Raw genomic sequence first — 62500 nt, forward strand, 5'->3', positions numbered from 1 at the left:
AATTATTATCTATTTATTTTTTAAAACACTGTGTTTGATATGGGGATTAAAATGATGGGCCTGTGTATGAGATATAAACTAATGATTTTGTTTGTGACGCTCAACCCTAACCCTAACCCAAACCCTAACCGAGCCGTGGGGTGGTCCGCTGGAATCAGCGGGACGCAAAGAATTGTTGGCAGTGTTACAGAAAGTTGAGGTGGCAGAAAAAAACTCCGGTGGCCGGATTACAGAGGCGCTTGTGGATTTGTGCCACGGCATGGAAGCAGCAGTATGAAGCTGGCCAACAATTAAAAACTCAGCAGTTAAAAGACAGACAGGCAATGACTGAGCTGCAGTCTGCTGAGTCGCTGTATCGGCAGCATGTGCAAATGCTGACTAATCAGCTGGAACAGATGACCAGTGTTGCAGAAAAAGCTGTGGCCCAGGTGTCTGTGTTAACAAGGAAAAAACAGGGGAAAAACCCCCGCCGTTTCCTCTGAAAAAGTCCGTTCGTTTGTAGCTGGATTGGGGTCTGGGTGGGATCCCAAAAGCTGGGACGGTAATATGTGGGATGATGAGGAGGACAGTGATTCTGGAGGTCCTCCAGATCCACCTCCTTTCCCTCCATTGGGGGTTAAACCCGTCGTCCGAAGGAGAAGAGAGCAGCAGCATATACCCGCAGCTTTCCGGCAGCGGATAGATGCTCAAGGTAATGAGGTAATTGATGCTGCGGGAGAACCTGTTATGGAATGGGTGGAACAGCCGCAACCGCCGGCGGTGTCACGGAAGAAGATTACTCGCAGGATGAAGTTGCTCATATCACTAAAAAATTAAGGCAGCATCCGGGCGAACCCACTGATCTATGGGTGGCTCGACTGCTGGATGAAGGTGCAGAACAGATTAAAATAGATCACGGAGATGGCATGGCATTTGGTGGTCTGAGCACTAATGGGAATGTGAATGCTAACTACAGGCAAGAAGCGAGAAATTTGGGGGATCAGGCGAGATCATTGTTTAACGTGTGGTCTGAGGCAGTACGAGCAACGTGTCCTAATGTATCTGATTGGCCCGAAATCTCTGGACCATGGTTAACATTAAAGGAGTGTGTGCAGAGGCTGACGAGGCTGTGTGTGCGTGATTTGTTACCAGTGGGGATGGTGGCTGGATATCAGCAAGTGGCTGTTCTGAAGGTGTAGTGGATTAACCTCTCACAGTACTTGTATTTTCTTGTCACATTAGTTAAAGGGTGTGCTTACATATCTCACAATGAATGTATTCCTATCACTATGATTAAAAGTGTGCCTTAACATGTATCTGAGGGAAATGTGTGTGTCAGTCTTGAGGTCAAGCTGAGAGTTAGACGCACACAGGCAAGGGCAGCCAGACATACATGGTGCACCATGGAAAACATCATGATCAGAAATCAAATTATGTTGTATTGTGAACAAAAGATGTATGGTAAAGGTCCAGGAAGAGGAAACGATGTGCAACTGTTTAGCATGGCCACATGATGTTAATATAATGGAGTGTTGTCATCAGCAAAAAGATAATGATGGGGAGCCAGTTTGCAATTGAGGTTAACATAATGAGGTGGGGCCATGTGGAAGGAGGCAGGACAATAAAGTGTTTTAAAAAATATGCACCCTCGGGAAGTTTCCTCCGATATGTAACAAAATAATAAAGATATCCGTGGAAAAGTGATAGAAAATACGTAATAAAAAGGTGGAGCTCAAAGGAGGAGCTCCAAGACACAGAGAATGTATATAAACAGACTGCTTCTGTATGTTGTCAGATGTTGTCCGGAGCTCATCTCATTTGTGGTTGTCTTGTGTTGTTGCAATAAACCGCCTTGGACCGAAACTCAGCTACTTTTGTTCACTTTTTGACCACTGTTGGATATTCTTAACTGCCTTATCAAGAACTTAGAATTTTTGAAGGACTTTGTACAAATTTTTACGTTGTGGGAAGAACGTTCCACGACAAAGGTGGTGAGAGATCAGTAGATTAAAACTGCCCCACAGCATTATCGGGCAGCTATGCTTACTGTGATGCTGGCTCCAGATGCCCCGATGGAAACCATTAAGGCTCGAATCATGGAGCTGGGGAATCTGGGAGAATGGGGCAAGCAGGAGGAATGCAGACCACAAGTTCAACAAACTCCGGTCCGCAGGCCGCAAAGGGAGCGGGGGAGAAATGAACAGGTTTCACCACGCAGCATGTTGTGGAGGGCACTGATTAATGCTGGGGTGCCTGCTTCAGAGATACACGCATTGCCTACTGATGAGTTGAGACAGATGTGTCAAAGGAGAGGCTTAAAAGTTAACTGTGCAGGATTTGGTGCTGAGCTGGACCCATTAAATTCTTTGATTCAGCTGTTGCTAGAGGCGATTCATCCCTCACCATCGGATCCACCTGCTGAAGAATCTGAGTCTGTTGTGCGCAGAAAACCTGCTAAGGTGGTTGAGACTGAGGTGTCAGAGTCTGAGGAATCCTCGGGCAAAGAGGTGAAAGTAAGGAGAGTGAGAAAAAGGAAAAGAAAGAACAAAGATAGAAGGAGGAGCAACATGTACCCTGATCTGACGGATGTGATGGAGTTTAACTAGGATGAAGGCAGAGCCCCGCCAATTCGGATCACAAATTGGTCAATTGATGATATAAGAACGACATGTCGAATTGATTTATCAGATTCCATATTATCCGCAGGCTGCTGGGCTGATTGAGAGGATGAATGGATTGTTGAAAGAATCATTCAAAAAATTTCTGATAATCATGATTTAACAGATTGGAAGCCTAAATTGATGCAAGCATTGGCCCGATTGGATAATAGGCCAATTGCTCCAGGGGCAGTCTTACTGTCTCTGCATTTGACAAACTGAGAAACCGCTCAGGATTATATGTGTGAATAAGAGAGTAAAAATAAATGAACAATAAAACTTGTGATTTTATCTGAATGGAAAATGTATTAATGTATATGTAAATGCTTAGTACAGGAGTTAAAAATATTTCAGCATGAAATTCACCTACATTTATTTACACATTTGTTTATACATTGTGTAAACATTAGGCATTTTATGGCACAAGGATGTTGTCATTCCAATTCTGAAAAGGGCCTGAAAAAGAAAATTTTATCTGGGAAGAAGCACAGCAAAGAGCATTAGATTTGGCTAAGAAAGCCACACAACAAGCTGTGTCAAAGGGAAAGATGATGTCTAGGCCTGTGGAGTTGCAGGCCTCTGCTGGCACACCTCTGTTGGGCAGAAGCACCAGGCCGGATCCTGAACGAAGTGGTTCAGCCGTATCAACTGTGATGAGGAGACAGCATGCGCAATGGAATCCAGGATGACTACACATGCTCTCGGTGGCGTGTAAGAAGCATACCAGTAGTCTTCAAGGGATGTAACGATAAAGTGGATTTAAGGAGAGGTTTGTGCCAATATGAATCATCTACAGAACGAGCTTGTAAGAAGACACACTCTCAAATTGTACCTGCTGCACACACTTGTCAACAAATGGCACAATCGACGATAACAAATAAAATTCACTGGAAAGTGTTTTTTTTTTTCTCCTCCTCTGCCAACGTGCACTAGGACGAAACGTGCATGGTGGGACACTTTGCTTGGTGGAACAGGTACTGTGTTAAGTGTTTCCAACACTTTTGACAATAAAGTAACTAGAACTATGTTATGAAACACTGGACAGCATGAATCAAGAGCTGTTCATCAGGTTGGATTATGGATGCCTACTGTTGTAACATCACAGGAGGAAACTGCAAAGATCTTCCTTAATGAACTGAACTGGCAAATTAAAATGTGGAACACGACAGCAGAAGCGTTAACGAACATTTCTGTAGCTTTGAACCGGACGGTATGTAACGTACAAATGATGCACGCTCATATACAACAAGAACGGTTTAAGCGTGTGGTTACTACCGGAAATTTCCAGGAATGGAGACAACTATGGAACATTAGTAGTAATAGTTGGTTACAACTAGAACCACAGAAGACCTATTGTAATGCTACTATGTGTGAAGGACGTTGGACACAATATGATGTTACCAATAGTACTACTGTCGGTCGTTATTATATATTGCCCGATGTGACTGTACAGGGGTATTGGTTTTTGAAACTGGATGGTGATTGGTTTGACCCACAGACAAACCACACCTATTACCTGGATCTATGCGAGACTGCTGATAAAGGGATGGTATGTATGCTACAACGACGAGGTGTTATGTGATTGGACTCATGAACCAGCTAGAGAAACAATAAAGAGTCATCCTCAATTACCTCAGGTGCCTTTCGTTGGGTGTTTACATGATGTGTACATCTGGAGTTGGAATAACGTGACCTATCGATTAACCCATTTCACTACTGCAAACCGTTTCTATCTTTCTGGTAGGATTAGATGTATGCAGGACTCGGGCAATGTATAAAATTTCCTACATTGTCACATAAATTAATCTTATTGTGTGTTGCATTTTACTAACATTTTAACAACAGCGACACACATTAATCTTTATAGTTTTGTCTGATTGGAACCTGATGAATCCAGAGAGGTTTGGCCTTTAGCTGCAACACAGGACACAGAAACAAAGTAAAGCAATCCTTACTGTTGATAGGAGCAGCAGTTAATGGAAACCTGCTATCAGTCTCCTCCTTCACAAGGAGCTGCTCTCCTTCCTGACGGGCCCCGGGTTCCTCCTGTTCCTCCTTTATGTGGAGGGGCTCTGACTCCTGCTGCTCCCCCTCAGGACTCTGTTCTTCAGGAGCCTTTTCTTTAACATCTGCAGCCAACACTGAAACACATTACATGCTTTATGAACAACTAGATCTTTACAATGTTACAACGTTGGGAAAGATTCAGTTTAGAGAAAAGATCAGCAGTGAAGAGAAAACTGAACCTCAGGAACTGACAGTTTCACCCTAGAAATGATCACCAGTAACTTTAGGGTCATTCTGTTGTGGAAATTTAATTTAATTATTCTGTTAAAATGTTTAATAATGACTAAATTGGATAGAATAAGACGAGCTATAATGTGACAGTTAAACATCGATATATAAATATATATTTGTAGCTGATCAATTGAACAGTTAATATATAAATGTCTTTTTATTGTTTTGTTGCATTTAATGACACAGTTTTATATTATTAGCTACTTTTTGGACCAGTATTTAAGTGATTTATTTCTTTATATATTCTAAATGTTGGCAGGATTGGTCCTCCATAGAGAACAGCCAGAAGAAAACATGCGGCCCTCTTTCTAAACAAGATAAACAAAAAAGCGTTTTTCGGATGACTGACAATTTGGCCATCTTAATGGCTGGTCCCTCTCACCTGTTGAAAGGCAATGTTCCATGCTTAGCGTAGCTGTGTCCAGGTCCACTGTGTCACTTAGTGTTCTTGTTGCCCTAGCTCCCTCCACATCCGTGCCTCCATGTTCCTTTTGAGACTTGAGGAAGACTTCATGGGCTACTTTTAGTAGCTGTAACTCTTCACCGCATGTAGTTGCCAACTGTTTTTGCTTTCCAACGGCATGATTGTGTGCAGTTGTTATACACAGTTTGCTTAACCTTTTGTAAACAGCTTTTTTGGCCCCACCATACTGCAGCACACTGTTTATGTAGTAGGCAAAGGCCGACAAGCGTGGTTCCCTTCCTTGCAAGGCTATAGCAGCAGAAGCACAAGTGGGATGGGGAGAACCTTTGGTGATTTGAGAAAATATGGAATATGTGAATGGTGCCATAGACTGAAGATCTGACTGAAGGTTTGCAAAAGAAAATGCCTTCAAATCAGCAGCTGATGACCGCCAAAGCATGAAACCCTTAAGCGGGTTGCATAGGAACTTTATCTCATCCTCAATAACTTGAAGGATGTTTTCCTTAAGTGCTTCTAAGAGGTCTTTGTTTTTGACCATCTGATTGGCCGCCCGTGACCAATTCTGCTTTGCGATATTTTCAACAATTGCTGCCGTGTTTGCCTGACATACAATTCTGTCACTGTTTGGATGGGATGGGTAGTGAATAATAACCTGAAACACAAATAAAAAGGGTTCATTAGTAAACTACTAGTATACTCAGATTCAGACGATTCATAATTTGTTATCCTGGGTAGCAAAATCCTGATGCATTAAGCCTTTGTAGCTAAATTCCTGATATCAAGATGTTATCACAAGACAACAGTGTTTATTACAGATCAGAAAAAGATACACTTTTTTAATTACAGCCAATCTGTACACTATAAATACAAGGTACTGGTGTGGTTGAATTGTGTATGTCATATGGATATAAGAAACATGAATAATAATAAAAACAAGCTGGTGAGACAATCAAGGCTCAAGAAGATTATCTTACATAGTCTATTGTGTAGGGAATGGCGTTTGATGTTCAAGGATGAGCTTTTTTTTTTTAGTCCTTTGGGATCCTAGCAGCTACATTTTCTACCCGTGTACTGGGTCTGACGTCATACATCAGTGATATCAGCACTTTAACCAAACACAAGTTATGTTTCACATTCAGTTCTAATTACCTCCGTCAAACTTCGCCGTGCCGTCTTTGGGGTTACGTTGTCTGTAGTCGGCCTTGAGTACTTTGGAGCTGGAGGTGCTGTTGGTGTTGGGGGCTGGAGACACGTCTTGGAAGGGGTCGGCTCTCTGTCCCGTTTCTCAGGGCGTTTCTTGCCTGTTGATGATGCGTTTGAAGATTCGGCAGTTGCCTGTGATGTTGAGGTTGATGCTTCTGCTGGGTTTGAGTCTTTCTCTGCTTCTTGCCATCTTCTAAAAACGTCGAAATCATCCTGTAGTCTACCAATCAAGCGGAAGCAACGCAAGCAAATACGACCTGATCTAGAAACATTTTCAGACAGCGGTAGTCCTAATTCTGTTAGCCGCTCGCTAATGCTTTTTTCTCTTGCATCATTCTTTTGGAATATGGACCGGGAACCTGAAATTATGCCTTTTATTCGCAAATTATCTTTACATAAACGGCAAATATCCTTTGCCGACATGTTGCTTATTTGCTGAGCTAACGAGCCTTTACCTGCAGCAGCAAGAGTAGCCTGGCTTGTGTTTTCGTCGTCGCTCTGTTAGTACGTCATATGCTTCGTTGATCTGATTGGTTTATTTGGCCCGTCTATCACCAACACAGGCCAATCAGCTAACCAGTATTTTCGCCCTTTCCCAAAATTACTTGAACTGAAGGTTTCCAGATGGATATGCGAAGCAAATCCATCTGGCGGCGTCAGGTTAGCAGCAGAACTCTGGGCTGGAAAACATCCCCCGTCATTGGTGTCTCCTCTGCTGCGTCCTGCCGCTCTTTGAGCTCCTGCTTCCCTCCAGTTTCTCCGCTGTGCCTCCAGCTGCTGGACTTCTTTCCAGACTTCATCACCTGCAGCAGCTGCTGCTCTCTTCCAGCTTCACCAACACTCCCGCTTCTGGCCTCACAGCAAAACAAGGACAAAGAACCCGGAAGTGATCAGCGCGGCTGCGAGTTGGGAAAGAGGCTCATAAAACACGCCGCCATCTTGGTGCGGTCATCCTGCAAACAGCACCAGTATGCCAGAGGTGGATTCTCAGGATTTCTCGTCAACTTGTTTGTAAAACGAAAGATAATTATGTCAAGGTTGTCTCTTTGCTTTATTTTAAATGTTGTTCTTAAAAACCTGATAAAATAAATAATTTAGCTTGTTTTTGTGGTGTTTTTGAGTCATTCTATTAGAATGGGTAACATTGGACACTGATATTTTTACGTTTTGTACCCAAAAGTATTGTTTCTATGTATATCTTATTACATTAGGGATATATTTGACTTTCAGAAAAAAACAACTCTTTCATCTCAGGCATTAGTCTCCTTTTAGTTTTGATCATTATTTCCAGATGTTGTCACTCTAATTCCTCAACCCTGTTATGGAAACTTTGAAGGCTCTCTGAATATTATCATAAAATAAACTGGGATAGAAATCAACATTTTCACATAGATCAAATGTCCCCCATACTATTCCAATCATTTTAAACTGAAATGTGACATAAAATCACATATTTGTGTCCTCTTATTTCCTGAAATGTTACTAATCGGGGAAAGCACTCTTGTCATTTTTCATCAAAAATGTTTTTTAACCTAACAACTGTAATCAAAATTAATTTCACATGATAGCTCTCAATATTTTAGATAAAAGTCAACAGACATTCAATTATTTTTTCAACATTGAAATTTATTTTTTTAATGAAATTGTAGGTGTGACGGGGTTGAGACCAGCATAACAGGGTTGAAGATGGTAACAGGGTTAAAGGGACAAATACAATTTTACATATTTATTTCAATCTACAGCACTTTCCGTTGGCATTATACTGTATTTAATTTGGAACCATAGCAAGGACACCAGATATAAATTCCTGCTGAATTGAGATTTATTACTCTAAAGTAAAAAAAACAGCATATTACCAACAGTAAAACATTAAGTGAAATGATTAAATGCAACATAATGTGAACTGTGTGTATGAGTGTGTGTGTAGGTATGACAAAGTCTCATGAGAGATTTGCTAAAAGTAACCTCTTCCTAATTCCTAACATACAGTTACACTTGCAATTTGATATATTAATATTAATAACAACAATGATCAGACAGTGAACGATTTTAATGTGTCTGTATCAGTGTTTGTGTCCATGTTAAAGTGATTTTGCATGTGTTCCTGTATCAGTGTGTGTGTCTGTATATATGCATGAATGTGCCTTTTGTTTCATTAAGTTCATATTGTGAGTCGGTTCCACTCCTCTTTAAAGACTTCCACATGGCGCTTTGTAACGTTTGTGGGGGTGGAATAAGTTCAAGGACTTCATCAAACAGGTACCAGTGAAGATCATCCTGATATGGCCAGAAGAACCGCTTTGACCCAATACCATGCATACATTTTTTTCTCTTAATTTTTATTTACATTTTTGCAATTTACACACATATACATACAAGCCCACCTTCAGTCACTTACAGTATACTTAGAAGAAAAAGCTTGTAGAATGGCCAGCAAAGCAACATGGAGGGAGGCTCTGAGAAATGTTTCCATCCTTCAGCTTTTCTAGCCCACTTCCAGCAGCTCAACATGAAGCCAGATGGAGATTTGGCCAAAGAGCCGAGCGCTTGTCATTGTTGATCATTTAGAGATCAGACTGTGAGGACATGACAGAGCTGCAGTCATCAGAGCCCAGCAGAAAGCAGCAGAAGCCAGAGAAGAAGCAGCAGCCATGCTTGTGTTGTGGATCAAGGTAGCGTGCTCCATGTTTGGCTCATTAAAGCAGAAGCTTCACAAGCAGACAATGGGCCACTACTGCACTTTACAAGTTTACAGTCCTAGCAGAGTTTCCTTTAAAGACCTTTGGCTTCCAGGCGCTTCTTTCTGGAGGAGTGGCACCCTGGAGCGGGTGGGCTCAGGAAGCCCACTGCAGCTTGGTGACTAGAAGCCACTTTCTAGCAGTGACTTCTGTGCTGCTGCTCGCTTGGCCTTTAACTTTTTCATCTGCAAAGCTGAACAAGGATCAGATGTGCGCTGAGTCTGGACTCACATCTTGACTGAGAACGCTGCAAATGCTGCGCTGAAAGCACAACTTTGGCTCTTTTCTGGACCCAGGGACAAGATTTGCTCCTCAGCGCTGAACTTGACCTACATGGTGGGGGGGGGGGAAGCAGCCAGCAGTCACCATGCTGCTGTTGGCATGAAATGAGGGAGCAGAGGAAGGAGGCAGCGTTGTGGAGCCGCTCAGTTCCCAGAACACTGCTGAACTCCCTCAGAAGATAAGGTGGTGGAAAGGAGAGACACTGCAGCTCCACATGGCAGCTGCAGACGTTTCCCTCAGCCACTCATTCACTGATGTCCACCAAATGCCCATAGAGTTCATCTTAGGGCCCAACAGCAGAGAAGCCATCCAGCTCCATAACAGAGGTCAGAGGTCAGAGAGGAGCCAGGTCTCCCTGATCACAGCATGAAGCTCCCCAGCTACTCCTTGATACGCAGCTCCTCTACCTTCCACTTCACACACCGTGTGCTGCACAGCAAGACGCTGGGCGGGGGGGGGGGGGGGGCCCCTGTGGGCTGCCGTACTCCTCCCCTTCTACCTGTCCTTGGTCCAAGCCGTCCTGATGATTGTCCTTCCAGCGCTTCAGGCAGCGCTGCAGGGCCAAGGGACAGAAGTGATCTCTGCAAGAAGTAGAAAGTCACATTCTGCATGTGGAAAAGTTGGAGCCGCATGCAGAAGTTTGAAGAATCAGTCTTTGTTCCAAGAAAGCCGTAGTGGAGCAAAAACACACAAAGACAATGAGTGCAGAAGAGCAGCTGCAAAAAGGCCTCAAAGAAAGTGAAAAGAAGAAAAGAGCAGCAGCAGCAGGAGTCCGGGTGGCCAGCAGAGCAGTACAGCCACAATTTTCCATCTCAAGCCATGAACTTTAAAGCCAGATAGGATCATGTTTAGCTTTGAAGGGCTCCACAAGCCATCAGAATCAAAGCAGAAGCAGAAGCAGGAGCTCAGCTACTTTTAGCTACTTTGTAGACGGCATTCTGGGAGAAAGAAGAGTTTTCATCCACTTTTTTCCACTCTTGCTGCTCATGTGCATTAATGCGCCACCATGAGAGACGAGGGGAAGCTTCTGCTTCTGCTGCTCACACGCTGCACTCTGGACTCCCCAGCAGAAGAGAAAACAGACTCTGCAATAGTTAGAAAAGCACTTCTCACTAACTTTGCAGCTGCACACCTTGCAGAGGGAAAAAGGCATGAAAAAAGAGGCAAAGCAGCCACTTGTTCCATCCTCTGATGATTAGAAATGAAAGCAGGAAAATCTGCAAAGTGCTTCTTTAGGATCCTGTTCTACGGCTGCAGCTTCTAGCTGCTAAATATCTGCAGACACTTTGGCTTCAGCAGCTTGTGGAGAGCAGCTCTAAAGGAAACTTTCTCACTATGGGGGCTTTATTTTCTGCTGGAACTTTGCTGCTTTTAGCAGCTTTCTGTCCTCCAACACTTGATGCTCAGACCAGAAGCTTAGCTCTGCTTGCTCCCAGCTCAGAGGATGAAGGACGTTTGAAGGTCAAGACGTGACTTTATGCACATGTTGATGCAAATCAAGGACTATTGTGAATTTAGAAGGAGGAGGAGATGGCTGGTCTTGATGACTCAGCATTTCTTGGATCCTTGCAGGGAGAACAGCAGCAGTCTGTGGAAGATGTTCAATGTGCTCTAAGCAGACAGAGAAATGTTCTCTTCTAGATGTGGCTGACTAGAGGCAGCCTTCAAGAGCCACTCCCCGACTGAAGCCTGCAGCTTTCCTTTCTGCCTAGCGCTCTCTGTGCTCCTCAGCCTTGGCTCTCTCTCTCAGACTAAACACAATCAGGAGGGATTGAAGACTTTTGTCAGGCTGGCAGCACAGAAACTTTTGGAACTTTTCTATCTGAGCAACACATGATTGATTTGCTCCTTTAAATAGTCACAGTCATGCTGGGCTCTGGGAGGTCAAAGGTCAGCTAGGTCCCAGCAGGGAAATCCTGATGGCCAAGTTGCTGAATCTTTGCAGCTTTTCCATCTTTTTCTTTTTCTGCCTGCGTTCAGTTCAGATGATCTTTTAGTTGCTTCCTGCAGAGATGTGAACGTTCCACCATGATTCCTGTCTGATTCCAGCAGAGCAGCAACACACATGATGCTTTAAAGCCAAACTGAAGAGGCAGATGCAGACAGGAAGGATTGCTGGCTGCAGTTAGTTGGTGTGGACAGCAGGTGGCGCTGCTGCATGGCCCACAGAGGGAGAGCAGCAGCGCCACCTGCAGGGACACATGAAGAGCAGCCTGAAGCTGAGCTGGGAGACATGAAGCTTTAACATCTGCTGAACTCTTCAGCTCCTCTTTCCCTCACATCTGCCCTGAAGCAGCTTTAAGGTGGAAAACTGCTGCAGCTGGAGGAGATTCAGCAAAACCAACATGTTGCTTTGCTTTCTGGGCCACAAGCTCCACAGGAGGCTTGGCAGCATCAAGGTGGATGCAAGAAGAAGAAGAAGAAGAAGAAGAAGTGAGAGCAGCAGCAGCAGTCACCTCCACACAGGCTCTGCTTCCTTGCTGAACATCTCCAAGCAACACGTTTCCTCAGCTGTGCTGTTAGGATGCTGCTCTGAAACATCTCAGGAGGACAGGACACTTGGAGACACTTTGGAGAGGAGATCTCCTGGAATCAGACTCACCTAAAGCTGCTGAGAGCCTCAACATCTCCAGATCCTCAGCAGACTGAGCTGAGCTGCTGACCAGTCTGCTGAGCAGAACTTTACTGGACCTGCAGCTCTGACTGGGGTCTTCTTCCACTTTGGCTTTCAGCACAAACATCAGCAGAATATTCCCAGAAATCACACATGAAATCAATCTTTTCTGGGACTCCAAGCTGGGAGAAAGTGAAGCTGACTGTGGCAACATTTGCTGAACACTTCCAGATGATTTAACTCAGCCGTGTTTTAATTTGATTAATTTCACCTTAACTTGATTTCAACCATTATAAACCGTTGCTGTATTGTGGGCTGTAACAGCGCAACACATGATCGCCATGGGAAAAACATAGAAAATGGGTTAACTTTCCACTGCTTTCCTACCTGGAGGCGCAACCACAGAGAACAACTGTCAGAGATAACGAAGAGTCGTCGGCTCGCTTGGATCGCGGCTGTAAGACGACCAAACATAACTTTCCACAGTATCCCGATGTCAATGAGAGTGTGTTACCTGCATTTTCATTCTGGTAAGTTAAAGATGCACGGTTTTATTTTATAGCCTACATTGTTTCTTTCCTTCAACCGCGACCCCACAAACATGCACATAAATACTAAAACGGCAGCGGGAAAAGGCTCAAATACGTGAGAAACCCGGACGGTTTAGGGAGGGCTGGCAGTTAACGTTACTAACTAAACCTTTGAAACACATAGCAGCTAGTTAAAAGTACATTACATGCGTGAGTGGTTGTTACCACTAACGGTTAGCAGCTGCTAAACTAGCAGGTGCCAGAGCCCGTCTGAGCACAGCTTACCTTTGTACGAATTACTGCATTCCCACTGTTTGCTGGCTTTATGATCTGCAGCTCCTGAACCCATCCATTCGTAAACTGCACATGAGACTCCAAGGACTTGTAGCTTCGGAACTGTTCTAAAGTATAGGCGCTCACACCGCAAACAAGGTAGCCGAAGACGTCTGATATACAAAACAGTGGCAACAAGTCGTCATTGGTGGTCCACTCATTGTTTGAAACTTCGTATGGATCCAAATTATTAATAATGCTGATTTTGTCAACATACCGGTCTCTGGCTTCTCTATTTAATGTGTCCTGGTAAATTCCAGATCCTTTTCGGGATTTTAACATCTTTTTTTAATCTATCCTACTTCTACGTCTCTTCGTTCAACAACGTTATGTCAGTGTTAAGTTAACGTTCGCATAGCCGTCAACATGGCCACCACGTCCCACAATGCAACGCGGATCCCAAGCCCTATTATGGATGTGGAGAACTGTTCAGTAACGTTTAAATAGGATAATAATATCATTATTTCCTGGTGGTTTGAGTAAAAGGATTTTAGAGCTAGTAGAGTCACTTGTGACATAACCACAGAGACTCAGGTTCATGCCAGCTGACCAAATCTACCTTGTTATAGTGTTACTGTGAAGTTTAATTAATACTCACCGGTTGTGTCTTTCCTCGTGTGTGTAGGTGACGGAACGTCTCTCTCAGAGAAGCAAACCAGTTTTTTCCCCAAAGTAAAATCACAAAAAAGTAACGTAACGTGAATTGCATAAGGAATTTTAATCTGATTACTAGTTTGTGAAAAGTAACGTGTTTGTTTGATCTTTATTTAAAAAGTAGACACAATAGAGTAACGCCCTACTAAGTAAGGCATTGCTGGCATCATTCTCCATCGCTGCTCTTGAATCGACCCGACCTTTTTCAAAAACAATTAAATTAAATACAATTACAATAAACCATTTTCCAACAATTTTAAAACCAATAAACAACCCCCCCCCCTTTTGTCATCAGCAAGAATCATTCACATCAGCAAGAAATCATCATAAACATTCCTAAGCACCTCACCATTCACCTCATCATCATCATCTTCCCATTCATCTCACAGAACTTTGGTAAGCCTTCGCTGCACTTCTCTTCTATTGCTTATCTTGCTGTTCTCTGTTCTTAGTTATCAATTCAAGTTTCTCTGCTTTCTGGGCATACAGACGCACTGGCCTCGACCTCGGCTATTTTTGGGGGGAACATCCCTATTCTCATACACCTGCTCATTTATATTGAAGTATAATTCAGCGTGAATGTTTCCTCCCGAGGTCTGAGTGCCAAAGTCTTAAAATATTGTATCAATAAATTCTTCTAATTGTCTCATTTTTCCATGTGAGTTTTTCAGATCGAAATAACTGCGCTCATTCTTAGTCTGTCATCATGGTCCTAAAGGCAGCTGCAATGTGCCGCAGCGCTGCACACCGATGGCAGGACGCTATGTGGAGGAATGCAGGCAGATGGAAAGAATAGCAATGAGCTTCTCTGTTCATGTGAACATCTTTAAAATAATAGAAGAAAAATGGAAGCAGGACCTGTGGCAGCCTGGACAGGTTATGGTTTCATTTTCTGAACACAGTCTCAGTCAGAAACGGCTCCACATGATCTCTGCAGAGACCCAGGAAACTGTTTTAATGGAGAACTTCTGCTGTTTGACCTTTTCCTTTATTAAAGACATTATCTGGTATTGTAAAAATAAAAGAAAACAACTGTTTTGTCAACAGAAGTTTAACACAAACTGTTCGACAACATTTCAACAAAGCAGAAGAAAAACTCTTCATTTTATTTTTAATTTTCTGAGTTTAATAAGAAAATATTCCAGCTGCCAAATCCAATGAAAAAAGGCAGTGAAAAGCCATTTTTCTCCTTATTCTAGCGGTTGGTGGATCAGTGACGGTCCTCATGTCAGACCAACAGCCTCCGTGGACTAAAGAGCTTCTCTGGTCTCCAAAGTCCAACCAGCGTCTTCATCAGCTCTTCATCCATAAACTGCTGCCTGACAGCCTGGAGCTGCACAAAGATCACCGCAGCTGCTGCTTTGCCTCAGAAGGAAAGAAGGGAAGATTCTGAGCAGATGTGGACTTGGTAATAGTTCACAGCTTCATAGTCACTTCCCACATCAGTTCATAGGCCACATAGTTGCATACTTGAAGAAGTGGGACAGAGGCCTTGATGGTAGTAGCATGTTTGTGAGGATGATGAAGATGGAGAAGAAGATCTGCTGTCACATCCTGATGGCTCCAAACCAACTGAAGGGAGAAAATATTGTCATATTTCTGCTGTCATTGCTGCCATTAGTCCTCATTGCCTCTAAATGATGTTTCTGGTAGAGAACAAACTGATTTCTGCATTCAAAGATGTTCAGGGTTGGGATCCTGAGTTTCTTTGACATAATCTGGATTTTGTTCCAGTTATAATAGCTTGACTGATGACCTCTGTTTTCTCCATTGATCAGGACTGTAGCAACTTCAAAGCTGCAGATTTACTCTGATCCAGAACCTGCAAAGCAAACGTGACGTAACTGGTGGATCTGGAGCTGCTGCTGCCATGAAATACCATTAATGTTGTTGAACTGCTGGAGAAAGGTGCGTTCATTAATCTGAGCAGAAGTCATTACCTGTGGTTAAAGATGGAAAACCCTCAGACGCTGTCCAGAAATGCTGAATTCTCTGTTATTTTCATATTTTCTCATGTATTTATCAGTTTTTTCTTCTTGAAACAGGTTTGCAGATCCAGAATCTGTCATCAGTGAGCTGCTGAAAAGATGTCAGGACAAAAACATTCATCTGCATTTCATAGACGACGCTGCGTGGGAACTTTTCTCACAGATGCATGTGAGCATCTTCCTGAATGTTTGACTCAATATTTCTGTTCATATTAATAACTCAATGTATTGTGTTGATTAGAAAACCAGAGGAGCTCTTCCTAAAGGTTTCTCCATGGCTGTAGCAGCATTTCATGTTTACGGACATAAACTGCTGGCTCAGCTTATTTTTTTTCTGCTGGGACTAAAACTATTTAGCCAAATTGTAGCAGATGTTTCATCCTAGGTACATAACTGCACATGAAGAAATGATTCACTCCATTCTTTGTGCCACAGTTTCCAACAATGTGCTCCGAGCTTTTCTCTTCATCCCAGATCATGTAGAGAACATGAAGGCTGTCTGGATCTGGTCTAACAGTTTGGATCCATTAAGTTTCTGCTAATGTGGCTCCATAGAAAGCTGAAGCTGCTCAGCAGCACCACCTGCTGGTCTCCTATCCTGATGGAGACAGAATGAAGGCTGGATACCAGAGGAAATATCCAGAGAATAAATGTTTCAGAACAAATGAACAGAGAAATGTTCCTCTAAGGTTCCCACGTTTCCATCAGATGAATGGTCTCTAAAGCTGCTCTGACTGAACCACACTGACAGTCCAGCTTTTCATTTCCACTCAGGGATTTTTAGTGGGAATCAAGTGAGACACCACCTGCTGATCTTTGGTTCTAATGGATGTTTTAAAGCTACAAACTGAACCAAAGGATCCAGATAACTTGTTAAACTTCTGCTTTTAAACTCAGTTCTGACTTAATCTAATAATCCCTGTTTTATGCATGAATCATTTTAATAATTCCTCATTTTAACCCAACTTTAACTTTAAAATTCAACACATCTAAAATGATTTTCTATCTTTCTGCCTGTCTGCTTGGATGCCAGATGTCGTCTTTCTCAGGTTCTAAAGTTATTTATGTAACAGGGAGACGATCTGAGGATCCAGGTTCTGTAGAGCAGCTTCTGGTTCTGGTCCATCTGAAATGTCCAGGTAACGAGAAAAAAGGAAATGATTCATGTTTGAATTTCTGATGAAAAGAGAAAATCTCTTTTCCTTCTCCAACGTCCACAGTGGACTTGATGAGGAGCTGCAGGTGAAGGTTTTACCCCCACAGTCCCTAAACAGGATTAAAATCTATGTTCTGACCTCAGCAGAGCAGAGCTGCATGATGAGCCTCAGATCCAACAGAACCAGAACCGTTCTGCAGGAAGAACAGAGAAAATCCTCCAAAGAAGATTTGAAAGTCTCTGAGCTGCTGCAGAAAGTGTTTCCATGCTCACCAAAGGAGAAGCTGGAGCAGATCAAACTTTATCTTTACTCACTTTTAGAATTTACCTTCAGAAAGAAGGAAATAAAAAGATTTGATGTAAAATCCTGAAGAAAAGCTTCATCCTCTGATTGAAGAAACCATCATTTACTCACTGAGCTGTTTGCAGCAACAGATAAAAGGAGCAGAGCTGCCCAAACATTTGCAGAAAACATCTAAAATATGCTGAAAAACCTGCAGAAACTGCATCACAATGAAGCAAACATGCAGCCTGAAAACTTTAGAGTTAAGCTTTATTTCAGATTTCTGGGTTACAGGCTGAAAATGAAGCAGAGAGAAAAAAGATCAACTTTGCAGTTTCATCAGATTCAGGTTAAAACTCCATGGAGCCACTAAATGCAGCTTAGTTTTCATTTGATCCTCATTGGTCCACAGAGACAAACAATATCAGACACTAAATGACAGACATGATCAGATAAACAGGATCAACATCTCTAAGCTCAGAGTTCATCATCAGGATCCAGTCAGAGTCTCTTTAAACTCAAACTGCTGCAGCTTCAACCTCTGGATCACCAGGACAGCTCAGCTTCTCTCCTCTACTAAGATCATCACCTAAACCTGCAGAGAGAAGAAGGAGCAACAGCGGAGATCAGTGAGTGTTTCAGCCTCTGGAAGCTGAACATGAACATCTCATCTGTTCCTGAAACATCAGCTGACTAAGAAACATGGAGGCTGTCCCTGAACACATCTGGATGAAACTAGTGAGAGAAGGACACATGTCCAGATGTGCTGAGTGGACTTCAGCAGAGCTTCTGCTCTGTAGAAAGACCACATGGTGACTAAATGTAATGATGGGCTGTGAAATCAGTGATTTGCAGGCTGCAGTCAGACTGATCTCAGAGCTGTGACTAAGATGAAACTGATCAGCTGTTTGCTGTTGAAATGAGAGAACAAAGAGTCTGAGATCAGATCTGATGCTCCACAGCTTGATGAATGAGGACCACTGTCTCTAGACATGGTGGAAGGCTGTCAGCTGGAATCCAGCTGCATTTCCTGGAGACATGAACACAACAACAACAGTCATCTTCACATGGACACAAAGACAGGAACACAACAAGCTGCTGGCTCCTCTGATTGGCTCATTGTTGTCTTTGTGTCCAACCAGGAAGCCTGTCACCATTCTCCTCCCACTGAGAAGCTGCAGCTTTACTGGAAACACTGGATCTTTGCTTTGGTACCAACTGGGTTCAGAACAGTTCTGCTGACAGCAGCTGGACTCACTCCAACCATCTACTTACAGATATTCCAGTTTGTAGTCTGGACTCCTTACAAGATCCTTCAGCTGCTGAACATCTGACTTCTTCAGGTAGTTTCCTCCCAAGTCCAGGTATGTCAGATGGGACGGGTTGGACTTCAGCGCCAATACCAGATGATCACAGCTGATCTTTGACAAACTGCAGCTCCTCAAGCTGAATAAAGAATGAAAGATGTGAGCTGAAGCCACCAGGATGCAGGTTCTAACAGTCCAACAGAACCAGTTAAAGAACTCTCATTAATATTAATGACAACAAGCTGCTGCTTCAATAAAGACCTGCTGACTTCAGCTCTTCAACAATCAACAATATGAGAACTTTCAACAGTTAAAACTTGTTTAGCAGTTTTTACAGTCCTGGCTCTCATTTAGAAACTTTGTGTGGAATCCGTACTCAAAGTGAACGCCAAGAAAAAGAAAATGGAGTATGGTAAAAATATTCAGATTAATCAAACCATGCTCAGGCACAGCAGCAGCCATTTTCCTTTCTAGATCCCAGCTGTAGCGATACATTTGGTACCAGGTTCTGGCTCATGTTCTGCCCTCTACACGCCCAGATTCAAGCAGAAACGCTCGATGCAAAGCACCTCATGAATGTTAATGTGTAGAAAATGTGTCAGCTGATCATTTTTTCATCATGGTGACGTGGCAGCCACGGAGAAAAAGCAAAGAAACGTTGGGAAAATTTCCCAGAGAGGCGTTTATTAAATGTGGAAATCAGAGGTAAAAGCTCAGATGTTGTCCACATTAAAACAAGTTGTTAATAAGCTGTTAAAATAAGTTGTTAAAAAGTAAACCACGCTGTGCTCCTTGTTGAAATTCCCCTGTGGCTGTGGGTTCAGATCCACATTCAGAGGAGAGAGGTCCCCCCCCCATTATTAAAACATGGAGTCTGACCTCAGTGTCTGTAGTTTGCAGAGGGGAGTCTGGAGGAAACCACAGAGCTCATTCACTACACCATCTTTCAGGTCTTTGTTGTCACTCAGGTCCAGGTATGTCAGATGGGAGGGGTTGGACTTCAGTGCTGATACCAGATAATTACAGCTGATCTCTGACAAACTGCAGCTCCTCAATCTGAATAAAGAATGAAAGATGTTAGCTGAAGCCACCAGGATGCAGGTTAAAACTGAAACATGAACAAATAAATGATAAAATGTAGAAAATGAATGTCCCTGAATGTAAAAGTCTCAGAAACATGATGAACTGATGTCTGATATGTGATCCAGTAGAACTGATTTAAAGAGTTAAAGCCAGCAGAACCAGAACATGTTATCATGACGTGTGAAGGTCCAGATCAAGGTGTGGTTCTCAGCAGTGGCGGCTGGTGATGAAGATGTTCTGGGCTTAGGGTTGGGGGGGCACTAGAGCTTGGAGATTAGCAGCCAACAATAAACTCTCCTTGAACATAAATCCATCCATGATCACTTGCTGCTGCTGGATATTTAAGTCTGATGGCTCTGGCGTCTGTTTAAAATGCTGCTGTCTTCTAGTGTGGCTCAGGGTTCTGCTAGAACAGTGGTTCTCAGAGCCAGAATGTTCTAAACATGGATAATTTAACAGAGTTTCAGCTCACATTGTTCTGGATTCATCTTCAAGCTAAAGCAGCAGCCTGCATGGAGGCTTTTCTCTAAGGAAACATGGCGTCTGGTTAAAGTTCTGCTCCTTCAGTCCCTGATCACTGAACATTGGTCCCATGTTCTGCTGCTGGGCTCACATGTTCATCATCCTGGCTCAGTTGTTCTCAGTGGGTCTCTGTGTGTCTGGTGGCTCATTGTGAGAACTAAAACCTACCATGAGGAGACTTTCTCCACCTGCGGCCCTCAGCTGTGGATCAGCCTTCCTGAAGACCTGAGGGCAGCTCAGAGCTTTGGACTAAATAATAATCTTCTGCATTTTTCAGCACATCTTTGGAAACCAATTAAATGTGTCCTCTGCATTTAACCCGTCCTTCAGGGAGCAGTGGGCTGCCACTGGGTGGCGCCCCGGAGCATTCTGGCTCTAAGGGTCTTGCTCAGGGACCCAGGGCAGGAGCCTGTGGGATTTGAACCAGCAAACTTGCAGTGCAAACGTGGACTACAGATCTATGCATGGTATTAGGTAGTACCACTACCATTAGCACTAAACACTGAACACTGGAATAATGAGGCACAGACTAAATCACCATTTGACACAAGTTATAAAGTGTTAACAATACCCCCCCCCCCTATATTTAGGAAAATAAAAAGGTGAATAAAATAAATGTACTTTAGGACCTTTAAATAAAGACATGTAACAAGCACTTCTCTGCATACAAAACCAAAATAAAAACCCTCAGGGTGTCAATCTGAGATCCCAGTTCAGTAATATTTGCTTAAATGCTTATTAATTAAAGCTAAAGGCGGTAAAACCCAAGTTAACCCTATGCTGCAGGCCTGTTTCTATGCTTGTGAACATGGAAACCAAACTTAGTGGTGGCTTCTCTCAAAGAGCAAATAATAAACTAAAAAGGAATCTTGGTCCAGATGAATAATAATGCAAACAGAAACGCTCTGCTCTGTGACTACTGTGAGGGACAGAGCCAACCAGACCCAACGGACTCCTTTCCTGGCCTGATCCTGGATCCTGGTTTCCCGGAGAGAAGTTGACCTCTGCTCTCCGGCCTGGACCCACAGAAGATGGTTTTATTCACTATGGACCAGAAAACTGTTTATGGAGTCTGCTCTAAAGTAATGACTCAAAGACACCTCCAGAACTGCTCAGTCTGTCTATGGACTGATAAACTTGCTGGTAGAGCACCCCAGTGGAGGACTTTATATAAGCCTCCAATTAAAAAAAGAACCGGTGATCTCCAATGGAGGATTTTACACGGTGCCATCGCCACAAACTCGTTTTTATCTGTTATTAATCGGGCTGTTTTAAACGAGTGTCCTTTCTGCAGTCTGTCTGAAAATGTTTTTCATGTTTTTATGGACTGCATCAGACTAAAGACCGTTTTTATTCTTTTAACAAATGTTTTTAGTCTTTTGGCTTAGTTTTTACAACTTCTTTATTTATTGGAGGAGTGTGCCAAAATAAAAGTAATAAGCCAAAGGCCAGACTTTTAAACTTTTTAATCAGTGAGTCAAAGATGGCCATTTATTTGTCCCGTAGAGACAGACTACAGGGTTGACCTCACCTTGATGCTGTGGCTCTGTGGTAGTGCAACGTTAAAGCCAGGATTAGGCTGGAGTAGTGATGTTACGTTATGTGCCGAGGCTTCGAGGTGTGTGTCGAGTAATGGAGGGGGCATTTCCGTAAAGCGCGTATCGAGGCTTGCTTCATTTAGGGGAGGAGCCAAAAATGATGACGTCCGAAGCCTCGCTGCCCGGCTGTACCACGTGACTGCTTCGGGAAGTGGTTCAGATTTCGGCGCAGGGTTTGACAGCTTTAGAAACCCCACAGCAGTGTTTCCCGCAGCACTGTGTTGGCGAGGCGGCCGCCAACATTCCAAAAAAAAAAACCAACTAACTGTTGCATGTTTATTTGACGTTAACACGCGGTTTTTTGTTGTTGCTTTCTCGCGTACATATAGGGAATGGCAGTGAAAAAACAGGCAAAAATACATTGATACTTTGAAGCGAGAAGCGACTTCAAGTATCATTTTATGTAAATGATACTTGTTTTTGTCATGGTTGAGTTTTGGTTTGGCTTCACTTTTCTGTTATTTTCAGTTTTTTCATCTCATGTGGGTTTGGTTTGACTTTATTTATTGTTAGTTTTACTTGTCATCAGTTATTTTCTGTCATCTTCACCTCCTCAGCAGTCAGTCACACCTGTTAACAATTTACCAGACAATCAGCCAGACCCTTGTTCCACCTGTTAAGTGCTCTATTTAAACCTTCCTCTGCCTTCAGTTCAGCACTGGACTGTCTTCTGTTATCCACCACTCTATGACAGTCCTCATTTTGCCTTGGAAGAGCTGTTTCCTCGTTTAAGGTTAGTCCTGCCAGTTGCTTTGTAAGACTTTGTCCCCTGCTCTTGTTCCTGGAGAAGTTCTGCTCTGTGTCCTGGTGTCTCCAGAGAGCTGCCAACCTGACTAGCCGCTCCGAGGAAGCTCTGCCCTGAGTCCTGGTGTCTCTTGAGAACTGCTAACCTGCCTAGCCGCCCTGGAGAAGCTCCGTTCGGTGCCCTGGTGTCGCTACGAGGCCTGCTAGCCAAGCAGCACTTTGCTTTCCTGGCCATCAGGCTTTATCGACTTTCACTCCGGGCCGTCAGCTCCTGCCATCACCTACATCCCTGACCTTCTGCTGTCCTGAACCTCCGGTCTTCATCATCCACCTCACTTCCTTTAATAAAAACTCTTAAACTTTAGTCCTGTGTGCGCTTCCTGAGTTCTTCCAAAAAAAGGTAAAAAACAAAGCAACTGGACTTGTTTTCCGTAGTTGAAGACGTTTCACTTCCTCTCCCGGAAGCTTTCTCAATTCAAAAAGTCTGGAGTAATGATGAGTAACAAGCTTTATACCATACCAAACAAAGGCCTGTAATGGCTTAGATAACATGCAAATTCAACCGAAACAGGACCACCCCTTAGTAATGGGCGGTCGTAAAAACCATTAAGCCAGCGGAATGGACCGAAACTGGTCCACTCCTCTGTAACGGGGAGTCGTTAGAGTGTTATTGGCTTGGCTTAAAGGAACAATGTTTTAATCACCTGAATGAGGGTGAGAGTTAAGTTGACGATTGGCTGGAATTAATCCTATAGCTGTGTTGTAAGTTTTTGAGAGTTGGAACCTAAGGCCTCCTCCTCTGTTTAAGGTTGGTCTTTCTCTCTTGACGTAGATGGCTTCCTTCACACCCCTTTCAAACCATCTGTCTTCTTTGTCCAAAATGTGAACATTTTGGTCCTCAAAAGAGTGTCCTTTGTCCTTTAGGTGTAAGTGGACAGCAGAGTCTTGACCTGAGGAGGTAGCTCTCCTGTGTTGAGCCATGCGTCTGTGGAGAGGTTGTTTGGTTTCTCCAATATAAAGATCAGAACATTCCTCACTGCACTGAACTGCATACACCACTCCGCTCATCTTAGGTTTGGGGGTTTTGTCCTTGGGATGCACCAGCCTCTGTCTGAGGGTCCTGTTTGGTTTGAAATGTACTGGGATTTTATGTTTGGAGAAAATCCTCTTGAGTTTTTCAGAGACTCCAGCAACATATGGGATGACGATGTTTTTGCGTTTATTCTTCTCACCATTATGTTCTGCAGCGGGTCTTTTGGATTTTCTTGCTGATTTGACAAAAGCCCAGTTAGGGTACCCACAGGTTTGGAGGGCATCTCTGATGTGTTTCTGTTCCTTGTGCTTCCCTTCTGTTTTAGTCGGGACATGCTCGGCCCGGTGTTGTAAGGTTCTGATGACGGAAAGTTTGTGCTCCAGTGGGTGGTGTGAGTCAAAAAGAAGATATTGGTCTGTGTGGGTGGGTTTCCTATACACTTCAATGTTGAGGTTTCCATCTCCTTCCAAATTCACCAAACAGTCGAGAAAAGGTAGCTTGTTGTCATTGGCATCCTCTCGAGTAAACTTGATGTTGTTGTCCACCGAGTTGATGTGTCATGTGAACGCTTCCACTTCTTTTAGCTGGATTTTGACAAAGGTGTCATCCACATATCTAAACCAGTGGCTTGGTGGTGTTCCTCTGAAGGTTCCCAAAGCTCTCTTTTCCATTTCTTCCATGTAAAGATTGGCTACAATAGGTGACACTGGAGATCCCATGGCACAGCCATGCTTCTGTCTGTAAAATTGATCGCTGAACTTGAAATAAGTAGTAGAAAGACAAAGGTCCAGTAGGGTACAGATCTGGTCCGGAGTGAAATTAGTTCTGTTATTAAGGTCACTATCTTGTTGAAGACGTTTCCTGACTGTTTCTACTGCCTCTGATGTAGGTATGCAAGTGAAAAGTGAAGTGACATCGAAAGACACCAGAGTTTCCCCTGGTGCCATCTTTAAATGTTTGACTTTGTTAGCAAAGTCCTTGGAGTTTTCTATGTGGTGTGGTGTGTTCCCCACCAGGGGGGCTAAAATACTAGCAAGCTGTTTAGCAATGTTATATGTTACTGAATTAATGCTGCTGACAATGGGTCTGAGTGGTGTTCCTTCTTTGTGAATTTTTGGGAGTCCATATAAGCATGGAATGTCTTCCCCTGGATATAATCTATAATAAGATGAGCGATTGATTACCTTAGTCCAGGAGAGGAAGCGAAACGTCTTCAACTACGGAAAACAAGTCCAGTTGCTTTGTTTTTTACCTTTTTTTGGAATGACCATGACCTGGATGACTGAGAATCTTCACCAGCATATTGCTCGCCAATTTGGGAAAGACACCCTGGGAGTAGTGCGTGAGTATGAGAAATTACTTAGAAAACTTGCAGATTATAAGAACCATCTTCGTTTTAATTTGAGGTGTAGACAGCAAAGCCTCACCCCCAACAGCTTAAGACTGAATTCTAGCATTAAGGGCCACAGGGCAGAAGAGATTCTTAGGAACGCGCAAAACAAACTGCTTAGTGAGAGGATAAGACAGACCCATTTCACTATTGAAGCCCTCTCTTACAAAATAGATCAGACTAGGCAGAAGCTGTTGAGTTTTCTCCCTGAAACTTTGTTTGGGGAGGTTTCCAGCTTTGTTGACAAGGTCCAACTTTCACAGCACCTTAAAACAAAAGAAAGACAAAAAGCCAAATTCAATAGACTGCAACAGAAAGCAGCACCTACACTAGACAACAACATACCCCAGGAGGAGGCCACTAACATCAATGTCCAGGACAAGTGGGTTAAAAACCTCTCTAGCAGGTCGCTGACGAAGCCGGAGATGGAGGTACTGAGTAAAGGCCTGAATTTTGCCATTTCTCCACAAGAAATACCCATTGTGGAACTGATAACGGCCACGGAATCGGCCATCAAGAACAACAATCTGGCTGAAACAGAGGCAGAAAAACTCAGGATGAAAATAACAGCTACCCTATCTAGCGCCAAACCACCTCCTTCCAATCTCACACCACAGGAAAGGAAAGCCATAACATCGCTTAGCCAGGACCAAAGCATCACCATATTACCAGCAGACAAAGGAAGATGCACCGTGGTCCTCAACACTTCAGACTACCAGGACAAAATTCACACTCTACTGAGTGACACCAACACATATGAGTCTTTGAAAAGGGATCCTACCAACTCCTACAAAAAGAAAATCACTGACTACCTACAACAACTAGAAAAAGACAAGGTAATCAATCGCTCATCTTATTATAGATTATATCCAGGGGAAGACATTCCATGCTTATATGGACTCCCAAAAATTCACAAAGAAGGAACACCACTCAGACCCATTGTCAGCAGCATTAATTCAGTAACATATAACATTGCTAAACAGCTTGCTAGTATTTTAGCCCCCCTGGTGGGGAACACACCACACCACATAGAAAACTCCAAGGACTTTGCTAACAAAGTCAAACATTTAAAGATGGCACCAGGGGAAACTCTGGTGTCTTTCGATGTCACTTCACTTTTCACTTGCATACCTACATCAGAGGCAGTAGAAACAGTCAGGAAACGTCTTCAACAAGATAGTGACCTTAATAACAGAACTAATTTCACTCCGGACCAGATCTGTACCCTACTGGACCTTTGTCTTTCTACTACTTATTTCAAGTTCAGCGATCAATTTTACAGACAGAAGCATGGCTGTGCCATGGGATCTCCAGTGTCACCTATTGTAGCCAATCTTTACATGGAAGAAATGGAAAAGAGAGCTTTGGGAACCTTCAGAGGAACACCACCAAGCCACTGGTTTAGATATGTGGATGACACCTTTGTCAAAATCCAGCTAAAAGAAGTGGAAGCGTTCACAAGACACATCAACTCGGTGGACAACAACATCAAGTTTACTCGAGAGGATGCCAATGACAACAAGCTACCTTTTCTCGACTGTTTGGTGAATTTGGAAGGAGATGGAAATCTCAACATTGAAGTGTATAGGAAACCCACCCACACAGACCAATATCTTCTTTTTGACTCACACCACCCACTGGAGCACAAAATTTCCGTCATCAGAACCTTACAACACCGGGCCGAGCATGTCCCGACTAAAACAGAAGGGAAGCACAAGGAACAGAAACACATCAGAGATGCCCTCCAAACCTGTGGGTACCCTAACGGGGCTTTTGTCAAATCAGCAAGAAAATCCAAAAGACCCGCTGCAGAACATAATGGTGAGAAGAATAAACGCAAAAACATCGTCATCCCATATGTTGCTGGAGTCTCTGAAAAACTCAAGAGGATTTTCTCCAAACATAAAATCCCAGTACATTTCAAACCAAACAGGACCCTCAGACAGAGGCTGGTGCATCCCAAGGACAAAACCCCCAAACCTAAGATGAGCGGAGTGGTGTATGCAGTTCAGTGCAGTGAGGAATGTTCTGATCTTTATATTGGAGAAACCAAACAACCTCTCCACAGACGCATGGCTCAACACAGGAGAGCTACCTCCTCAGGTCAAGACTCTGCTGTTCACTTACACCTAAAGGACAAAGGACACTCTTTTGAGGACCAAAATGTTCACATTTTGGACAAAGAAGACAGATGGTTTGAAAGGGGTGTGAAGGAAGCCATCTACATCAAGAGAGAAAGACCAACCTTAAACAGAGGAGGAGGCCTTAGGTTCCAACTCTCAAAAACTTACAACACAGCTATAGGATTAATTCCAGCCAATCGTCAACTTAACTCTCACCCTCATTCAGGTGATTAAAACATTGTTCCTTTAAGCCAAGCCAATAACACTCTAACGACTCCTCGTTACAGAGGAGTGGACCAGTTTCGGTCCATTCCGCTGGCTTAATGGTTTTTACGACCGCCCATTACTAAGGGGTGGTCCTGTTTCGGTTGAATTGGCATGTTATCTAAGCCATTACAGGCCTTTGTTTGGTATGGTATAAAGCTTGTTACTCATCATTACTCCAGACTTTTTGAATTGAGAAAGCTTCCGGGAGAGGAAGCGAAACGTCTTCAACTACGGAAAACAAGTCCAGTTGCTTTGTTTTTTACCTTTTTTTGGAATGACCATGACCTGGATGACTGAGAATCTTCACCAGCTTCCTGAGTTCTTCAGTAAACAAACCATGACAGTTTTTAACTAAATTGGTTAATTGCTTGAACTTTTTGTCAATAGTTTTGTTTTATTGGCAGATGGCAACCTGCTTAAGGTGTATTGGGGATTCTGTCCCCAATCCATCTAAAGCTGTTACAATCACATTCATGATGTTCCCAACAGTCCTGCAGCACAGCCTTAGTTGGATGACCATAATTATGTCCCTGTAGCTTTACCCAGTACACAGACATTAGCTTCAATCTTAAGCTTAAAGGAAGCTCACCAGTTTAACCTGCAAAGCAGCTAAAGGAGATTATCTGAAAGCTCCACAACATATTGGTAACCTCCAATGACTGTCAGCAGCTGCCATATATGCTATACAGCCATAATCCAAGGAAGATCTCATGAGAGCGTGATAAACTGCCAACAGCACTTCTTGAAGCTCCCCATTCCTGTCCAGAAAGATGTCTCAACAAATTATTCACTTTTTACATTTTTTTTAACTAATTCTATCTGCTGTTTCCAAGTTAAGTTTTCATCAAAGATGACCCCTAAAAACCTCACTTTATTCACCTGTTCAAGCTTCTGATTATAAAGAGTTAAATTAACTTATCTCTTCTGTTAAAACTAACTTGGGACTTTGCAGCTGACATTCTAAATCACATTTATTTGCCCAACCTTCCACTTTCAAAATGGCCTCCTGCATCTTTTTCTGCAAATATATCAGATTCTGACCCTCACCTACAGAGCCATCATCTGCAAATAAAGATTTCCCTATACTACCATCTACCTCATCAGAAATGTCATTTATCATATTAGAAAGAATTGGGCTACACACACTGCCTTGTGGGCTACCATTCTCAACCATATATCTAGTAGAGAAATCAGCCCCAACTCTAACTTCTATTTCTCTACCAAACAGGAAATCTAAAACACAGTTAGAAATCTTACCACTTTTGCCAAGTCTTTCTAATTAGTGAGAATGCTATACAGCATTCTCACTTATTAAGATCCTTCAGGTCTTCATTATTATTCCGTACGTTTTTCGGCATCTAACTACTCCTGCATACTTCAACCGATTTAAACAATTTTTGTATCAAAACGTTCAGCTCGTTTACAACCTTACTGCTATCTCTTTTGTTAATTATAACATTTATAATATTTAAAATATTCAACTTTTTGTGAGTTTTTTGCTCTCATTGAAATGAATGGAGAATCCTTCAAATTCTTCAAATTTTACAGCTTTTTGACAGCTTACTGCTTCAGCCTACTTTAAGCTAGAAACGCCATTCAACTTTTAAAATGTTCAAATAACCTTCAGCTATCTTCAGTTACTTCAGCGTTTTCATATCTGTCACCATTTTCATATAGTACCTCCTTAAAATAATTTTGGCTTTTCAAGAAATTCAGAGAAATGAATGCGTTGCTATGGTTGCTAGGGAGTTCGTTTAGAGTGGCCACTCTAACGATTCTATAGATTTTCCTTCTCTGAACAACTTCTTCCCACTCACACAATTTTCACTCTATTCACATAAATTATACATCAAAACGTAGGAATTTTTGTCTGGATTCTGGAAATGTAAACCTCATTGATGTAGCATTTATAGATTTTTCGCAAATCACCCCAGAGCACCAAGAAGCCTAAAAGCTCTCCATTGATTTTCTATGGAGGTGTGGTGAAAAATCACAACTGACATTCCCAAGCGACACATGTTTTCGCATTGTCGCTACTCCTAAACCATTTGATGTACAGGCATGAGACTTTCACACATTCATTTCAAGACCCTTCTGGCGCTCACATAAAAGGAATTTTGTCGATAAATGTTACGGTTTTGCCGCAGGAACAATTTGTTCGGGAGTAGCGTTTTGGAAAAATGTTAAAACAGGATCAAACTTCCATCCCGCCAAATGAGGCACTTTTCTACATCGTCGCTACTCCTAAACTGTTTGATGTACAGGCATGAGACTTTCACACATTCATGTCAAGACCCTTCTTGCGCTCACAAAAAAGGAATTTTGTGGATAAATGTTACGGTTTTGCTGCAGGAACAATTTGTTCGAGAGTAGCGAATGTGCAAAATCCTTAAAACGCTTTGGACCTGCATCCTTCCACCTGATGTACTTTTTTACATCGTCGCCATGCCTACACTGATTTTTGTACAAACATAAAAATAAGCACAGTTGTCCTCCAAAGCCTGCGGATACTCATGGTGAAATAATTATTTTCATATCTCATATAGTTTCTAAGCTATAGCAATTTGTTCGGGACAATGTTTCGAAATAGCTATTTCTGCCCTGAGATGGACTGGACCCCGAGATGGACTGGCGACCTGCCCAGTTTATACCCCGCCTCTCGCCCATTGACAGCTGGAGATCGGCACCAATCCGAACCCAGCAGGGATAAGCGTGTTAGAAAATGGATGATGGATGGTCTGGGCTATTTCTTTTTCCTTGCCATCAAGATCTTTGCCAACTGGCGCCAGAAAATACTATTATTGGGCTTTCTTCATCTGGAAACAAATTTTCACAACACCTTACAGATTGAACGCACTCAGCTGACAATACAGCGATCTGATTGGCTGAGCAGCAAAAATCGAATCACGTGACCTCTCGGACAGGAGCGCAGCCGTTTAGATTTTTTATCAGCAATAACTTATTAATGTGCAAGTGAAAACGTGGGAACATTGGTGTTTTGAGATCACTGCTATGTGTAGCAACTTTTCCCGGTGGAAGAAAGCTGCCGTCTGACAGTTCATACGAAACTTCTTAAGGAGACGTCCCACAGATTCTGGCCCACGGACTAAGACTCGTTTTGAGGAAACTACGGTTGTAGCTCAGTGTCTGCCATGCGGTGCTTGCAGAGAGGTGTCTGTTTTGTAGAATAAATCATCCGCCAATGAGTTATTGATCTGGAAAGCCGAATCTGAAACCACCGAAAAACATTTCAGATCCCAAATGTACAGCGTTCTAATTCTTCCAGTCTATTAGCAGCTTCCCTTAAGAGGTCGGCCACTGAACGTCTGCCTGCTGAGTTTGACATTACTAAACAATTCTTTAGTGCAGGGGAAAGCCATGTAGATTTGACCGATGCAGTAAAATGCTAACCAACCAATGGGAAGAAGTTGAGCCCTTAAGACACAGCCCCTCCTCATTTGCATAATGAGGCAGAAATGCATACAGAAATGTAAAAAGGACAGGCAGAAATGTAAAAACGAGAGACAGAAATGTAAAAACGAGAAACAGAAATGTAAAAAGGACAGACAGAAATGTAAAAACGGCAAGCAGAAATGTAAAAACGAGAAACAGAAATGTAAAAAGGACAGACAGAAATGTAAAAACGAGAAACAAAAATGTAAAAAGCACAGACAGAAATGTAAAAAAGACAAACAGAAATGTAAAAAGGACAGACAGAAATGTAAAAAAGACAAACAGAAATGTAAAAAGGACAGGCAGAAATAAATAGCATTGGAGAAATAAATAGGGCAAAAAAATACAAAGAAAGAATAAAACAGAAAAAAATATTATAACATGCACATAAATAAATACTTAAAAAAATAAGTAATTAATAAATAAAGTGGCTAATTAAAGGAGATATATACATTTTGTCTCACTGTATAATTTATTTTCTACCTACATTTATTTCTTTATTATATTTTTGGTGGCACATAATTGTATGCATATTTATTTATTGAGCATTTATTTATTTCTGTATTTATTTTTAATTATAGAAGACTTGGTCCTCCATACATAAATTATACATCAAAACGTATGAATTTCTGTCTGGATTCAGAAAATGTAACCCTCACACATGTAGCAATTATAGATTTTTCGCAAATCACCCCAGAGTGGCAACATCTCCAAACGCTTTCCATTGATCTTCTATGGAGGTGCGGTGAAAAATCACACCTGACTTTCCTAAGCGACAGATGTTTTCGCATCATCGCTACTCCTAAACCGTTTGATGTACAGGCATGAGACTTTCACACATTCATGACCAGACCCTTGTGGCGCTCACAAAAAAGGAAATTTGTCGATAATTTTTATGGTTTTGTCGCAGGAACAATTTGTTCAGGAGTAGCATTTTGGAAAAATGCTAAAACAGGATCTGACTTCCATCTCATGATACTCATGGTGAAAGAATTATTTTGATATCTCATATAGTTTCTAAGCTATAGCAATTTGTTCGGGACAATGTTTCGAGCATTTTTGCATTTTCGTCAATATTCCCCTTTATTTCATGATTTTTTGCGCCTACATTAAAATATTTCCTACAAAAACAGATATTTTGTCTCGTTCCCCTATCTGTTCCGAAATAAACGCAGAAAAAATTACGTCTCTAGCCCTTACGGTTGATGAAAAATCCAGAGTTGTTCGAGGCAAAGTGATGCCATTTTATTCCAATTAGAGCACTCTCTGACCATAATGTGTGCCTGCAGTAGACGGACACCAGCAGGTGAAACGTGAGTTTCCATGACGACGGAACTCTGCTGGGCAGAGGTCACTACAGGTCAGTGATATGCTCCCTTTGCTTAGAATGGCACATTTCGACGCCCACTGCAGGGGCTGTGATGAACGTAGGAATCTGAAATTCGCAGAGTCATTTCCTCTTAATATTTTTTAATTTTCCAGTGATTATCAGGCATGTTTCACTTTTTGGATTTCACATAGTTACTACTACTACTACTACTACTACTGATACAACTACTGATACTACTGATACTACTACTGCTACTACTACTACTGAAACAACTACTGATACTACTGATATTACTACTGCTACTACTACTACTGAAACAACTACTGATACTACTGATACTACTACTGCTACTACTACTACTGATACTACTACTACTACTACTACTACTACTACTACTGCTACTACTTATCAAACTAGACATATTTGTACAAACTAGTAGACATATTTGCCCAGAAGCATCCTAGAGGGTTCACATTCATAAACCCATTATCATCGTCATCATAAAGTTGAAGGTGTTGTAGAAGAGAACAATATTCTTTGTCAAGTCTTACTGTTCTATTATAGGCTTATGGCTTAACTTCACCATACTTGTTCATTGGTTTAACTTACTTTAAAGTTTTTTTTTCTCTCAACATAGTTTATCTTGTTAAAATATATTAAAAACTCCTTTATCACTTGAACCATAACAAACTGTTCTGAGTCCTTGGGTCTTTTTAAGTCATTTTTTTCTTAATATAGTTTATCTGGATAAAATAAATTGTTAAAATACATTTATATTAAAAAAGTAATTTATCATTTGAACCATACCAAACCATTTTTAAGTCCTTGGGTCTTTTTATTCCATTTTACTAAATAAATATCATTTCTGGAAATAAAGAAAATCTTTGTTTGATTAATTGTTGATAAGGATAATTTTTTCTTCAAACTACTTTTAACCTTGTGCATGCTGTAAAAACCAAGAAATTTTGTCTTAATAATCCTTTTTCAATTAAAATAATGTAATCATGCTAATTCCACTTATGTTCATCCATTAAAATGATTATCAATTCAAAAACCCATAGATGAATAATTAGGGTAGTGTGGAAGAGTAAAGATGGCATTCTTTGGTCGTTTAGCCTCAAACTGTCTTGACATGACCCTTAGGTGTGCACCCCCCTTTGAAAAATCCTGGATCCGCCCCTGCAGCAGGTGGGCCACTGACGTCATCCCCAGCAGCCGCATGGCGGACAGAGCTGTCACTGTGCTGAGGTGTGACCCGGCGGAGCAGCGCTGACAGCGTCTGCTCTGGGCTCTCATGGTGGCCCAGTTTAGCTCCAGCCCAGAGAAACTAGCAGCTGGGACGGAGAACAGAACCTTTTAGCACTTTATGGAGAACCCAGTTCTGTCAGCTGTGGAGCCAGAGCTCTGGTCTGCACCGCCGCTTCCTCTCTGGACCGAGCCAGCAAGAGCAGGTGGTCCACATAAAAGAGGATTCTCATCCCTGCAGAGCGCAGCAGCATCTGGAGAACGTGCGTGGAACCAGAGAGGAACCCAATGGCAGGTTGTAGTGACAGGGAATCCCCTGGAAGGAGAAGCACAGATACTTCCTGTTTGGGGATGATGGAACATGGAAGTAGTCCTTCAGATCTATGGAGGAGAACCAGTTGTTCTGGAGAACGTTCTCCAGCAGCTGTCTGACTGTCAGCATGTGGAACCGTCTCTCTGTGATCAGAACCAGTAAATAAAGGGAATAGAACCCCGTGGAGAACCCTGGAAATGACGTCATTATCCAGGAGTTTCTGCAGTTCTGACAGGAGAGCAGCGCTCTGCTCTGGAGATGCTAGAACCGTCTCCATGACTCCTCTGAACCGTGGAGGAGAGAGGAGGTGCAGCGCTCTGCTCTGGAGACGCTAGAACCATCTCCATGACTCCTCTGAACCGTGGAGGAGGAAAGAGGAGGTGCAGCGCTCTGCTCTGGAGACGCTAGAACCATCTCCATGACTCCTCTGAACCATGGAGGAGGAGAGAGGAGGTGCAGCGCTCTGCTCTGGAGACGCTAGAACCGTCTCCATGACTCCTCTAAACCGTGGAGGAGAGAGGAGGTGCAGCGTGGAGCCTCTGCTGATCAGTCTGTGAGGAGGACAGGAGGAGGAGATGAGGAGGAGAGAGGGAGGAGGAGAGAAGGAGAGGGTGAGAGGGATGAGAGGAGGAGGAAAGAAGGAGGAGAGAGGAGGTGCAGCATGGAGCCTCTGCTGATCAGTCTGTGAGGAGGACAGGAGGAGGAGAGGAGGAGGAGAGAAGGAGAGGGAGAGAGGGATGAGAGGAGGAGGAAAGAAGGAGGAGAGAGGAGGTGCAGCATGGAGCCTCTGCTGATCAGTCTGTGAGGAGGAGAGAAGGAGGAGAGAAGGAGGAGAGAGGGAGGAGAGAGGGAGGAGAGGAGGATGAGAGAAGGAGGAGAGAAGCAGGAGAGGAGAGAGGGAGGAGAAGAGAATGAGAAGATAAGGAGGAGAGGAGGAGGAGGAGAGAAGGAGGTGCAGCGTGGAGCCTCTTCTGATCAGTCTGTGAGGAGGAGGAGGAGGAGGAGAGGAGGAGAAAAGGAGGAGAGAGGAGGAGGAGAGAGGGCGAGAGAAGGGGGAGAGAGGAAGGGGAGGAGAGAAGGAGGAGGAGGAGGTGGCTGATGGAGGAACAGAGGAAGGAGGAGGAGGCGGCTGATGGAGGAGGAGGCTGATGGAGGAGCAGAGGGAGGAGGAGGCTGATGGAGGAGCAGAGGGAGGGTCCAGGAGCCGTGGAGCGCCTGAACTCCTGACACTGGCCACGGAGGTCCAAGCAGCCGGCAGACCAGCGAGGGACGTCGGCCCGGAGTGAGGCCTCACCAGGTCCTGAAGCGTCTCTGACTCCTCGGCATTCTTCTGGATCTTCTCCAGCGCCGATTTAAAGTGAGGAGCCAATAGAGCATCCGGGCCTCCTTTTTCACATCCTGGGAGGAGGAGGATGGAGGAGAACAGCTGGAGCCAGATGTTCCTCTGGAACATGGTCTGCCAGGCAGAAATGGTCTGCAGACTAATAGAAATGATTATTCTTCAGTTTTTCTTTGGTTTCCTTCTTGGTGCTCAAACTTGTTGGCTTGTTGCTGAACGGTACCGCTGAGTCCAGAGAGCGTCTGCTGCAGTAGAGCTTTTTACTTTTCAATATTGTGCTGTAGTTTTAATAGCCACACTGCTGGGTCCTGGTTCTGGTTCTGTCTGATTGAGCTGTCAGACTGAAGAGGACGGTTCCTCTCTGACCCGCACCAACAGAACAGCAGCTTCAGGACAAAGCTAAGCTGCTGGAACCTGCTGATGCCGTCCATCCAACCATTTTCCAACAGGCTTATCCCTGCTGGGGTCCTGAGGGCTGCTGGTGTCTATCTGCAGCTGTCAGTGGCTGAGAGGCAGGGTTCACCTGGACAGGTAAGCAGCCTATCACAGGACAACACAGAGACAGACAGGACAACCAACCATTCACACTCACACCTAAGGAGGATTTAGAGAGGCCAGTTAAGCTAACAGTCATGTTTTAGGACTGTGGGAGGAAGCCGGAGTACCCAGAGAGAACCCACACATGCACAGGGAGAACATGCAACCTGCTGGTGCCGTCGCTTTGATTTAGTTTACATTTTCTGTCTCTGTTCTTCTCAAACATTCATTTTTTAGATAATGCTGTTTTATTATGTTTATTTTACTGTTTATGTGTATGAATGTGATCCTGGCACTACTCTGGAGGAACAAACATTAATGTTTCATGTAAAGATGTGACAAATAAATGAAAAATAAAGCTAAATTATCTGATCTTGTTATCTAAATCTTTCCCAAATCAAACTAAAACATCTCCATCAATAATTCACATCATTTGACTTATTTTCCTGATTTTTGTCCAAAGCATTTTAAGTGTTAAATGTTCAATACTGAAAATATCAAAGAAGAACATAAATAATTGACAAGGCAAAACATTTGGACAGCAGGTTGTCTGTAAAGAAAAAATGTCAGAACAAAATTATTAATTAAAATAAGCATTAAAGTAGAAGTGAAGATAAAACCTACCTCAGCTTCTTTACTTTACAGACTGGAGTCTCCAGGATCTCACAGAGATGCTTCATCTCAGAGTCTCCAAAGGTTCTTAGTCCATCATTGTAGATCTGATCTATTTCCAGGTCAGTCAGGGAGGGGTTGGACTTCAGAGCTGAGGCCACAACTTCACAGTCAGTCCATGAGAGCTCACAACCCACTAGTCTGTGATGAGAGAAAGAATCAGATCAGTTGTAGTTAAATCAGACTAATAAACACTGATAAACAGACTAAAAGATGATGACTAAACAGTGATGTCATCATCAGATGAACATCTGCTCTTCACATCAATGCCCTGTTTGACCCACACAGATAATCTCTTCAGTCTCTTCAGGTCTTGGTTCTACTGCAGAGCTGCTGTGTCTCTGCTTTGGTTAAAAGCTTCATTTAACCACAAAGATGAAGAAAGATCATCTAGAGGAAAACAACAAAACTGACTAAATCTATCTGGATATCCATGTTAGCGTTTGGCCGTCTCCTCTATGTAAATTATCACCAGATTATCTGTAGACATATGGGAGTCTAGTGATAATACACTATGGTTGTTTTGGCTTCATCTCACTTCCAAATCATCTCTAACTATACATACAAGTGATGCCTCTTCCTTTTACTGGAAGTGACCAAACAGGGTAAAATTACTGGTAATGTATCAAAAAGAAAACAGGAGGCTCCAGTTTTCATTTGGTAAAGAGAGTCATGACTTAATGTAACAGATAACGGCCTTACATTACTTCCAATAGAACACAGTGTGTTACTACAACTGCATCAATAAAGCAGCTTTTCTTCAGAGCATGCTCTCCGCTGCAAGAGTTTACCAGTGGCTGCCTTAGTTTAGCACTTTACTTCTTCAGTGGTATAATAGCTGAAGTACATTCTACCTGCTGCTGTCTGCAGTGGAGGGAGCCCTATTTCATTTACTACAAAGTCTGTTTTAGCTTGATATATTGCTGCAAGAGAAGATTTTGTTACAACCATTTATAGCTGGTTGCAGCTTGTTAATGTGCAATAATTATCAAGTTCAAAACATTTGGTTTATTTATTGTTTTATGATGAACATTGAGTATGATAATAATCATCATATCTACATAATTATATTAAAATTGATAGATGTCTTGTGTTGAGAATTAAAAATATATCTTAGTTGGGGTTACTGAGGAAAGCAGAGTTGGGTCTGTCCTTTCCTGCTTCAGCGTAAGATAAACATGGAGTTTTATTGTCCTGAGGGGGTGGTCAGAAGGAGAGGGGGTCAGTCATCCTCCCACTGAGCCATGCAGGAGGAGTTTAAAGTTGATAAAAGGAATGTCTTGGTAAAACTTACTTTAGACAGACAGACAGACTTCTCGACCGCGCGGTGAAAGATCTCGATTGGTAATGTAACTCTGTCTCCATATTTAATTTCTATGAATTAAATATGTATTTAAACCGTTCTACCTCTGATCAATGATTCCTCATTTATTGTCAAATCTTAAACCGGGGTAAAAATGGGCCTTTAGTAGCAAAGCAGGATTAGGCCAATAATAAATAAATCACAATTTGGTTAGCCGTGACCCGGATTTGACATTAAAGTGGAGGAACATTTTGAATTTGGGCACGAAGAAGCAATCACTTACAGCAAAACAGGGTCGACCCGAAAAAAAGTAAGGAGATTTTGTTTCTCCTATTGGCTAAAGATTAGATGTAGGCTAAATCAAGTGTTGCTGTACATGAGAAGCTTTCTTCTCAAAATATCAGAGGCTGAACGGTATAACTAGGTTTGAATGGAATTTATGTTGAAACCGAGAAATGATTGAATGGGATTTATGTGTTTGTTTGCGTCAGAAAAACGAAAAATTAGATAGAAAATTAAATGGCAAGTAATCTTAGATGGTGAGGCTGTATGAGAAGGAAATTAGAAATAACAGCCAAGAAACTTAACTGTTGAGACTTTACAAAAATAAATAAAATAACATAAGAATAGCAATTGAGAAACTTAAATGTTGAGATTGCAAAAAAAAATATTTAAAATCAAATAAAAAAGATAAAATACAAAGAATAAAAAGAGTCCCGAGATTTGGTCACCTCTGCACCAGACTGACAAACTGGTGAATTTAGGACTAAGATGGAGTGCTTTCTTTGGGGAAGGGGACACCCTAATGCAGCACAGGGATAGGACGGCCGAGAATACGTAACATCTTTAAGTTGAGGCTAAGAGCAGCAAGACCTTAAGAGTGAGCTGTTATAGAAGATAAGAGATTAAAAAAAAAGGGCCCCAAGGGAACATTTACATTGTTCTCTAGCATCAGAACGGGGATTCTGATTGCACGACGATTAGACCGAGGTGGTATTAAAATGAATAGTTGGTTTCGTCGAGTGGAAGGGTATTAAAAGGAGACCCTCTGCGCGCGCAAGGCTGTCTGTCTTAAATGTTATATTTGTTATGTCTTGTCTGATGTTTTGAATGTCTCGGTAATATGGGATCCATGGTTTTTAGAGGAGAGATTGGTTGGACCCTGCAACTCAGCGGAGAGTGGGGGTGTGTATGTGTGTGTGTGTGTCTTCATGAGGGTGTGAATTTCTCCGCGTGCATGGGCCTGAAGATAAGAGCAATGACTGGGGAGCAGTTTAATTTTGTTAAGTAAAAGTGATAAGTAAAAATATGGGTTAAAAACTAAGGGGAATTTGGAAATCATTAGAAAAAAGGTCGATGCATTAATAATGTTTGTTGAAGTACAGGAGAATTTCAATGCAGTAACGCGATTTGAGGTATTGGCTGCAAGCTGTATGTGTGAGTTGCATTGGAGAGCATGAACTGCTGCAGTTTGGTGAGTTTTGGAGAAAATTTTTATTTTTTTGAACTGTAGCCTAAAAGTTAGAAAGTGGTTAGAAGTTTGGAAAAGTTGTTGAAAATTTGGCGGAACATTGAACATCTGTTTGAGGCATTATAAATTGGGAAAACACAAAAAAGGGAAAATGCCTTCTGTTAGAGTGTAATTTTAACTAGCATTATCTATTGCAAAATAGCGTTTTAAAATGCCTAATGAATATATATACTTTCAGACATGAAATATAATTTGCGATTAAATAGTGATTAAATGGTTTTCATTGTTTGATAGCCCTAGTTATAATAGATAAATAAATAAATATAATTCATCAACGGACGGACGGACGGACGGACGGACGGACGGATAATTCATCAGACTTAAATCTGGCTGATTAATAGGGAGCAGAAAATAGCCACCCTATAAACTTTTGCTCGCTTGCAGGCCTGGGAAAAAACACAAGTAAGCAGAACTACACAGAGTTAGAAGTTAAGGTTAAACTGTACCTTAATAGTGTGTGCAAACGGATATTGCGGTTAATTTGACAGATTTTGTTAACACTGCATTTAGTCATGAGTCAGTTTTGAAGTTATCCTCAAATGAAGCAGCTAAAATTGAGGAATCTGTGACAAATGTTAATGGCGTGTATCATTTTATTATAGATACTGATATTGCAGAGCGCCAAAACCTAGTAGAAATAGACAATATTACGGGATTATCACAGGACGGTCCCCAAATTATTCATTATATGTAATCACATTTTCATAGTCCCACAAAATGCAGATGCCCTTGTTACACAGTAATTTAGAGCCCGAGGAATCTTTTTTCTTTGTTCATTTGGTAATGTGCAAATTCTGGTGAATAAACTTTTCAACATCAGTTGCTGGTGATTGTTCGTGGCCGGCAGAATTTGACTTCAAAATTTACTAAACACAGGCGCATAACTGATTTTAGAGCTGTTTTAAAATGTACCTTTGGTGTTTTTTATATTTTTTTCCTTGATAGATGGAGTTACACAGCATTTTCTTTATACACTTTAGCAGAAGGTTCCTGAGTTTGACTGGGACTCTTGATACCTTCTGAAAAAAAAAAATCAGTAGGCTGGATCTAACACACAGGTGTGGATCCTAAATAAATCAGTCCAATTTAGGGGAATTATTTAGAGTAATAGTGTTACAACAACAAAAACAAAGTGCCCTCTTCAATATCTCAGCTGATGAATTTCAATCTTGATACGCTCGCTCAGACAATATTTGATACACCATTTGCCTGTGACTCAAAGGAAGGGTGATACACAATGCTTGAGTTTGTTAATTACTAAAAGTTGGTAAAATTACAGTTATTGGAAAACAATATAGGAAGGAGTGACAGTAAGCAGCTGATTCCATCGAGAACTGTCTCTATTTTAATTTAAGGTGGGGGAGCTCCCTCCCCCCTGTTTTTCTTTTTCTATCTTAATTTTGTTACAGGTCTGTTCGTTCTGGAGTATGGACACGTCTGACATGAGATGCAGATCGGTGCCGATTTGGGGTTGGAAGAATGAAACTGAGCATTTACAGCCGATATGTGTGTCGTGGGGCACCCATCACATCTGGGACAGTTGCTTACGCTGGACACTGGGCCAGGGACTGTTTCACATCACTAAATCCTGGCAAGAAGTCCCAATACCACCTCACCTTCAAGAAGGTCAGTGCCCCATCTAGGGGATAACGCTCCCATGAACAATGTTTCCTCACCCTGGAACAATGGCCAACGCCTATGAACAGCACAGATCCTAAGCTGTCAAGGAAAAATGACTGTCTGCATACACTGGAGTTGAATGTCTCATCCAGTTTCTGAGTCGTGGACCAGAACTTTGTCACTGAGGTGCATCGACAGCGAATCACTGCAACACGTGGGGGACGAAATGTGGAGTTCCATACATGGAAGCTGTGAGTGCGACGTGTAAACTCCAATCTCTTTTCTGCCTGATCTGCTGTACATGTCAGTCCAGTCCATCTCAAGGACCACAGACTGATAACAGACTTTTTGTTAAGGTAATTCAGACTGTTATTTCTACCAATATTCTTCTGACCAAATTTAATGGAATGTGATTTCTAATATTTTATCTGTGTCTCCAACTCTTGAGCTTCTAGGCAAATGGATTGGTGCAGGTAATAACTTCTTAAGGCAGCCGATTGGGCAGATACCAGCAGTACAGGTTTGCGGTTTTGAAAAATATACTACTGTCTCTTAAAATTTTTTACTATATAACTGATATGTTCCTTTTTAAACATGAGTTTTAATTCTATTATGTCCAGCACCTATTGCTCATAATTAACAGCAGCTGGTGTATGTTACCATATCTTCTATGGGCAGACAATCCACAGGGGTGGGAATACTTTCACGTGCTCCACTTCTACTTAGGTTTCTGTGAGTTCTGGTTAACAACTGCATGTCATAAATTTCCACAAGGGGGGTTGCAACGTCCTGAGGGGACAGGTTTACTACATGGGCCTCTCGGTAAGCACAGATGTGTCCTGCTTGGGACATTCTGTTTTTAAACAACACAGGTTAAACGGACCTGTTAGGTTATTTCTTAAATAGCTCACAAGTATTGAGATTTTTCTATTGTACAATATAACTGTTGTCTGCTAAAACATATCAGATTTTCACCAGAATTTGCCATTACCAGGTGTTTTATTTAGGTAAAACCCAATATTTTATCAGTATGTAAGTACCTTGGAACACTCAGCATTCTCATACCATCAACTTGCTATGAGCACATTAGTTTAGAATAATCATTATTTCAATGGGTACACTGATCTTACACAACTTTTGGAGGTCTGTGGGTTTATGAAATTGCATTAAGTTTTGATCTGAATCCAGGATATAAGGCAGTGTTTTTCATACTTCAATTCAGATAATTATTTGCAGTTAATTGATTCCCTGTGATGACTAATACTATTCTTTGTTAATGTTTTGTAACAAAATTAATTTTGTTCCAAGCAGAGGGATATGACATAAACATTTATATGATAACACTATATTGTAAAGCTATACAGATCTTAAACTTTATATCAACCCTTGGCACAAGTAATTCGGAGGAAGGATTCTTGTGCAGGACACCACGGAGGTATGTAACTGCATTGTAAATCAGATAACGGTTGTTTAAACAAAAAGAAACCCCCACAAAAGACCTTACCCATGGCTCTCTGGAATGTTTGTTCAGTTGACTCCCAAAACAGACCGGAACCATACATTAGATTTAATTAGCGGAGTGTCAGACACCACGTATCTGCTACAGATAGATTATATGAGGGGGTTCTTGGATAAAGGCTTAAACAGTTTAAGCAGGACAATAAAGTGAATGTTAAATTAAACAGAAAAACTACATAAACTACAAAAAACTGGATAAAACAGAGATAAACAGAGGGTAACTTAATGCATATTTAGTTTACTTTAAAATCATTGGTGTGTCAGGTAGGTTAGTTAAGGTTTCAAAGCCACGTATATCTGTTGCAGTAAACTGGATAAAATGATAGGAAAAAAAATAGGAACTTTTTCGCAGCATACACATCTGAGTATGGAGGAAATGGTACAGAAGTGAGGTGTGGTGAATGGTAATCTTTAATCTTTAATCCAGAGAACATTCTGACATTCTTACAGGATAACAATGTTATGGAAATATAATCACTTACATATAATAATGTAGCTTAAAGTAATATAGATGTTAACTTTAACCCAGTGACCTGAACAGATGAAGATGTATGTAGAACAAAGGTTGGTTTCACACTTCAGTGGGCATGTGTACATCCCAGGATGCACCGAGGTCATATGACAGTCTTGTGAGCAGATAAGTGCATGTCACAAGGTTTTACATTGTTCCAGTTAACACCAGGAACCGAGCTAAGAGAAGAGATTAAATTTAACGGTCAAAGGTGAGGCAGCAGACTCACTGTCTCAAGGAAACTTAGACAAAAGGTTGGTCCAACACAAACGGGCTCTACATGCGTCTCGTTACTATACTTTGATTTCACAACTGCATTAACTAATTTTTGATTTTACAGACAGGGAAATCTTCACCAGAGATTAATGTATTTGTGTGGTCGTTGCATTTTCTTTCAGGACAGCGTGAGGACGAGGACAGAGGAATTGCAATAAAATGTCTCATTAACTATTACATTTCTAAAATAGGTTTCTCATAGGCTGGAGGGGAAACAACAAGAAGGTTGGTTCAGATTAATGGGGAGAATTCTAAACACAATTGACTATAATTCTGTGTACAGACTACATTGAAATTGGGGGGGGGAAATGAGAAGTGTGTTTCTTGTGGGAGTGTTCAGTTAATTTCATTACAGGATATGTTTCCATATGACTGAAAGGAGCTTTTTGGGACCGAAGTCAACCTCCGGAATTACAGGTAGCACACAACATTTGATATCTAAGCGGTTGACGTGTAAGTTTCAGGAGACATATAATTAGGAGAAACGTGAAGGGAGTCCACCGACCCCAACCTCGAAGGAGTCACAGACTGATGTGGTGGGCCAGAGGTCAGGGGCCCATCTGATTCCAGAGCCGTGTGTACCAGCCAAATAGAAGTTCCAGGAAAGATCACCGGAACAACTTATCTCGCAGAGCCACCCACGGAAGGGGCAGCTGGAATTTTATTTTGTTTTCGTTTTTTATTTTTAATAAAGATTAACATACAGTTCTGTGGAGACCGCGGTTGGAACACTGGCTCTTTAAACCATCTTCTTTAAAGGCGAGAAGAAGACATCTTCGAGATGCAAGACATCATGACAACAATTGAATGCATTGTGTAAAAGAGAAAAAAGAAAATGAGAGTTTTTGTAATCACTGCATATGTCTTATACGTTCCATATTCATAAGGTGTTCAATATTAGTATTGTTAGACTCTTGGTTTTGCATTACATGAAAATCTGTTTTTGTTTTAGTTTTTTTTAATTCTATGGTTTGATCTGAGTGTAGTGCTTTCATGGGTTATCTTTATTTCTAAGAAGCAATTTGTTAATCTAGGTTAGGACTCTTAAAGTCATATTTAGATCATATAATAGTTTTCGGTCGTTGCACATTTATCTTAGCCTTGCACCTCTCGGATAAAGGTGCTTATTTTCTTAATTCTAGTAGGTTAGAGATTCAGATAGGTTTAGTAGCTTTTTAGCTTATACTTGGGTTATTTTACATTTAAGGGGAACATTTGAACTTCATTTGATTTCATAAGTCGCCAACAGAGGGGACAGTGGGTTACAATATTACATCTTACTATTTACATTTTGTTTAAGGGTTTCAAGACATAGACTTAGTTTAGCCTAGTTATTGGTTTGATCTTTGAGGGATCAAAACAGAGGGGTTGTTGAGAATTAAAAATATATCTTAGTTGGGGTTACTGAGGAAAGCAGAGTTGGGTCTGTCCTTTCCTGCTTCAGCGTAAGATAAACATGGAGTTTTATTGTCCTGAGGGGGTGGTCAGAAGGAGAGGGGGTCAGTCATCCTCCCACTGAGCCATGCAGGAGGAGTTTAAAGTTGATAAAAGGAATGTCTTGGTAAAACTTACTTTAGACAGACAGACAGACTTCTCGACCGCGCGGTGAAAGATCTCGATTGGTAATGTAACTCTGTCTCCATATTTAATTTCTATGAATTAAATATGTATTTAAACCGTTCTACCTCTGATCAATGATTCCTCATTTATTGTCAAATCTTAAACCGGGGTAAAAATGGGCCTTTAGTAGCAAAGCAGGATTAGGCCAATAATAAATAAATCACACTTGACTCTAGACTCACTTGTGCCTCCACATAGTAAAATGGTAGATTAGTGGACAATGTTTTCAGATTTATGCTCCATTCATTATTTATTCATTATTATATATTTTATATGTGACACTTGAACTCTGAATTCTTTTAAAAGTTCCACTAAGAGGAAAGTGGTCCTAATGCTTTGACATGTTAGATCCCATAAAGTCAGTGAATAGCTCCTTTATCTAGTCAGTAGTGCTGGATGAGAACATTGTGGAGCAAAGGCCTCTTGTGTTTTAAAGCCAGACCTATCAGCTCTGAGCCACTCTGAGCATTAAAGCCACTCACACCTGCAGATGGAGGCAAAGGAGAAGGCCGGCTCAGCTTCAGGTAAGCTCCACCCGCTACCAGGCTCCACTTTGCCCTCTTTTACAAGGCCATGGCTGATGTTCTGTGTGTGGGTGAGCATCAGTGTTTGGCTTATGTGTGTTATGTGTTATTGGTTCAGGGCCCAAAGCTGCAGTCTGCTATAGCAATGAGAAAGGTGCTGCTGAGATCAGAGCAGAGCTGGGAGAGCAGCAGGCTGCTGCTGCTGCTGCTGCTCTGCTGCTGCCGCCGCCGCCGCCGCTGCTGCTGCTACTCCTGCTGCTGCTGCTACTGCTGCTGCTGAGGGTGGCTTTACTTTTGCTCTCTTCCTGTTTGCTGCAACCTGATAAAATCACTGTTTCCTTTTAATTAGGAACTCGGTAATCAGTTATTATTTCCTGAGTTACAACCTTCAGTTAATCAATCTGATGGTGAACATGATTAAATCATCAATCATGGTTGATGATGAAATCCAACTCCACAAAATCATCAAGTAGCTCTTAGACAGCTGCTAAAGCATCTCAGCTGAAGTCTGTAGCCTGGTGTCTGTAGACAGGATCAAATACGCTCTAAATGAATGCTTTCTCAGCTCCGTTAACACCACTTAGTCTGGGGGGTTGATGCGTCACCTTGTGCTTGAATTCAGGTGCACATAATTACCTTACATGTAATTTAGGTGTCCACTTTTAAGGGTCATTTTAAGGGACTTGTAACTGAAGGGGCTTCAGCTCAGACCGTCATTCCTCCTCTTCCCTCTAAAGGAGCCCTTTACACTCTTTATTGATGCATTTTTCCTCACTGTTTATTTCTGACACGCAGCGCACCAACGGGGGAAATCCTCCCACCTCAATGATTCCTCACCGCTATCATTAAGTATAAATTATGCTGGTGCCAGACGTTACCAAATAGTGTTTTTTCTACAGTCTCTTAATAACCAGTGAGACGCAGAGCTTGAAAAGCTGCAGCGTTCACTTGACCCCCGTGAGAAACATTTATGTCTAAAACTTGAGGTTATATCAAGCTACATGACTTAATAAAATAATCAAGTTACAGCATTATTTCTTTTAGATTTCTTAGTTTAGATCAAACTGATTTAGCCCGATTACATGAAATTACAACATGGATTTTTTTAAAGAGCTGTATAGCATATTTTTATTTCAGAGGAGCAGTCCTGCTATGGAAGAACTGAGAGATGTGCACATCTTTCAGGGTTCTAATTTTATTGCCATTAAATGATTTACATTTTCTGCAGTGAGATTTAGCACCAGCATGTAGTAACCCATGTAGTAACCTGTAGTTATTAAAGTATTTCTGATTCTGATTAAAAAAGGAGTGTAATAATGCCGGCAGAAACTTACAACTACTTTATAACTTTATTCAGTGAGTATTTGTACATGTGGGGTCTGTTTCATTTGATCTATTCATGCGGGTCTATCTAGTAACAAAATCTATTTTACAAGAATAAAGCAGCAGCTGAATGGACTCAGGAAGGTGGAGTTTTGGTTGCAGCAGACAGAATTTCTGCAGATGAGCCAAAATCAGAACAAACTGGATTTTCCTCAGAAATCTGGAATGGACCACAGAGCCATTTACTTGTTGAGAAGGTGAATAGAGATTAAACAGACGTGATTCTGCTCATATCAGGCAGTCTTGGTATGTTGGAGCAATCCCAGGAGAACAGTTTTGTGTTTTCCTGTTTAACCCACTAACTGGACAGTAAGATGTTGACACTCCTCTTTCACTTTTTAAACAAAGGAAAACATCTCCACTTCCATGTCTAGTCAGTTCAAAATGAGACGCAATTGACTGGATCCATTCTCCACCGCTCCCCCAGCCCAAAAAATGAACATAATCTCACTCTTAACTTTCACTAAAAAAAGAGGTGTGTTGATAGCGGATCTAGTTAGAAATCTTTCTCTTCTAACTCTGTTCCAGCTCCATAACATAGTGGAACAAGCCAAAGGGCTCCTGAGAGACACTGTGGTGTTGTTAGGCTTGGCTTGTCATGGACTGTTGCTGCTGTCCTCACAACAGGAGATTATGTGAAGCTAGACAGCCACCAAGATGAAAAAAGTTCTCCACACAAGGCTTTACACAGTGGGGGGGGGGGGGGGGGGCTTACTCAAAGGGTTGAAGATGTCAGTGACAGTCGTAGACACTGGGAGACAAACCTAGTGGTGGACTGTTTCATGAGAACAATGAAAGCTAACCTATTACTTAGAGGTTAGGAACTGAACAGCAGACAAACCAAGGCTGTTCAACCATGCCGCTCATCTGGGCTGTTTTTCACACAATGTTTCTGATCTTCTCTGATTTATTTAGTTTTTACAAATAAGTCATTTAGGGGCCAGATTACCACCACCAGCGGACCAGAAGTGGCCCACAGACCATCAGTTCAATAGCCCTGACCTAAAGAGTGATTTTCTAAAGAGGTGAATTATGGGTAACAGCCCAATGAGTGAAGAGCTGTTTAAAGTTTAAACTGTGTCTCTGGATGATTGAATCTTTCTAAAAGATCAAAATCTCTAAATACCAAAAGCTGCAGCAGAGCTGACCTGAATGAGCTGAAGATTTAGAAATCTGAATGGTTGAAATAGTCCAAAGTATCAAGGAAGTATCAAGGAAGTAGTTAAAGGAATAATGAAGGATAAACCGGACAGCAATAATGCTGAATTAGCATCAGTCAATGAAGACATCTGGACTCACCGAGCCTTTCTGCAGTTCCTCACAGCTGGAACCAGTCTCAGTCGTCCTGCTGCTGATGTGTTGAACTTCTCCAGGTCCAACTCATCCAGAACCTCCTCTGACATCTGCAGCATGTAGGCCAGAGCTGAGCACTGGATCTCTGAGAGCTCCTCTAAACTGTTCTCCGATTTCAGGAACTGTTGGATCTCCTGATAAACTGAGAGGTCCTTCATCTCCATCAGACAGTGGAAGATGTTGATGCTTCTGTCAGGAGAGATTCTACCAGTGTTCCTCTCCTTCAGGTTGGTGATGACTCTCTGGATGGTTCCTGGACTGTTCTCTGTCTGACCCAGCAGGCCTCCTAAGAGTCTCTGGTTGGACTCCACAGAGAGGCCATGAAGGAAGCGAGCAAACAGGTCCAGGTGGCCATTTTTACTGCTGAGGGATTTATCCATGATTCTCTTCAGGAACTCATCCAGAGATGTTTCACTGTATTTTTTTCCCAGGAACTTCTTCACCACCTGTGTGTTCCTGCTGGTGAAGCAGTGGAACATGTAGACTGCAGCCAGAAACTCCTGAATGCTCAGATGAACAAAGCAGTAGACTGCTTTCTGGAAGATCACGCTCTCTCTCTTGAAGATCTCTGTACAAACTCCTGAGTACACCGAGGCCTCTGTGACATCCAGACCACACTGCTGCAGGTCTTCTTGGTAGAACATGATGTTTCCTTTCTCCAGATGTTTCAACGCCAGCCTCCCCAGCTTCAGGAGAACTTCCCTGTCAGCCTCCATCAGCTCCTGTGGACTCCTCCCATGTCCTCCATGGTACTTGTTCTTCTTCCACCTTTCCCAGACCAGCTGGAAACGTGTCATCAGTTTCTTCTGCCTCCTCCCATGTTCTTCATGGTACTTGTTCTGCTTCCTCCTGGTCTGGACCAGCAGGAAGTGAGAGTACATGTCAGTCATGGTCTTGGGCAGCTCTCCTCTCTGCTCTGTGGTCAACATGTCCTCCAGAACCGTAGCAGTGATCCAGCAGAAGACTGGGATTCCACACATGATGTGGAGGCTCCTGGAGGTCTTGATGTGGGAGATGATTCTGCTAGACAGCTCTTCATCACTGAACCTCCTCCTGAAGTACTCCTCCTTCTGGGCGTCGGTGAAGCCTCGGACCTCTGTTACCCTGGCAACACATGAAGGAGGGATCTGATTGGCCGCTGCAGGTCTGGAGATGATCCAGACCAGAGCCGAGGGAAGCAGGTTCCCCTTGATGAGGTTTGTCAGCAGAACGTCGACTGATGACTTCTGTGTGACGTCAGAAACCAGCCGACTGTGCTTGAAGTCCAGAGAAAGTCTGCTTTCATCCAGGCCGTCAAAGATGAAGAGAAGTTTGTGGCGAGCCAGCTGCTCTGCTGGGAGCTTCTGGAGGGTTGGATGGAAAACATGGAGCAGCGTGAGAAGACTGTGCTGCTCACCTCTGATCAGGTTCAGCTCCCTGAATGACAGCAGAACCACAACACGGACATCTTGGTTCTCCAAGCCCTCGGCCCAGTCCAGAGTGAACTTCTGCACTGAGAAGGTTTTTCCAACACCAGCGACGCCGTTGGTCAGAACCACTCTGATGGCTCCATGTTGGTCAGATGAGGCTTTAAAGATGTCGTGGCACCTGATTGGAGAGTCATGGAGGTTCTGGATCCTGGAAGCTCTCTCCAGCTGCTTCACCTCATGTTGGGTATTAACCTCTTCACTCTGTCCCTCTGTGATGTAGAGATCAGTGTAGATGCTGTTGAGGAGGGTTCTACTTCCTGGTTCATCACTTCCTTCAGTCACACATTCACATCTCCTCCTCAGACTGATCTTATGTTCCTCTAGAACCTCCTGCAGACCAACATCTGCTGGAACAGAGAAGAAGAGACAACTGAAGGAAAAAGCTGATTTAGTGATGAAGTTGGAGCAGAAACATCAGGAGGTGTCATCATTAGAAGGTCTCTTAGTCCACATGATGTGATGCTAACCAATGGGATCCATCCTTAGAAGCAGAACCTTGTTAGATGTTCAGACAGCAGAGTTCTGCCTCTGCTTTGTGGCCAGTATCTGTTCACTGTCAGGATCTGATTCACAAAGCAGATCAGATGAAGAAATGCTGACAGAAACATGCAGCAGCTTTCAGCAACATCAACTCTTTAGCATCAGGTCACCATTGTCCTCATTTCTCTGGTTCTATCTGACCTTCTCCCACAAACACAGCAGCTACAGAAGAGGCAGAGAGACAGAAAATGGTTCCTGGCAGCATTTTCAGCCTTAATGAAGGAAATCTGGAGGAAATGCTCTAATCTGCCAGAGAAACAGCTCCTTGGATCAGGTAGTGTTCACATTTCAGATGCTTTTCTCCCTCAGAGACTGGATTGGATGTTTTTAGAGAATAATTACAGATTAGAAATGACATGGGACTGATTTGGTCCTTTAGAAGTAAACAGCAGATAGAAATATTCCATGTTTCTACAAATATATCTGCTGTAATCTGGGATCTATTGTCAGAGGAAATAAAGGTTTCTGTCTCTCAGACTTTCCTTCCCTCTTTCTGTAAAGCAGCAGTGCAGCAGGTTGTTTTCTCCACCTTTTTGTTTCCATCAAAATGAGCTGCAGCTTTAAGGAGATGTTCAGTTTTAATGCATTTAGCACAAAGGGCTGAAAACAGAACCACTTCAAAGCAAACCCAATAGGTTGTTGGGTTGAACACAGACGTTACATTTACAGCAGCTGGAAATCCAGAGATTCAGGGCAAATAATCGATCCCAGAAAGAATTTAAACACTTAGATTCCCAAATGCCAACTAAAGACGAGGAATTAGTCCAACAGAGACGATAGAAGGAAGTTCTGATTGGAGATGTTCAGTCTCACCTGGAGCACAGCTGCTCTGATTGGCTGCCAGCAGTCCAGGTCCTGGTCTGAAGAAGTAAAACAAAAGTAATCACACCCCTTCTCCTTCCTTTAGATCTTAACATAAATGGTCTTCCTAATTCATGCTTTACTTATGAGTTTATAAAACTCTATGGTCCATTTTTAAACAAATGAATGAATATGCTTCTAAACATATATTTACACATTTACATGCCAACAATTGTCCCTACAGCCAATGTGACTAAGACCATTGTACATGTGTGTATAGCCAGGCCCAATGTTTCAGCAGTGAATACTACTGGTTTATTGACTAACAGCTGATGATTATGGAGCTTTAAGTTAAGATAAAGTTCTAAACTAATTTACTTTCACTTTATAAACTGAAGACTGAGTATATATTATTTTTTATATCTCTGTGGAATCACAAGGATCAGTTAGAAACTGGGTTCTTACTCTGAGTCTGAGGGTCCAGGTTCTGCACTGAACAATGGAACATCTCCTTTGGACCTGTCACTCCTCATAGACGGACAGCTGGATCCCGGAGGTTCTGCTTTGTTCTCCATCTCCTGGACTTCAGTCAGCCTGAGAGAGAAACCAGAACCAGTCAGTTCCCAGTGGTTCAGGTCCAGTCAGTGTTCTGTAGAGTAGAAAGCTGGTTCCCATCATGTGTGTAGAGGACCAGAGGAACCTGAGTTCAGCAGGTACCATCTGGGTCTGGATTGTCCTCTCCTTCACTACTTCATGCACCTCCTGATGTCTGCTGGGTGATCTCCTCAGAACCATCTGGAGAAGTTCTGGTTTCTTCAGAGAATGAAGCTAAAACTGAGGGTGAAACCTTTTCAGGTCTGAACTAGAATCCTGTTCCAGGTCTGTAGAAACATCCAGAGTGAATGAAGGAGGGAACATTTCCTCTGAAGTTCTGATGTGTTGGTTCTGAACACAGCGGCCCACAAAGATGAACAAAGATGCTGCAGCTTCACTGCTAAAAGGAACTAAAAGGAAGTAAAACTGGATTGAAATGAATGTTTTTGCCCTTGATCTGAGCAGCTAAATAGGATTATCTGACAACTGAATACGATTTAGCACTTAATATAGGATCAACTCATCTCCATCAACTTATTTCAAGGTCAGTATATCTAATTATCTTATATAAGGGATCTAAATACTCATTCCATTGGCAGATAATCTGATTTAGCTGCTCAAATCAAGGACAAATACACTCATTTCCAGAAAGTTTTACTTCCTTTTAGTTCTCTTTTGCAGCTTGTAACTCTTCTCTTGGACCATCCTGCAGGTCAATCTCCAGAACAGCAGAGATGGATTTATCTGATTGAAGATTTTACCAAGATGAGCTCAATCAGAACCAAGATGTTCCTCTGAAAAAGATTTTATTTAGGAGGAACATCTTGGTGTTTCAGCTCCTTTATGACCAAAGTTATATTCAGGTGACCTGAAGCTTTTCTCTATTTATCTCTTTGGCTGTAGAATCCAAACTGTGCAGGGAGTGTCCTTCTGCCGTTTTGTCCAAGACTTCTTCAACTTTCACTATCTGACAGTTATTCAGTATTAATTGTGTTTCTGACTGAGCAATAACTGTTTAAAGGGCAAAGCAACAAACGTCAGGCAAGTCCTGCCTGCTGAATAAACGGCAATGAGAGGGTTAAAAGTGACGCTGTTACAAACTAGTCTGCATGAACTACTCAACAACATTTCTGCCTCGTTTTCATTCCATAGAAACTTTGATATTTGTCAATTAGGGCAGCGATTTAAAAGTATTAAACTATATGAAGCGTAGGCGGAAATTCAACTGAAGAAACTGGATTATTTACATTCATTACTCCTCCATCCCTTCTCCACCATGGTAGCCAAGCTCCATCTGGCTTTCCCATGGTGCTCCTTCAACCTCGTCCCTATCAGAGTGTAATTCCTCCTGGACTCTGGCTGCATTCCCTGTCACATCTCAATGGGTCCGGCAGAAGACCATGTTGAGCCTGGTTCTGCCAGAGGTTTCTTCCCAAAGGGGAGTTTTTCCTCTCCACTGTCGCTTCATGCTTGCTCATCATGGACAGGTTCATGCAAACCTGTGTTTATCCAAGCTGGACATCTATCTTTGTGGGTCCCTGAATGAAGCACTAGTATCAGCTCTCCCAGTCTACTGGATCTCACCAATACAGCTCAAGCAGATCGTCTCACCAACCAGCGTCTATGGACTGAACCAACTTCATCTGTCTCCACTCCACCACCAGTTTCAGGCCTGGGGGGAAACATCCCTGTTCTCATACACCTGCTTAAGCATATTAAAGTAAAATTCAATTCAATTCAATTCAATTTTATTTATATAGCGCCAAATCATGAAACATGTCATCTCAAGGCACTTTACAAAGTCAAGTTCAATCATATTATACAGATTGGGTCAGATTATACAGATTGGTCAAAAATGTCCTATATAAGGAAACCAGTTGATTGCATCAAAGTCCCGACAAGCAGCATTCACTCCTGGGAAACCGTAGAGCCACAGGAAGAGTTATCTGCATTGTACATGGCTTTGCTGCAATCCCTCATACTGAGCAAGCATGAAGCGACAGTGGGAAGAAAAACCACCCATTAACGGGAAGGAAAAACCTCCGGCAGAACCGGGCTCAGTATGAACGGTCATCTGCCTCGACCGACTGGGGTTACAGAAGACAGAACAGAGACGCAACAAGAGAAACAAAAAAGCACAGAAGCACACATTGATCTAGTAATCTGTTCTACATTAGATGGTAGTAGCGGGTTAGCCGTCTTCTCTGGATGATGTCACAGTTAACAGAACGCCAGACCAGGTGTACCTACTATGAAGAGAAAAGAGAGAGAACAGAAAGTTAAAGCAGAAATGACAACACATAATGCATAATTGAAGAACAGTAGAACTCAATATAGTGAGAAAATTAGATCCTGATATACTCCAGTAACCTAAGCCTATAGCAGTAAAACTATAAAGGTAGCTGAGAGTAACATGAGTCACTAGTTATAATTTTTGTCAAAAAGAAAAGTTTTAAGCCTAGTCTTAAAAGTAGACAGGGTGTCTGCCTCACGGACCAAAACTGGGAGTTGGTTCCACAGGAGAGGAGCCTGATAGCTAAAGGATCTGCCTCCCATTCTACTTTTAGAGACTCTAGGAACCACCAGCAGACCTGCGGTCTGAGAGCGAAGTGCTCTGTTAGGAACATACGGGGTAATCAGAGCTCTGATATATGATGGAGTTTGATTATTAAGGGCTTTATACGTTAGAAGAAGAATTTTAAATTCTATTCTTGATTTAACAGGAAGCCAATGAAGGGAAGCTAAAATTGGAGAAATATGATCCCTCTTGTTGATTTTCATCAGAACTCTTGCTGCAGCATTTTGGATCAGCTAAAGACTTCAAACTGCATTTTGTGGACTTCCTGATAGTAAAGAATTACAATAGTCCAGCCTTGAAGTAACAAATGCATGGACCAGTTTTTCAGCATCACTCCTGGACAGAATGTTTCTAATTTTGGCGATATTCCGGAGGTGAAAAAAGGAAACTCTGGAAACCTGTTTAATATGGGATTTAAATGACATGTCTTGGTCAAAAATAACACCAAGATTTTTTACTTTATTACCAGAGGCCAGGTTCAGCGCTAATGTTTCCTGCTGAGGTCTGAGCGCCACAGTCTTAAAATAATGATATCAATAAAATTCTTCTAATTGTCTTTTTCTTTCTGTGTGAGTTTTTCAGATTGAATTAAAATAGAATTTATGTGAACAAAGACAACAGGCGATAATAAACCAGATGCTAGACAACTGAACACATCTGGATCAAACATGGTGCAGCCCTAGAGAAAACCAGGAAACCAGGAAATACAAGGAAACGCCTCTGAAGGAGCAACTGGATCCACAACCAGGAGAAAAAGGAGAGAAAAACTACAAATGGCCGTATTCTAAAGGACTCTGATTGGTGGCCTGCTGTGATGTCATCAGAGGCTGGTTGTAAAAGAACTAAATAGCAACCATGACATGTTGTTCTGCAGGAGACAAAATGTCTCTAGAGAGATTTTACAGAAAGGTGCTGCTGCTGCTGCAAAGAATCAGAGATCAACTGAGAACAAAGTTTGATTTTCAGCTTTTATTCAGCAGCTAAATCACAATCTGCAGACTTCAGAGTTTTCAAAGCAGTTTTCCTGATTCAGCTCAATTATTCATCTAGAACAGGATGTGAGTCTCTGACGTCAGCATTAGCTAAGATCATGAGGAAGAAGCAGCAGAGAACCGGTACCGGTTCTACTGAACAACTGGAGCTGCTACATGTGGAGAATGGAAAGTTCCATTTAGTAAAACATCTTTTGGTAAAAAAAAAAAAAATTCTGTCAAAGGAACCAACCTGTGGGATGGTCTTCCCACAAATATGAGTCTGACTAGACGTTCCACTCAGAAAGCAAACGATGCTAAAGGCGCTTTTACATCATCTCCCATTTCCTCACATTCAGTTTTTGTCTGAAGAAAAGAGACAAAGGAAGGAAACTGAGCGTTTGTTGGTGCTGATAAGCAGGAAATCAGAGCCTGACCAGCACCACAGTTACATGAAGCAGCAGCTTGGTTCTGAAGGAGAACCAGACTGAGTTCTGTTCCTGGTTCTGTTCACAGTCCACAGAGAGAAAACCAGAACAAGCTCACACTCACCCTGATCCAGAGTCTTCTCTCTGTTCTGTTCTGCTGCTAAATGGAGTCAGAACCTGTTTCTCCTGATCTGATACCTGACTGTAACCGACTCACCTGAGGCTCCGCCCCCTGTCAAGGTGGGTTTACCTGACTTTGAACACCTTACTTTCAGTTCTTCTTTTCTTTTTATCAGCAGTGAACTGAGCTGTAAAACTCTGAGGTCAGGTTGTAACTTGTCTGTTTTTCAGGTTTCTTCTCAGTCTTCAGCTCATTTCCAGTCAACATTTTATTGCATTCAGTAGTTTTGTTCTCTGGAAACATTTTATAGGGTCCTCACCCTTATAGAGTGGTGGTAAGGGACTTTCTGAGAGACAAGAAAATCGACCCCCCCCCCCAAACCAAAAAGCCTAGCTCCTCCACTGGAGGCTGGTTAATTAGTTTCAGCAGCCTGATGGGTTAAAGGTGCAGCTCCAGTAATGTCATTTACTGAGGATCAATAAATAGGAAAATAATGAATAATCCTGAATAACAAGTGGAAACATTTACAAAGAATATATATACATGTACATCTCCTTGTTTTTTGATTGCCACACGGAGCACTTCTCACCAGGCTGGTGGGTAAAAATAGAGAAAAAGAGAAATTAATCTGCAGCAATAAGCTTTAAAGTGCTTGTATCTGCTCTGTGATCCAGGGACCAATTGACTTTTCAGAACTCCTCTATTCACCTTCCAGAGCTGTGCCCTGGGCAGAGCTGCTGTCCTTCTCCTTTTTGTTCTCACCTTCTTTTTCCTCCATTTTCTGTTGGTGGTTTTACAAAATCCAACAGCTTTCCTCCCAGAAGGCAATGCCAGTAAGATGCTGACAGGTGAGAGCGCATTAATATCAGATAGATAAAGTAGTAAAATGACTGGAGAGGAAACAGAAGCAGATCTAAATAATGATGAGGATGAAATAAGGTGCGTTCAAACATTTTGATGCTGCGTGACGATTAATTAGAAAGAAGCAGACTTTGTGTCTGAGCCTCCATCTTTAATCCTCATATCTGGAGCTTTGGATCAGAACCATGACTTCCTCTTTATTATTAGATTTATTATTAACTTTAATATTATAGCTGCTCAGCTTTGTCCTCCTGGTTCTGATCACGTTCCTCCATCTTGGGGCTTTATTCAGTCTGAGAGGAAACAGGAAGTGACTGTGAGCTCACAGCTAAAGAATCTGAACAAACGGGTCGGTCCAAGATTCCCATTGAGAGAACAAAGGTGTAACTTCCTGGTTCAACTGTCAGAGAATAAAAACATCTTCTGTTTCCTGAGAAGATGTGAAGAATTAAAGCTGAAGCAGAACCAGACTGGGTTCTGGTTCTGCTTCTGTTTACAGAGAGAAAACCAGGAGAAGTTAAGCCGCCCTGATCCAGGTTCTTCTCTTTGCTCTGATCTAAACTGACTGCAGTCTGAACCTGACTAGACCTGCTTCTCCTGATCTCATCACACCTGACTCCTCTGAGGCTCCGCCCCTTCTCACAGGACAGGTGAGTCTACCTGTGTGGAACAAGGTTTAGATTCCTTTCTGCTCATCTCTGCATTGACAGCAAACTGGCCCTAAATGGCTGCCCAGTGCTGCAGTCAGTAGCTCTGTTAGCTTGCAGCAAGAAGATCCTGGGTTCAACACCTGGTTTACCTGGAAGAACCCAGGTAAATCCAGGTGTTCTCTCTGGGTACTCTGGCTTCCTCCCACAGTCCAGAAACATGATTTTTAGGTTAGATGGTGACTCTAAGTTACCCTTAGGTGTGTGAGGAGGAGACGGGATCAGAGTGTCTGATTACAGGGACATAATTGACTGGTTTCATTTTCTGCAAGCAACTCTATAATAGATCAAAGCATATGGCTGTAATAAAAATAAGAATAATGGGCGTGATTGGGTGCCACAGTGGTTAGCACACACAACCCATGTACAGAGGCCTTAGTCCTCTAGGCGTTTGATGCAGGCTGGACTCTGACCTGTGGTCCTTTGCCGCATGTCTCTGCCCTCTCTGGTAGCCCCTTTGCTGTCAGCCCACTGTCTGAGAAACCAGCCACTAGTGTCGTGAAAACCTCAAATAATAATATATCCATCCTTATATATGTGGCAACCTGAGGGTGGATTTTCTTTTACTTTGAAACACGCATGTTAAAGTTTACAATACGGGAAACCAACAGCGCCACCTGGAATAACTCCAGGAAAATGGTAATAAGGGCCCAGGTAAGTTCTGCTGGAAATGAGACACGATATAGAAAAGTGTACAAAACTTTATTAAACTTCAATAGGTTTAATTCAACAATAACTTGGACTTGAATGTTTAAACAGTCAATGCATTTGGAACCAAATTAAGCATATTTTTTATTTTAAATGAAACCAAGGCTTACCAATGGGGGGGAAGTGGTGAGGAGAAAAGGGACCACCCTGGACACCACAGAAACACAGCAAACACAAGCAAAGGGTGCTCCAACACAACACAACCAAAAACACCGCCACCAAGGGTCACCACTGCCACCACAGTAGCCTCAGTCCCTAAATGACAGACAAAACTAAATCAATATGAGTACAACAGTGATACAATGGCACTACAGTATTGCACTGCATCCCATAAATCGTGCCACCAATAAAAGTTCAGGTAAGTCTTTAAAACATGTCTTTATAGGCAAAACAGCAGCGAGTGTCAATCCACGTTGAATGCTGATCAGAGGCTGGTCAGGTGGCTGTAACTGGTAAATTACCACCATGCCAGGTAAACAAGTCCACAATTCCTCCTCACAGTGTAGCTTCCTGCCAGCAAACAACAGGACAGATCGGTCCAGAGGTCTGAGGAGCAACAAAGAAGCCCAGCACAGTTTGACAAACAAAGAGAAGCAGCTGAGTTCAACACCAGCAGCCTTGTGGAGACCTGCTGATATACAGCAGCCATAATTGGCCTTAAAGTGGCAGCGTACCATTTGTGCTGCTACATATAGATAGATAGATTATTATTATTTATTCATTATATATTTCTATAACAAGGTAGATTTGGTCAGCTGGCATGAACCTGAGTCTCTGTGTTTATGTCACATGTGACTCTACTAGCTCCAAAATCCTTTTACACAAACCACCAGGAAATAATTATATTATTACACTATTTAAACGTTATTGAACAATTCTCCACATCCATAATGTAGCAGTGTGATGTTATTACACTAGATTGTCCAGTGAGAAGCTATTCCGGTAGGAAACTATATGAGCACTGGCAGCTTTTATTTTGAAAAGACGACAGATCCATTGAAAAACAGCGGGTAACTTCCTGTTTCTAAATTATTATTTCTTTTCAAATTTAAGGTGTTGCGAATGAAAATGTGAATAATTATCTTTCTCGGTGAACCTATTGAGTTGATGGATTGTTGTTCTGAGTGTTAGTTCGGAGTTTAAAAAGACAAATTAACGGATCATACCATTATAGTCTGTGAAGGGTTTCCCACGCTCTCCATCCTCTTTCTGTTCGCATTCCGTGGGAGAAGGTATGAAGTTTGGTTTTCTGTCTTCAGTAAGTGGATTTGAAGCATAATAAGTGACAGTTTGATGATTGTTGTTGTAAACTAATCTGCTGTGGAGCATTTAAAGCTTGTTAAACAGTGATAGAAGTGTGTTAGCAGTTGTTTAGCTGCTCTTATGCTAGCTGAAAGATTGCTAATGAAAAGGCTCCATCCATGTTTAGCTGGACTCTAATCTTTCTTTCTTTCTACGCTGTAAAACATTCAGTCCTGCTTCTACGGGGATCATTTTCTCCCTGAAATCATCTGCAAGTGTTCAGCAAATGTTGCCACAGTCAGCTTCACTTTCTCCCAGCTTGGAGTCCCAGAAAAGATTGATTTCATGTGTGATTTCTGGCAATCTTCTGCTGATGTTTGTGCTGAAAGCCAAAGTGGAAGAAGATCCCAGTCAGAGCTGCAGGTCCAGTAAAGTTCTGCTCAGCAGACTGGTCAGCAGCTCAGCTCAGTCTGCTGAGGATCTGGAGATGTTGAGGCTCTCAGCAGCTTTAGGTGAGTCTGATTCCAGGAGATCTCCTCTCCAAAGTGTCTCCAAGTGTCCTGTCCTCCTGAGATGTTTCAGAGCAGCATCCTAACAGCACAGCTGAGGAAACGTGTTGCTTGGAGATGTTCAGCAAGGAAGCAGAGCCTGTGTGGAGGTGACTGCTGCTGCTGCTCTCACTTCTTCTTCTTCTTCTTCTTCTTCTTCTTCTTCTTCTTCTTCTTCTTCATCCACCTTGATGCTGCCAAGCCTCCTGTGGAGCTTGTGGCCCAGAAAGCAAAGCAACATGTTGGTTTTGCTGAATCTCCTCCAGCTGCAGCAGTTTTCCACCTTAAAGCTGCTTCAGGCCAGATGTGAGGGAAAGAGGAGCTGAAGAGTTCAGCAGATGTTAAAGCTTCATGTCTCCCAGCTCAGCTTCAGGCTGCTCTTCATGTGTCCCTGCAGGTGGCGCTGCTGCTCTCCCTCTGTGGGCCATGCAGCAGCGCCACCTGCTGTCCACAGCAACTAACTGCAGCCAGCAATCCTTCCTGTCTGCATCTGCCTCTTCAGTTTGGCTTTAAAGCATCATGTGTGTTGCTGCTCTGCTGGAATCAGACAGGAATCATGGTGGAACGTTCACATCTCTGCAGGAAGCAACTAAAAGATCATCTGAACTGAACGCAGGCAGAAAAAGAAAAAGATGGAAAAGCTGCAAAGATTCAGCAACTTGGCCATCAGCATTTCCCTGCTGGCACCTAGCTGACCTTTGACCTCCCAGAGCCCAGCATGACTGTGACTATTTAAAGGAGCAAATCAATCATGTGTTGCTCAGATAGAAAAGTTCAAAAAGTTTCTGTGCTGCCAGCCTGACAAAAGTCTTCAATCCCTCCTGATTGTGTTTAGTCTGAGAGAGAGAGCCAAGGCTGAGGAGCACAGAGAGCGCTAGGCAGAAAGGAAAGCTGCAGGCTTCAGTCGGGGAGTGGCTCTTGAAGGCTGCCTCTAGTCAGCCACATCTAGAAGAGAACATTTCTCTGTCTGCTTAGAGCACATTGAACATCTTCCACAGACTGCTGCTGTTCTCCCTGCAAGGATCCAAGAAATGCTGAGTCATCAAGACCAGCCATCTCCTCCTCCTTCATTCACAATAGTCCTTGATTTCCATCAACATGTCCATAAAGTCACGTCTTCACCTTCAAACGTCCTTCATCCTCTGAGCTGGGAGCAAGCAGAGCTAAGCTTCTGGTCTGAGCATCAAGTGTTGGAGGACAGAAAGCTGCTAAAAGCAGCAAAGTTCCAGCAGAAAATAAAGCCCCCATAGTGAGAAAGTTTCCTTTAGAGCTGCTCTCCACAAGCTGCTGAAGCCAAAGTGTCTGCAGATATTTAGCAGCTAGAAGCTGCAGCCGTAGAACAGGATCCTAAAGAAGCACTTTGCAGATTTTCCTGCTTTCATTTCTAATCATCAGAGGATGGAACAAGTGGCTGCTTTGCCTCTTTTTTCCTGCCTTTTTCCCTCTGCAAGGTGTGCAGCTGCAAAGTTAGTGAGAAGTGCTTTTCTAACTATTGCAGAGTCTGTTTTCTCTTCTGCTGGGGAGTCCAGAGTGCAGCGTGTGAGCAGCAGAAGCAGAAGCTTGCCCTCGTCTCTCATGGTGGCGCATTAATGCACATGAGCAGCAAGAGTGGAAAAAAGTGGATGAAAACTCTTCTTTCTCCCAGAATGCCGTCTACAAAGTAGCTAAAAGTAGCTGAGCTCCTGCTTCTGCTTTGATTCTGATGGCTTGTGGAGCCCTTCAAAGCTAAACATGATATCTGGCTTTAAAGTTCATGGCTTGAGATGGAAAATTTTGGCTGGGCAAGTTAACGCGTTAATTTTGCGTTAATTCATTAGACTATTAACGGCGATATTTATTTTATCGCACATTAATGCATGTTGCTCACATGCTTTCAGTCAGTGTCAGTCAGCACGCGCTGACTGCAGCGCGCTGTCACGGCAGCACTCTCCCGCTCCCCTCCCCTCTCGTACATGGCTCAGCGGCGCCAGCCAATCAGCACGCAGGCTCAGCCTGGCCCTCCCACTCAGCTCTCACACAAACTTAACACACAAACAGCTGAGAGAGACCGCAGCAGCGAAAAAACATGAACAGGGGAAGTAGCACCGTTTGGCTTTATTTTAATACCGTAAATGAAATCAAGCTGTATGTTTTGTAAAAAGCCGGTTCATTTCAGTGGAAACACAACAAATTTATCTAAGCACGTGAAAAAACATGAAAACGTCGAGCCACAGAAACGGAGAGAGGAGACGAAACTTCTGTCATTGCCCCGACAGACCCACAGACGTCACTGACTGAGGCGTTTCAGTCCTCCAGGGAACATCCAGGTAGATCAGTGTTCATCTTCAGCAGCAGTTCATGTTAACTTTCAAAGTAGATATTATCTATCATATGTTACTGGAGCCCACACATAACATGTAATTAAGACCTTGAAAGAACCCAGTACATATATTAAAAGGTGTTATTTAAGGTAAGATAACATTAGCTAATCCTTTTTTTATCCCACAACAGAGACATTTATAGGATTAAAGCAACATGCAGGTGCACACAACACAGACAAAATTACATAAGGATTGAAATGTATAAGAGATGGATTAGCGAAAAAACACTGAACATAACATTATTATTATTATTATTATTATTATTATTATTATTATTATTATTATTATTTAATTGTAATAATAAAATAAAAACCACAAAACCCAAAAGGTCAACAGTTTCATGATACATCAAGCTTAGGCACTGGCTAATATACAGCAGGTCAAAAAAGGCCATATTTTGGCTGCAGTGCTTGCTGTTCTCTTATGAAGAAAAGATCAACTAGTGCACTAAATTCAATAGATGGGTTGAAAATATCCAGTACAAAATAAGATAAGTGCTACCAATGTTACAACACTTTTGTTCATATGGCAGCAGAACATTAAAATAAAAGTGCTCTTTACACTACTTTTGAATTCATTCTTGGAGTTTGTGCATACAATGCGATTAATCATGATTAATCGGGCAAATTATGCGATTAATCGCGATTAAAAAATTTAATCGTTGCCCAGCCCTAATATATATATGTATATATATATATATATATATATATATATATATATATATATTTTTTTTTATTATTTATAATATATGTATATTTATATATGTATATGTATAGATAGAGAGAGAGAGAGAGAGAGACGTGTGTATAATTTGTGTTTATTATATTAATATGTAACT

General features: G+C 42.2%; 1 protein-coding gene and 1 long non-coding RNA gene across 2 annotated transcripts; both read right to left on the minus strand.

Moving 5' to 3' along the window:
- Positions 1–17635: 17635 nt before the first annotated feature.
- On the minus strand, positions 17636–49611 carry LOC118559477 (NLR family CARD domain-containing protein 3-like; the record flags this gene model as incomplete). Its single annotated transcript, XM_036130189.1, has 6 exons — positions 17636–17734; positions 18415–18585; positions 19326–19502; positions 36048–36236; positions 47681–48463; positions 48545–49611. Coding segments are annotated over 6 exons (2397 nt in total), but the record flags the coding sequence as incomplete, so codon positions are not given.
- An 872-nt stretch (positions 49612–50483) lies between these two features.
- On the minus strand, positions 50484–51528 carry LOC118559479. The gene is made up of 3 exons (XR_004928878.1): positions 51245–51528; positions 51010–51138; positions 50484–50603 (listed from the first exon to the last, which is right to left on the minus strand). It is a non-coding gene; the product is annotated as an uncharacterized LOC118559479 (long non-coding RNA).
- Positions 51529–62500: the final 10972 nt, after the last annotated feature.

The sequence above is a fragment of the Fundulus heteroclitus genome, unplaced genomic scaffold (assembly GCF_011125445.2).
Source record: "Fundulus heteroclitus isolate FHET01 unplaced genomic scaffold, MU-UCD_Fhet_4.1 scaffold_293, whole genome shotgun sequence".
Classification (NCBI taxonomy): Eukaryota; Metazoa; Chordata; class Actinopteri; order Cyprinodontiformes; family Fundulidae; genus Fundulus; species Fundulus heteroclitus.